Source organism: Phyllostomus hastatus, unplaced genomic scaffold (genome assembly GCF_019186645.2).
Source record: "Phyllostomus hastatus isolate PE091 unplaced genomic scaffold, TTU_PhHast_1.1 phas_scaffold_1674, whole genome shotgun sequence".
NCBI classification, from domain to species: Eukaryota; Metazoa; Chordata; class Mammalia; order Chiroptera; family Phyllostomidae; genus Phyllostomus; species Phyllostomus hastatus.
Window position 1 is genome coordinate 3,303,929 of NW_025334011.1, and position 72,089 is coordinate 3,376,017.

At 37.2% G+C, this 72,089-nt stretch overlaps 2 protein-coding genes and 1 non-coding gene across 3 annotated transcripts; all 3 read left to right on the forward strand.

Moving 5' to 3' along the window:
- Positions 1 to 2,065: 2,065 nt before the first annotated feature.
- On the forward strand, positions 2,066 to 20,314 carry EREG (epiregulin). The gene is made up of 5 exons (XM_045857906.1): positions 2,066 to 2,292; positions 13,696 to 13,782; positions 15,267 to 15,390; positions 16,239 to 16,388; positions 18,187 to 20,314. Exons 1-5 carry the CDS (start codon positions 2,250 to 2,252, stop codon positions 18,266 to 18,268), a joined length of 486 nt encoding a protein of 161 aa, XP_045713862.1. The 5' UTR covers positions 2,066 to 2,249; the 3' UTR covers positions 18,269 to 20,314.
- Positions 6,324 to 6,484, forward strand: LOC123831398. Its single transcript, XR_006787919.1, has one exon. It is a non-coding gene; the product is annotated as a U1 spliceosomal RNA (small nuclear RNA).
- A 40,003-nt stretch (positions 20,315 to 60,317) lies between the features above and the next one.
- AREG (amphiregulin) lies at positions 60,318 to 71,519 on the forward strand. Its single transcript, XM_045858083.1, has 6 exons — positions 60,318 to 60,582; positions 61,769 to 62,017; positions 64,591 to 64,777; positions 66,076 to 66,231; positions 68,225 to 68,336; positions 71,266 to 71,519. The coding sequence occupies exons 1-5, from the start codon at positions 60,522 to 60,524 to the stop codon at positions 68,316 to 68,318; spliced, it is 747 nt and encodes a 248-aa protein (XP_045714039.1). The 5' UTR covers positions 60,318 to 60,521; the 3' UTR covers positions 68,319 to 68,336; positions 71,266 to 71,519.
- Positions 71,520 to 72,089: the final 570 nt, after the last annotated feature.

A 72,089-nucleotide genomic window follows, 5' to 3' on the forward strand; every position in this document is an offset into this window, starting at 1 on the left:
ATCCTTTTTTTTTTTTTTTAGCACAAAGCACAATGCTAGATTTGATGAAACAAGACAATAATTAGGACTAAAAAATATTTCCTGTCACTCCTTGCAAGTATCTCATCACTGTGCAGAGTAAGGATTATGCTCCCAGTTGACACCCCATTCTTTCAAATTCTGCGTTAATTTTTCAAACATTTGAGCTATTTCTTTCCCAAACCTACTTTGTAAAACAAAAGCTATTACATAGCCAGCAGTCCCTGTTCCTAATTCTAACTGACCAGATTGTGATCCTTATCAGTGCTCAGTAAAGCTGTAAAGCCAGTCTCAGAATTATCTTTCTGGGTTCCATTTTGTTGTTGCTGTTTTGACTTTACGAAAGAGCAGTTAAGTAAGAAGCCACTTTCTGCTTGATTTTTTGATAGACTGAGAAGCTACATGTAGGAGCCCCTAATCCTATCTCCCCCTACTATACACTGATTTAGGAATATTAACCACCCACCAAGTACCACCATCCTACCAAGTACTGGCATCAGTGCTTACACATAATAATAGGTAATTTCAGTGAGCACTAACCCTGTGCTAGGCACTGTGGTAAGCACTTTCATTATTTTCCTTTAAGTTAGATGTTATTATGATCATCCTTATTTTACATATGAGGATACTGAGACAGATTAAATTACTTGTCCAAGGGTTCACAAGCAGACAATCTAAATCCAGAGCCCATGATCTTAACCACTGATGGAAAGATTGCATAAGCATTTGTTTCCAAATGCACAGGAGTTTTGGCCATTTTAAGGACACCACTCGGGGTGAGGAAGAATGAGACAAAAGAAAAAAGGAATAATAAGAAGTAAACAATATAACGTAGAAAGGTAGGAGTTATCAGCATTCATCAGATTTCATTTTCTATTCAAATGTGCTTTCAGTACCGACTTACTGTTCTTGGGCCCTACAGGGGAATATAATAAAAAGTAAGGTAATTTATGTACTCTACAGATTTGAACTTACAACTTACAAACAAGAACAGTTAAGTAATACAAAGTAGTTTTGTCAGGTGTGAAGTACCAGATCTAGAATTGTGTGAGCCTAGGTGGAAGATAGAAAATTCAGGGTGTACAAGTTCATAATGAAAAGATGATCTGTAGGGACAAGAGATCTAGGTCCTTGAGGACAACTGTGAAAATGAGTAGGATTTGACTAGGTCCACTAAAGGTAGTCCTGTGACTGCATCAGCACCTGAAGGAAGTGGGAATGAGCAGAGGCATAACGAATGTTCCAGCCGGGATGGGGTGAGACGACTTGGAGAACTAGTGGGAGCTGAGGTTGAAAAGGCTGGGCTCAGGTTTGCAGGAGATCTTGTCCAAAAGACAATGGGAAGTCACTGAAAGATTTTGTACAAGGAAGTGGCAGCATTAAGGCAGAATTTGGGGAAGTGAAATCAAATGCAACAGTCTGATGGATGGCAAATAGAACAGAACAAAAAATAATTTAAGGACTTTTTTCATGATTACTAGACTTGGAAGCCATAAATACATGTAGCATCGCTCAGAAGCAGAGGCTCTGAGAAGGAAGGTGTAGGCATGAAGGGCACTCGTGGGTGGTGGCGGGTATGAATGCAGGGAGAGCGTCTGAACCCCCAAAACTTCAAAAATGTCCCTAAGTCTCACACACATACCTCCAAAAAGCTCTGGCAGGAAGACTGACTTTCATTCATATTAGGCCTGTCACCCAGGGCAACCAAAACTACCCACAGCAATTCTGGCAGATGACCCCACAAAGCAGACCAATCCATCCGGTCCATGGTCCCCACCTCCACCCGCAGGAGTCAGAGGGGAAGATGGAAAAGTTTGGGGAGTAGCCCCAGCGAACCAGGAGGTCATTTATTCATTCCTCAACCACTCTCTCAGGTGTTCAGATGCGGAGGATGACATCCGGACAACGCTCCGGCCACTCCTCCCCTGGGGAGGGTTGTGAAACTCTGGACACTTTGCTCCTCGCCCCGCTAGTAAGTCCTCAGCGCGAGGCTCCTCCCAAGACTTATAAAGGTCGCACCGCCGAGCGTCTGAGCTCCACTGCCGGACAGGCCTGTGTCGGAGGACGCGGCTGACCCGTGGCCCTCCAGTCCCTCTGCTGCGCTCCATCCGAAGCCCCGCCACCTCGCTGCTCCCGCAGGGCAGGTGCGCTCCCTCTGCGCCGCCCGCCTCCCGCCGCCCGCTGCGCAACCCGAGAGCCCAGGGGCTCCAGCGAGCACCGCCCGGAGCAGGATGGAGTCTCACGGCGTCCGAGCACTGCTGCGGCTCGGCCTGGGTAAGCGCCCGCCCGCCGCCAGGAGGGGCTCGAGCAGCCGGCGCTCCGTCTGTCATTTGACCACTGGGGAGTTTTCCACCCGCCTGAAGTGCCTCCTTACCGTGAGGTCTCAGAGTGCAAGCCCGTCTTTCCCGCCAGCTGGGGTTGGAATGGATGGGGTCCGGGAGGAGGGGAACTGGTGTTAAAACTGCTTTTCCTCGATAAATTAATTATCGGTATATTTGTCATGCATGAATTAGCATAGCTCCGTATTAAGCAAAATAAAAAAGGTCGTAAAGATTTTTTTTTTTTTTTTGCTTTTGTAAATTTGCTGTTCCAGAAATCCAAAGACCAGGATGCACTGTGGACATTCCAGTCTCGTTTTCTCTGTTGCGGGGAAGGGGCGGGCTGGGGGCCGTGAGCAGAGCCCAGACTCGCGCCCAGCAGAGCCCCTGGAAGGAGTGCGTTTCCTCCGCCCCTGCCCTCAGGGCTCCAATCAAGCCTGGTTAAGCTTCTGGGGGCGCTGGCGTGTGCGGATGTGAGGTTTGCGGGAGCTCCAGACCCCACGGAATTAAAACGCAGTTCCCGCTGTACCTGGAACGGGTACTCGCTGCCGATCCACCCTAGCACCGGCAGCTTCGACCTTCCCCTGAGTCCCCGCGGCGGATGGCTGGTCAGCAGCTTCTCATGGGCGCACATTCCACAACCTGTGATCGCTCAGTGCGCTTTAATGCCTGTCATTGTCCTGTTTGAGAATATTTAGTGCTACAGGAGAGAGAGAGAGGGAGAGAGGGAGGGAGGGAGAGAGGGAGGGAGGGAGGGAGGGAGGGAGGGAAGGAAGGAAGGAAGGAAGGAAGGAAGGAAGGAAGGAAGGAAGGAAGGAAGGAAGGAAGGAAGGAAGGAAGGAAGGAAGGAAGGAAGGAAGGAAGGAAAAGAATCCTTATATAACCTTCAGGGTTTTGAAAATATATATCACTTCTCCTTAGTCTTTTAAACTTCAAAAGGAATTTGGAGCTGTATATGAAAATTTAATACGGAAACAAAACTTGCCAGTCTCACATTCTTTCTGGACTTGCAATGAGGCGAATTCCCCTACCTACTTCCCTACCTGTGCAGGATGTGACAGTTAAATTATTATTTCGACACGCCTTATCTCAGGGATTGTGAGACCTAATAAAATGCATGCTATGCATAGTGGAACTTGTCCAAGTTCAGGAAGGTAAGTGGAAATTGGATCTCTAGTTTCTATCAAAACTTCGTGAAGGACTTGGTGGAAGATTCTCAGTAAATAATGTGGCTTTGCAATCTGTGTTTTGAAATCTCTGTGAGAAGAACAAAATCGGAAAGGTGGCAGTCTTCTTGCAGTTAGAAATTAACCTAGAGGTCAGAATGGCTTAGCACTTCCCCCACCACAACCCCTGTAAAGGTTTCATCTGAACAATGTGAGTGTCTGTTCTGGGACGCTCACTGAATATTCTAATTGCAGACGGCAAGGACCTATGAATAACCTGGTTACTACCCACCTAGTGTATGTTGTGTGTGTTTTTGTTGTCATGAAAGTGCTTAACTCCTTTATTGCATTACTTAATTACAGTTCACTTATTTCATCAGCTGCCAAGCCCATTTCCAAATGAGCTAGGTCAGTTTCTGTTTTCCCAGTGCGTTTAGATATTTCTCTGCCACTAGGAGAGTTCCTGTTTGAAGTTTTATGTCATATCTCTACAGTCTATGCAAGTATGCAAGTCCAATAGTTTTATTCTAAAGCACATGGAAAAAAGATGAAGCCATCTGTTATTTCTGAAATTGTCTCTCCCCCCCTCAAATGATTACCTAGATATGCTTTTCCCAAATGACTATTCTCATTTATTTTAGATTTCAGCAAACATGTATTATTGCCTTTTTGTGGAATTTATATGTCTTTATGAGTGTGGAAAAATATAGACATCTTCAGTTCCATACTCTGCCTCCAACACATGTAGATGTAAATTGCTGCATACTCATACAATCATTTGATTATTTTTCAATTTTATTAACTATTTGATATTGATGTTTTTACTATATATATTGGGAAACCATAACCCAAGTTGCCATAGAAAAGCAGGGCGAAACTAGGAAAATTCACACGGGAGTGTGCCAGCATTTTTCAATTTACAGAACATAAGAAAAAGGGTTGAGTTCCCCAAACTAGATAACACATTTTTAAAAAGTCAACAATTTTAGAGGTGAATTATCATTTCTAATCTTGTGTCTGTACCAGAGCAAAGAGGAGACATTTTTATCTGGAGTTCAGCAATTAGTGTTTGGGGGCTCTTGACCTCAAATCAAACATTTTCATTGATACCCAGATGGTCTTGGGAGCATGTTCCTGAGTGATATCTCCAAGACAATTTATCCTTATTTCATTGTACAATGACAGATGATTGAGAAGAATATAAACACTTTTCCTCTAAAATATGAGAAGCACAGATCTCAGTGAGAGATTGACTTTCCTCAGATCTTTTCTGTTTGTCTGAGAGTTTATGAGCTGCCTGAATGTTAGCTCACCTGAGATGACACATCATAGGCAGCAAACGTGATGACAGGCCTCTCCTTTCTGGTTTTGACCTGGGTGTCCTAGCCGCCTTCCGCATCATCTTGCCATATGAACAACTTCGGTAATTGCGGTGCGTGGTTCTGCACTGGGGGCCAAATCCAGGAGCCGGGAAGGGAACTAACAGTTACCAAATGCCTAATGTGAGCCAATCCTGTTGTGTGTTAGGTGCTTCACACATAGCATATCATTTACTTCTTAAAATAGCTGTGTGAGATCAGTGGGATTAGCCCAGTTTGACAAATGGAGGAACTAAGGCTCAGTGAAGAAACTTGGGTAAATGGCAAGAGTAAATGTATTCTGTACATCTTTGCCTAAGAATTTCCTATTTCCTGGTTAATTATCACCCAAAAGATGCAAATACCATGTAAGAAGTCCTGTTCAAAGAGACTATAAATTAAGGTGTGGTTTCCTCATCTGCAAGTCTTTATTCTGAATTAGACGACCTATGCAAATCGTCTCATTAATATGGTTGTAACTTCTGCTGGAAACATTCCTTCAGAAGACAATGGGAAGACTCTCCAAAGCTATAATAGGAGAGATCCCTGGGGAGGAGCACCCTGACAGCCATGGCCTTGGTATGGCAATACTGGAAGCTTTGAGAAAATGAAGTAATATGACAGACTCAGTGTCCTCTGGTGGTGCGTTATGTAAGACTGGGTGTCAAGTTACAGGGCAAATAAAGGTTCAGAGACATTCTAGGTTAAAGTAATGATTTAATTAACTATTTATGATATACAAAATGTTTTTACAGTTGTCCAGAAAAAATGTTAACCCTTAATTTCTTAGGACAAAAATCCTAAATTTTAAATTTGAGACATGAAAGTGAGTTAAATACAAATCCTCTTGAAAATCTTCCATGTAAGGGAAAAAGCCTCACTGTCATATATATGCATATATATGTATATATATTGATATGTATATATATACTCACATATTTATATATGCCAAACTTTATAGTTTTGAATCAAGAGACAGTCGGTGTGTAGAATATAGGTTTCACAACCAAGTTCTTTTATCTGATACTTTCAGAAAGACTTTTTCCTTTGTGAACCTCAGTTTGCTCATCTGTAAAATAGTTCATAATACCTGTGCTATCAGATTATTGTACATGGTTTTAATAAATTGGATGACATTAGAAAATAATAAAATCACTTTTAAAGTTAGAGGTATCATCATCATCATCATCAAGTGCTTTCTTACAGAATACTTCATTTGATCCTTACAATAATTCCCTTTTAACTGGGAAAGGTGTTATTATTCCCATTTTGCAAATGAAAAAACAGACTTAAAAAGAAGTGTCATCCCATGTGAAAGGCTTTATGTTTGAAGGTGCTGACCCTCTGCTGTGGACGCCCCCAACTCACTCTTCACTTCTGGTACAAGTTCTACTCATCCTTTAAGACTGTTCTCTGATAACCGCCTCCACCTTTCTTCTTCCACCACTCAAAAGTCAATGTGCATACTTACCTGGCAGGGGCGATGCCATGATTACGAAAGTTTTCCCGGGGCCAGGCACATCCACTGCACTCTCGATGTGCAGACCCTTGCGATTTCCCCAAACGTGAGCAACTCGACTTCATAGTTTGTGGTAGTGGGGGACTATGTTCTCATTCTCCCCTGGCAAAATATAAAATGAAATGAGTGAATGTGCAGCCTCTCCTCCCCACGGTTCTTGCACCTCTCCTGCTTCTGTGGTTCTGCACTTCCCAGTCACACTGTGTGCATCTAGCCCTGTCTCTTCTTACTGGTGCCGCACTTTTTTGTTTTCATTTACATTATGATAGGCTAATATGAAACACTCAGTAAGTGTTAGTTGGATGAATGATTAGATTGATACTTTTAGAATTCTCACCACTATGATTTGACTCATCCAGCTGTTCTTTGAAAATGTGCTTGAGAAGCTAAATATTTTGAGACTTAAGCAATAGTTTTTGAAAATTCAATTTTGTTGTTTGCTGATAAAACCTAATAATTATTCTTCCCTCTTTTCTCCATTTCTATCTCTTAGTGTGGTCTATAGTCACTAGTGGTCTGCCTTACAAAATTTAAGCATATTTTAAATTACATAAACTGTGGGTGAGAGAGAGAGAGATTGATCAGTGATATGACGGAATGATGGATAATCAGTAAAAAAAAGTATTGTTTTAGAAATGGAAGGAACCTTCGAGTAATCTAATCTAAATTCCATTTTCCTCGCTTATCTACTCCATTCCTAGATTTCTGTTTCCAGAGATAAGAAAACTCAGCTGCAGGAAAATTAAATTAGTATCTGAGCTAGAACTGACTCCTTAGCTCATGAGTGTAATGCAGCCTTGGGTGTATCTGCATTATGAACTGGATAACCCTTTGTTGAGGGCCTTCCTACAGGAATTGCTGGATCTTCAGCAGCAAACCCTGGCTTCTACCCACTAGATGTCAGTATCACCCTGGCCACTCTGGTTGTGACAACAAGAACGTCTCCAGGCATTGCCAAACGTCCCAGGTTGGCAAACTCTGGGTTGAGAGTCCCAAGTCCAATGGGTGTTCCATTGCTGTAACACACTGGCACTCGTAATTCACAGTTTGAATGATCAATGCTTAAATTACCAAGACAATTAATACTGATAGTAAGCTGGATGAAAGTATAAAACCAATTCTAGTGCTAAAAAATCAACTTAGCAATTTTTATGGCTGATTTTAGCACCATTTTCCATGAATAATGATGAAATTTGTTTGTGATGGAGTCACTCAAACTTTCTTCTTTTATCATTGCCTTGCTGACTACCCCATGCCTCCTTTGATCGTTCTAATCTCTTGCCTCCCACAACACTGAACTTCTTCTTCCTCCCAATTTTCTTTCTTTCTTTTTTTTAAAGATTTTATTTGTTTATTTTCAGAGAGGGAAGGGAGGGAGAAAGAGAGAGAGAGAGAGAAACATCAATGTGTGGTTGCTTGGGGTCACGGCCTGCAACCCAGGCATGTACCCTGACTGGGAATTGAACCTGCGACACTTTGGTTCACAGCCTGAGCTCAATCCACTGAGCTACACCAGCCAGGGCTCTTCCCCCCAATTTTCTTGGCCATTGCTCACTCCTTACCGCCTGTTTCCCAGTGTTCTATTATTTTCCCATTCCATCCTATTTCCCTTGAAACATTTGAGTGGCTCCTATATCTTCAAATGTCATATTTTCTTGTATGACTTTCAAATAAACTCCATCAACTCCATTCTTTAATATAATAATATAACCTAATAAATATAATATAAATAGATGCTATATGAACTACAAACTCTAGTTCCTTCACTCATAATGTTTTCCACTCATGTTTACCAGCAGCAAGCACCACCACAAACCTGCTGATCTGCCTGTTTTCTACTCTTTTAGTGCCACCGCCCTCTTTTGTATTTTTACCCTGAATCTCGGCATCATCTATGAATTTTCTCTTTTCCTTTCCACTCCCAGGTGTCCAGTCCCATTAAATCCATTTAGGACAGGAGCTATATCCTTCCTATCAATTTTCCTTTCAGCATCTTGCTCATTTCTTGCACACAGTTAAACCTCAATAGATATTTATTGAGCACATATAATTTGAGGTGCATAGTTATTAAAATAAGTAAAGGCTAAGCTGCTCTCTTCTTTTTATTTATTGGGTGGAACTCAGTCCTTCCCACGTGAGCATCACACTACAGATGCATGTGTACTTCTTACTGAAGTTGAGGTCGCCAGTTCAACCAAAAATATATTTCATGAAATAAATTTTTAGCAGCTTCAAATGTGCTAGGGGCATTATGCGGATTTGCTGAATGAAGAGTAATTAGCTTTTGGACTTTTAAAATTACCTTTGTGTACTCATTTCCCCCCTCTTTTTGTTGCTCACTGATTAAAACTTTGTTCTTTTGCAAATTCATTTTTAGCAATAGGACTTTATAAACAATGTATAGGATGATAGCCAATATGTTTCTTAAAATGTCATTACACATTCAAAGCTTCAGGCCATAATATGACCATAATGAGAAGAAGGCAAACAGTCATAATCCAAACTATTGCTCCTTTAGGGGATGTTTCTTTTGAAACAGGAACGTGATAGTGACTGAAAGTTCTGGATTGGTCTACAGGGATGGGTATGAGAAGGAAGATGGGAGAGAGTGAAGGTAAAAAGGGTTATAAAAAGCCCCTCCCATATAACACTATGTTGAAGAAAAAAATATTTTCCCAAAAAGACATTTGAAATAATACTCTAGAAATGAATCTTTGGCTTTTAGGAGCTGCAAGTCCCATATTAGGAGCTCTTTAGTTCCCAAATTCTAAATACTCAGATTAATAAAAATATAACATTTACACAACAGTTGATATGCATTCTCTCACATTATGAAAATATTTCCATTATGAACAAGATACATCTTTAAGTCTATTTTAGGATAAAATAAGTTATACCCTTATATTGCAAAGTATTGACTCTTGATTTGAATAGTTTTAAGAATAGTCTTGTATGATTACTAAAATATGAGCACTTTGAAGTATGATTTAGAAATTACTAGCAAAATTGAAGAGTATAATGTTCATGAATTGAAAAACATGGCCTATTAAATCTTTGTTTGCCCCTTGGTAATGAGGATCCTACGGCTGTCTTTTAATGTCAAAATTAAAAGACACACTTATTTGTAACCATTATGACATCAGCCTCTGGTTGCATCCTGTTTCAAACAGTTATAATTGGCTTTTACATTTCATTTTTTAATGAAGCTTAGTTAAAAGGTTAACATGGAAAAACTGTAAGAGGAGAAAGATTGCTAGTAACAATGATGAGGTTATTTACAAATATATGAAATGTAGGATGTTACCAGAAAGTACCGAGAGTAGTTTTTTACATTATGTAATGTAATACAGATTTTAGTTGTTTTAACTAAGATGCAGTGAGACCATGTCTAATAGTGGAATGTAATTTAAACGAGAGGCATCTGGAAATGCTGAAAGCGTGTTCACTCTTCAAAGCATACAAGATCTAACCTGTCTACTATGTTACAGACAAATGCCAAAATTACAGACTGCTGTGAAAGAGGCAGGAAAACTAACAGTCCATGAGTAGACTTGTATGAGACTGCAGCAAAAGTGTGAACAAAGTGATTTTGATGCCTAGTTGGGCTGGGCAAATACTATGATTTATTATGAGTTTGCTGTTCTGTTCTACACATTATACAAAGTAAAATTAGGAAAATCATTTCCATTCTCATTCTGTAACCTATTTCGTTTTACTTTGGGTCACTTTTATGTGCTCGATTGTTTTTCAGGAGAACCATTTTTATCCCTGAAAATTGCCATTGATTTTGCTGACTTGACTTGGTAGGCCAGGGAGCAAGTCCCTGCCTCCTTTTAGATGAACCCCTCCCCGTGGTCAAAAAAAGCAAGGTCAAAAGAAACCAGGTGCAATAGAAGGACATCTCTGGTGTGAGGCATTCCTCTTGCTGTTGCATAAACCGTCTTGGTGCCCCGGGGCCCACAGTGTTGAGTGCACCCCCCATTCAGGTGATAGCACTCAACCTGCCCCGTGTGTATGGTCCCCAATATTGTGTAAGGGTGTAGGCCTGGCCGTGACTCACAGGTTAGAAGTAGTTTGTATCCTGTGAGTCACTGACACCACTTCCTGCTGGCACCTTGGAGATTTCACTGCAGCACAATCTCTGAAAGATGACAGTAGAGAGAAGAATAGGTGAGCTTCAGAATCCTAAAACCCACTTGGAAATTGGACAGGAAAAAAAAATGACTTTAAGGGGATTTTGATTTTCATAGAAGCATTGAAGTAAAAGTTTTAACTGACAATTTTGAGTTTATAAATTATTTATCCCATATTACCTTGTGCAGAATTCCTCATGTATTATTTACCAATATAAACTTGCCACTAGATCTGTTTTCTGAAACACCAGTGCTACCCAAAATTTTCAGTACCATAGCCAATTTTTTCTTAGCAGTACCCATGGTCAAGGACCAAAACTCAAGTGTAATATTTATAGTTGACTCTTAGAGAGATCATTAATGTCACGGAAAGCCAAAAGATTAAAAAATATGTATATGAATATGACTTTAACATCTGTTCCTTCCCTATGTTACTTTAAAATAACAAGTAGTGAGTGATTCTTAAAAGCAACAGGGTAGTAGATATAAGAATCTCCTACAGTGCAGTTTTTCGATCTTTTGATCACTCCCACTTACTCCTCTACCCCAGTTTGCAAGGGCCTGGGGCAGAGGGGAGGTGGAGGGACACTTGAGAATCACTGTTTTAAAGCAGTAGAGCTATGTAGATGAACCCATGATTTAGAAGCAATGTTGGTATCTTATTGGCTATATACATCCATGATGGAACTGAAGTCTAAACACTTTCTGTTGAGGGTAACATTTAAAATTATTTACAATTTCATCTGTAGAATACCCAGATGTTGGATTAATGCAGCAAGTCTCACAGAAACCATCCTGAGAGATGGACTGTGTCCAAGGGAGTGTCACGGGTTAGGAGAGCCCAGTTTTTGTGGAGGCACACCCTGCACTGAACATTCTTTAATTCACAAAGACAAATATTTCACCTGTGGCCTGACCAACTGGAACAAAGTTTCCAACAATGGAAAAACTAACAAACTACTAGAATCCTTAAAGCAAAACAAAACAAAACAAAACAAAACAAAACAAAACAAAACACTGAGAAGCAACACCCCCAAACAATTAGCTGGATTCTAAAATAGTCCCAGATTGCAGTTGGGAGCAATTCCAAACAGGAGAGGCTAGTTTCTGATTTCTGCAAAGGATAAAGAAATGTGCTTCAAATGTACATTTGCACAATGGATGGGGCTGCCTCCAAAGAAGTCCTCAGCTGCAGAAGCATGGGGGAATAAGGGGGTCAAGGATGTAAAAACATAAATCTAGAACTCCAGTTTGTATAAGTTAAAAGGTTTAATTTTTTAGTCATTAAAGCACAGAGCAAAATTATATTGAGAAGTAGAACAAAATTGACTTGGATGAGATTACAGCTCATTCTCCATGAAAAACTATGTGGACAAAGTCATCTTTTTTCATCACTGTTCAGCTGACAATGAAATCCAAATTTTAGTCATTTTTCTTATTTAACAAAGATGATATTTTTTCCTATAAGAGTAATCGAAACAGCATTTATATTGTTGTAGAAATATGGAAGGGGGAGGAGATAGTTTTAAACTTTTCAAAAAGTATTTTCAAATAATCCAAAAATTATGAAACAATGTCAAAAAATACATTTCTAACTCCTATCTTCAATGGTCACTGGATAATTGGTCTTAGACAAGACGTTTAATTTAACTGCACAGAGGTTGTTTGAGGCTAGTAACTACTTCACAGGATTGCTACAAGTATCAAGTTTGAAACAAAATTATGAACTATGATGCTAATAAAAAGAATGCAATTTGCTTAACAGATACATGCCTTCTCTGAGAAAAAAATAAAGTCCTGTATTACATGGGTTAAATCATTGTTTAAAACACCCAATTGCAGATGTTATGACTTTGTCACAGGCCAGTAGGGGGCACTACCCACCCTTACTGCTGACACTGGAGGCCAGGTGAGGAGTGACAGGGAACACTGATGGGAATCTGGTGTGCTAGGCATTTCAAAAAAACATCTTTATTCAATTCTCCCAAAAACTCTAAGAGAGGGAAATAAATCACATAGCTTTCTCCCAGGATTGCCTTTTCATCATACTTTGTTGCCTCCCTTTGAGGTTAAATAATCACTTCAATTACATTTATACTTGTTCCTTCCATGTGTTGTCTATTGTACTCTAGTATTGTTGTCTGTTTCCAAATTCTGTAACATGGTCCATGAAGAACAATACTGTGTACCTTTAGGAAAGTTACTTAAACTCTTTATGTTTCAGTTTTCTCGTGTGTCTAATAGCAGCATGGGTACCTTCATCAGAGAGTCAATAAAATGTTTAAATGAGAAAATATAAATAAGGAGGATAGAAAGATGTTTGCATGTAGTACATTTTCAAGAAATGTTAACTACTGCCAATGTTACTACCATTTATATTTATGTAACAATTACTCATACAGACCAGAAAGAGTGGTTGAAGTACAAATAACTAATTCTTAAACAGCTGAGACTAAACTCTCTCTAATAAGTATCTGTGCAATTAAAATCCTTCTAACGCTTTCTATGGAATTCAGAAACTACTTGAGTCATTCTGGTGCTTATTTTCCAATATTTATCTTTTCATGGGAGACTTGTGGTGTTCAAATGCTTCCCAGGCTGATAGGAATTGCATTCTAGGGCTCGGTGTGGTTCATCGAGCATGTGTGCTCACCCCCACATTAGATATGTTCTGACTTTGTTTAGGTTACCTTTTACAATGCAAAGAGTAATTTAGACACTTAAATCAACAGCAAATATATCTTAGGCAGAGAGCCTATATAGTTGGTACCATAAGTAGAACCTAATTCTTATTTGAAGCTTTTTTGTGTGATAGGTTCTATCTTGGAGCATTGCTTTGAGCTTAACATGGAGTAAAACATTGGAGAGGCTACAATGTTCCAACTTCTAAGCTTCTTAGGATATCAAACTTCAAAATCAGGTCTTTGAAATGTTCCTGTGAGACACTAAAGCAGGTTAAATCTCTAACTGTGAATATAGTTCCAAAGCTTTTGCTCTTGAATATGAGCTGGGGTTCATTTTCAATTATATGCCTGTTTCCATGAATCATTTTCTTCAATGGTTTTGATGGATCAATTCTCGAATTAATTTAAACAACTCTATCAATACTGCAGTTTTGTGGAAATCTGACCAAGCTTTCTCTCCTTGAAGCATTAATTACATATTCAATTCTTTCATCAACAGGTTTTCACCTTCTACAAGCGGTGCTCAGTACAACTGTGGTTCCTTCATGTGCCCCTGGAGAACCTGGGGATGACTGCGCAGCCTCAGGTAAGCCCAGCTTTGTCAACAGTGCTTGAAAAGGTTACACATTTTGAACAAAAATGTAAAAACTCAAAGATTGTACATATATGACAGCTACTGTATTAACGAAAGAATTTTTAACCCCCTTATGAACTAACAATCTGGAAAACTTATGTAAAGAACTAATTGGGGGTAGTTCCTCTAGCTATATGGAGAAATTTGATCTTAAAGAGATAGGGAACAAGAAAATCAGATTCCCTATGGCCATTCTCCAGAGCTTTGCTGTGAAACATTGTTAGAGGCTGGATCCCAGGCAAAATAGGGAAGTTTAAACTTTGTACACAGTACATAATCAGTGTATTTTTGTTGTTTTTTGTAACAGGAACAAGTGATATCCTGTCTTTTTAGTCGCAGCACTTATTCAGAAACATTTATGGAGCATGTGCTATGTGCCAAACATGGTGGTTAGGCATAGAGGTGCAGAGTGAATGATGCTCCGTCTTTTTCCCTCGAGGACCCTAGAGCACTCTGAACGTGGCCCTGCTTTATATTTAGGCAAGGGTGCTCATGTAATGGAGTCAAGGGTTACCCTGAGCTGCCGAGACAAGGATTATTTACGCTGAGGAACGAAGATGTTTTTTGCACAACTTCAGCTCCTCTCTTGTCTGCCTTCATCATTGGGCTTTCTGGAGGTTTAGTCTGCTGCCCTCTTCTCCTCCTCTCCTTTTTCTTTTTTTTTTTTGCTTTTTGAACAAAAGTGTTGCAATTAAGATACAATTTTAAAAAATATTTTATAAACGTTCTTCACATTTTAGTAACTAAAATAATCCCAAAGTGAATTTTACATGTAAGTTGCAACACTATTTCTAACAGTGCTCCTATTTTCTCAGTTGTAGTGGCCTAACCAAGGCGTCTGTAATTCAGGGTTCATCTACTTCCGGTTCAGGTCTCATTGATAGAGAAGTTGGGAGGCTTTGATTGATTTCTTCTATGGTAAGCTCAAAAATTCTAGAAAGTACACAGAAACCAGCCTTACTAGCTTCAAAGCCAATAGAGAATTGAGCTCTTTTTAATTAATTAATGCATTCAGCTTACAGGTACTTTTAGAATAATGAATTTCAGAATTATTTTGAGATTAAAAAATTTAGACACACTTTGGCTAAGTGAATAACTGTGGAGGGTAGCAGTGTGTGTGTGTGTGTGTGTGTGTGTGTGTGTGTGTGTGTGTGTGTCCTAGACTTACTTTCTCTATCTTTAAATGTTGTTCTTTGATAATTAAATCCCCACATTTCTCTGGTTTAGTCTGTTGGATACTTTCCTTTGGGCTCTGGTGTTTGTTTCTTGTTTAGGGAATGTGATAACTAGAGTAACTTTCTACTCCTGAAAATTTTCCTCTCCTTTGGTGACCTGATCTGCTTCGTTACAGTAGATTAGTGATTACTATTATAAGAGGGTGTTTTGTGCTTCAGAGAAGTCAACAGAATGCATTAAACTTTCCATTTTCTTCACAGCTCAGACGAGAAATGTTCCACGTGTGGCTCAGGTGTCGAAAATGAAGTGCAGCCCTGACGCGAATGGCTACTGTTTGCATGGAGAGTGCGTCTACCTGGTGGACATGAGAGAAATTCACTGCAGGTAACGTCCCCCCACAAACAACACACAAAAAAGGTTTTTGAAATGTATATTTCTTTATTTTTTAATTTTCAAAGTTACTCTATATTTACATGGGGAGCAGAATATATGTACTTTGAGTATGCAGTTTATATCTACTATTAAAAACTTGATTGAGTTTTTTTAATTACGGGGCAAATAGTAGTTATCAAATTGCACAGATACTTCTGTGCAATCAATTCTATCAGCTTTGGGGAGGGCTTCAGATGCCTTCCTCTCACGAATGCCACAAGAGCAGCTCAACTTTTAATCTTTTCACTGGACTTACCAGCTACTGTTTTACGACTTGATTCCACTGATACAGACAAAAAGCACTTCAAGCCTAAAAAAGTCATGAAACACTATTCTAGACTAGCAGCTGTCCCAGACCACCATTTCCACACCCCAGTTCAGCTTGAGAGCTGTGTGCAGCTCCTTTGATTCATGCTGGCCTAGTGCTAGGTCAGTCTTTGAGTTCATTTTTTAACTTCCGGCAAACCTCGCTGATTTCTTGCATTACAGCATGGGATCAGTTCGTACAAAAGTCATAACCATGTTTTTTAAAAAGTAATGGACCGCCCTGGCTGATGTAGCTCAGTGGATTGAGCGCGGGCTGCGAACCAAAGTGTCGCAGGTTCGATTCCCAGTCAGGGTACATGCCTGGATTGTAGGCCACAGCCCCCAGCAACCGTGCATTGATGTTTCTCTCTCTCTCTCTCTCTCTCTCTCTCTCTCTCTCTCTCTCTCTCTCTCTCCCTCGCTTCCCTCTCTAAAAATAAATAAATAAAATCTTTAAAAAAAGTAATGGACCATTCTCTGGCATTTTCCTCTAGGTGTGACTTGGGTTATGCTGGCACCCGATGTGAGCACTTCTTTTTAACCGTCCAACAGCCTTTGAGCAAAGAATATGTGGCTCTGACTGTGATTCTTACCATCATCTTTCTTCTCTTAGTCGCTGGCTCCATATACTACATCTGGAGGTGGTAAGTCAGTGTTGTTTTTATACTCTGTTTTTATAAATTCTTTTATACAGTGTAGACTCTCAAACTAGTTAAAAATGTGGACAGAGTATCTTTTTAGAGGGATAAGGTAGACTCTGCACCAATGATGTTTATACCAAAGTTTTAGTGGCAGAACATTGGGCTAATAGTAGAACATTCTACTATTAGCTCTGCTACTTACTACCTATGTGACCTTATGCAAGTCAAACTTCAGAGTATCAATCCTTTATAAAATGCAGGTACAAATCCTTATCCTGCATTAATCACAGAACCTCCCTCAATGTTAACGATGATAGAGCATGAGAAAGTAAGCCATAAGCCATGATGCCAGTGTTATGCTTTGTCATTTATCTCTAATTTATTGGGTCAAATTTTTGTATTTTATAAAACACAGCCTTGTAAATTAAATAACCCCAGATACTTAGTATCTTAAACTTTAAGGCAGACTAATAGAAACAAGTTTCCATACAATTATAGAAGCTTACATTTGAAAAATGGTTCGTGTCAGTCTTCTGAAACAATCACACTCCATCCTTAGGTGCATGCTGGTCATCCTCAAGGATGGTCATGTGTAATGCCACGGTGTCCCGGTCAGGACCAGGGTGTGGGGATGGTGTGCATTAGTTAGTAACAGCTTCTCTTAAAATGTCTCCAGGAAATCCTTCTTATTTCGGAACTGTTACAAAGTGTTCAGTGTACGTTTGAATGATTTTTTTTCCCTGAAAGCAGTGCACTTCTTTTGAAGGCCTGAAAGTGCACTACTTTTACAAGAGTAGGTTTATTTTTGCCCATGTTTGATTTTAAGTATCCATCGCATAATAATGCCTTCCTCGTTAGTTATGATCACAGAACTGAATGAGATTAAATCTGAAACACACCTAAAAGTTGTCTGACTATGGTTCTTTCCTTCATGAGGATGGGGAAATGACATCTAGAGTGGTGAACTGTCACGCCCCAGCTCATGGACTTGACCAGTGGCAGAACTAAGTCCAAACAAAGACTTTTTAACTATATTATTTATTCTACAAAACATAACCATGTACCTCATTCCAAAATGGGTAGAAAATTAACTCAAAATATTAGGAAGATAGCTTGAATAAATGAATGAATGATTCTGAATCATGAATCCTGGTTGGGAGATCTTGGCCAGGTTATATAACGTATTTGAATGTCACTTTCTTCATCTGTAAAATGAAGATGGTAACGGTAAATGTGAGGATAAAATAAATACTGAATGTACAGTACTTAGCCATTATCAGTCACCTAACTAGTGGCTAATAAATACTGGTTATTTTATTTTTTATTGGTGACAGCATTATGTCAATGTAATGGATGGAATGTAATAATATAGTGCAATATTCAAAGTACTGGTTCCTTAGTAGGTAGGTAGGAAAGAAGCAAACAAAGAAGGAGGGGAGAGGGGGGGAGAGAGGGGGGGAGAAAGAGAAAGAGAAGGAAAGAAAGAGAAAGAAAAAGAACCAAAGTAGCTTAAATGTGGTCACATACTCCTGGAATTTTACAATTTTCATAATAAGGTTCAAGCCTCTGAGGACTCCTTTAATTGTTTCACCATTTCCTTCTGAAATTCTTTGACCACACACTGCTACTCCTTCTTCCCTCCTTATTTCTCCTTATCCAACCTAAAGCTCCTTTGCCATTCTGGAAACACTATGCAGGTACACCTTTTGAATCCATGTACTTGTTCCTTTTGTTAACATACTCTGTTGTTATTACTGTTAAATACAGTGCTAACACTTTATTTCTGAATATTTATTTCTAGGTGCAGAAATCGAAAAAGTGAAAAATCAAGGAAGGAATATGAAAGGGTGACCTCAGGGGACCTGGCGCTGCCACAAGTCTGAATGCTGACATCACGCTCGTGGGCCAGGCTGTGCAGCACGCCTGTTGGTGTTAATATTCCTATTTTATTAATAATATTTATGTTTGGACATGTGCTGTTGACAATGGCATATTTTTAGTATACTTAGAAACATTTTTACTTTTGTTTTATTTTTGACATACTACTTGTATACTGTGCACAAACAAATATAGAAAGAAAATCGATATATATTTTTTCCTGGGCTAAATGCTTCATTGAAAGCTCCAAAGCTTCTTTGCCTGCTGCACATAACTTGCTCAGGAAGTATTGGCAAGTGGCAGATTTCTGTAAGCCTAAATGCATGGTCAAATCAATTTAATAAATATATTTTTCTACTCCTCAAAGCAATGATCATTGGTCTGATGATGCCATCATCTGATGTATAGGTTGGCACCACTGTTCATGTGTTGAAACATCTGATACAATGGGAATTGGGGGGAAGCAAATGTGAGTCATGTGCTATACGTTACCCATTTGAAACAAACTAAACTGGGAGAGCTCCACTCCCTCCTGGCCCTTCCTCAGCTATAACTCTGTTTACCTGCCTAGAGGGGAAGTGGACAATTCTCTATTGCAACCCACAGTTCCTGTGAGTCCTAGTCACCCATCTAACAGATTCTCCTTAAGTGAAATGAACTGAGAGCTTAATTTTATATTATCTTTTAAAATAGTAGTTATAATAGTAGTTATTTTATAGCTTCACAATACTCCTTTTTGTACAGCATTTATGTGAGGTAACTGTTGCCTATGAGATAATTATAAAGAAGTCCATACTAAAAGCCAAAATTTGTGCTTCTTTTTAATTTATTTTCATTGGAACTTTGCTGAAGAATTCTAAGATTAACTCACAGTCCAAAGTTTGATGGACTAATCATTATTTTAAGGCATAAGACAATAGTCGTATATATATTGTCCAAAGACATAAATGCAGTTATTTTCTACATAATATATTTTAAATTTGAAAAATACAGTAAGTTGCTCTTTGTAGAATTTAAAATTGCACATTTAAGATTATATCTTGATGCTGTGGGAAAAATAAGAAAAAGTAAGTCACAATATATTTTATAAAATGAACAAACTTATTTGAAAGCTTTTCCAATTTAGACTTAATCATTCATCCTTATTGTGGAGACTGAGATGAAACCAGGCCCTATTTTTTTGTCCTTTGTTTATTTTTTGTTAGAGACTGAAGTTTCTCCTGTGCTCTGGGCCTATGGTCTTAGTGAGTTAATAAGGGTACGTGGGCAACTGCATAAGGAGCCACAGCTGCCACCAGCATTGGATCTCACGGGAGACTGTCTCACTGACGCTAGACCTTTGGGTAGAGTCTCTCAGGATTGCATAGGACTATACCCTGGCCAGGGACGGTCTGTCCTTTCTCTACTCTTTATCCTGACATATGCAAGGGCAACCAAGAGAAAATGAAGTGCTTGGTGCTAGGACTTGCTCCCTCCTGAACCCTTCCCTCTGTTATATTGGCTGGTGCATTCACATGACTCTAATCCAAAGTCCTGGATCTGGTTTCTACTATTAAGGGAATATAGATGTTCACATGTAAACCCCCATGAGCTCAATCAATCAGAATTAGTCATTTGTTGCCTTATCAAAAATACATAAAACTTAATAACAAGATAAAGAGAAATAAAATAAAATTTAGTGAGATCAAAAAGAGTATTTCTGTTCCCCATTTAATATAGCTGAAGTCAAATGTACTGTGTAAGAACTCATTTTAAATCCTGTGCATACTTATTGACCCTGTAAACAAAGACCTTGTAAACAAAATGTAAAAACCCATTTTAAGTGATCTTGATTGCTCAAAGAGTATGTGTTAACTAACCAAGAAATCAGTTTTAATTTATTTATTTTACTGACAAAGAGGGAGCTATATTGGCTTATCTTAAGCATCTTAACTCATGTCATATATCTAATTGTAAGTAGTTTGAGGTGTTTCTAATCTGTGTTTAAGAATGCTTATAAATCCTGACTGGCGCAGCTCAGTGGGGTGTCATCATGCAAAGCAAAAAGTTGCCATTTTGATTCCTGCTCAGGGCACATGCCCAGGTTGTAGGTTTGGTCCCTAGTTGGGGCATGTATAAGAAGCAACAAGTTGATGTTTCTCTCTCCCATCGATGACTTTGTCCCTCCCTTTTCCCTGCCTTCCCCTCTCTCTAAATATAAGATCTTTAAAGAAATTTTTCAAAAAGAAGTCTTAAAAAAACCAGCCTCTAAAAGTTAAGTGTTTATTTAGAAATGCTCATTGAATAACAAAGTATGAGTCAGATCACTGTTTCTGCATGAAAAATAAGTAAAATCTAATAGCCTTAATGAGGATAGTACTAAACAAAAATAAAAAATATGATTGCTATCATCTCTTGTTTCCTATAGGCAATGGGCAGATTTTGATCACAGTTAGTCTATCTTTTTCATTTTACAGATTTCTCACCATATGTCTAGAAGAGACTATTTATAAACAACATACTGAGAACAAATGTAAATCCAATGCATAAATGCATAACTTACGGCTTCCCACAAAGGCCACACAATAACTTACCTGACACATACTCTGTAACCAAAGACATTAAGTTCTATCAATTGGTACAAAAGGCTTAACCTCAAAATTGATATTTATGCAATATATTGAACACTTATAATACAATAGAACATTACTGTTCTAGATGCTTTGTTTGCTCTCATCTTTCTGCCAACTGTCAATGTCAAAGCAATAGGAGAAATGGCACGCTGGTGTGACTGTGTCTAACTCAGACTTTTGCATCCTCAGGAAGACAGCTAAACTCATTTGTCTTCAGATAACATATTTTCATGCAACAAATGCATAGTAGTTTCTAATTTCTATTGATATCAATAATGCAGTTTGTAAAAGCTTATGTCTGATCCACTTGGTCACTTGCTGTAATATCTATTTTGTAGACTTGGAAAAAAGGCATTTAATTTGCTGCCCAATATTTTCAGGTTTTTTTCCCACTCTTATTCATATGGGAGAAGGAGGAGCAACAACACGTATAAACAGTGTTCTGGGATACCTTTTTTCTCCTTTTTTTAAATTGTATTTTTTCTATTATCATTTATCCCCCTCACACCCTCTTCCCCCTCCTCGTACCCCCTCCCAGTTCACACAGTCACCATGCTGTTGTCCACGTCCATGAGTCCTTTTTTATTTTTTGCTTGACCCCTCCACCCTCCAATCCCCTACCAAATAGCTGGAGTACTTTTTAATATTTTAACTAAACAGTAATTTTATCTAAAACATATATGTTATTCAAATTGGAATGATGTTAAATATATTGTTCTCTTAGTTTTTTTGTACTCTGTAATTGCACTTTTAGAGTTTGAAGAGCCATTTGGGTATACAGTTTATATTGAAGAGGCGATGGGACATAAAGTTGTATTGCCTGCAGATTAAAGTAATTTATGTGATAATGAATTTTATCAGAGTACTGAATTGTATCAATTTGTTTGTGCTCAATATCAGCTTTGATAATTGTGTACCTTAAGATATTGAAGGAGAATATACTTTACAAGATATTGTTGATGTTTATTTATTTTTATTGAGAACTGGAATAAATTAAAAAATAAAAATGCATTCAGTCATGCATTAAAAACTTCACTGGTAATCTCTTTTTCTTTTTTCCATAATTCACTAAAAGACTTAAAAGCAGTAACAAGACCACAGTGTATTTAGATATAAAGATGATACGGTCTTAGTTTGCAAAAGCATTATATAACTTTATCACATTTTATTGCCTACCATAGTCAAGAATTTCTTTGAAATATAAAAAGCCACATTATTTATGAAATTCTGGGTGTTAATGTTTTTAAATATATTTTAAAGACTATATTAAAAGAGTATTTATAAAAAGAATAGATACCCTATTCTTAAGGTAAAATATTCTAAGAATATTTTAATCAAATTAAATTGGAATTATTTTGAAGAATTTGTTTTTACATTCAATATTATTTTGTATTAGTTTCAGGTGTATAGCATAGTGATTAAACAATCATATGTTTTACAAAGTGTTTCTCTGATATTTTCATTACCCACCTGGCCCCATACATAGTTATTACAATGTTATTACGTAGTTATTACTATATTCTCTATGTTGTGTTTTATATCCCCATGACTATTCTGTAACTACCAATTTGTACTTCTCAATTTCTTCACCTTTTTTACCCATCCCCCCAACCCTTTTTCCCTCTGGCAACCATCAGCCTTTGCTCTATACCTATGAGTCTGTTTCTGTTTTGTCTGTTAGTTTGTATTGTTCTTTAGATTCCCCATGTAAGTGAAGTCACATGATATTTGTCTTTCTCTGACTGACATTTCTCAGAGCACAGTAGTGGCAACTACTAAAGTAGTTGCAACTACTAAATGCTAAAGTCTAACATAAATCCTCTGTAATCAAAAAAACCTATCTTTAAAGAAAATTTTTGTCTCCATAAATGATTTAAGTGAAAACTTATTTTTTCTTTAAATAAAAAATCTGTATGTGAATAACTATGTACTGTGTCAGATGGGTACCAGACTTACTGGGGCAATCACTTTGCATGTTATACATAATAAGAGTCTGATCATTATGTTGTACACTAGAAACTAACATAATATTGTCTGCCAAGTGTAATTGAAATTTTTTTTAATAATCGATTTTTTAAAAAGTGAGTAAGAAATAAAAAGCCTAGATACCCTACTGAGAAATAACTTTTGAAAGGACACATCAGCCAGAACATATCTCAGAATTCCTTCACCTTCTTGCAAGTAACGGGCTCATCTTCCCAGCCCTTGAGAGCAGGGACGTTGGTCTCTTGAACCTCCGTCACAGTAATGGCTTCCTTGGTTCATGCTTCAACAACCTACAGAGTGCCTTATGCATTTATCAGCTCCTTGGTGCATAGTTGGGAGATAGGACAGGGAGGCATAGCTATGACCACTTTACAGGGAGGTAAAGTAATTTGTCCATGGTCACAGTGATAGTGAAAGGAGAAGATGGCATGAGAAACAAAGTCTTCTGATCCCCAATTCTACTGTCATTCTGGCCCTGTCAGAGGCAGCAAAGCCATCATGTGCAGTTAATCTGAATCTGGTTTAGAATTTTCTTGGCAGAAACAGAAACTTTTATAAAATAAAATTTTTAGGATCTCACACAACCACCAGACTGATTCTGTTCAAAGTCTGAGAACCCACAGGGCAAGAAAAAGAACTCTTTGAAACACTTACCACTTGGTTTCCAAGATACCTCATGCACCTGGGTTTCCCCCTGCTTCTCAATCTCATGCTAGATCTTTCTTAACATCTCCCACCCCCACCATTTATCTGTACATGTTGGAGTTTCCCCAGATCTCGATCTTGAAATTTTTCCCCTATATAGCTACTCTTTACTGTATTTTGTACACACTTATACCTTCAGTTGCCATGCATGTACTGGTCACTCCCAGCCTAGATATTTCTGCTGAGTACTAGACTTCATTATCCAACTAGTTATCCCACATCTCGTGGATACCCACTAGACATTCAAAGGTAACATGTTCAACAACTGACAACCCTGAAAAGTTGTTCCTTCTACAATGTTTCCATCTCAATTAAATTTGACCTCATCCTTCTTATAACTCAGACCAAAACCCTGGTATCTTCTTCTGGGATATGCTGGATGACTAACTTTCAAGTAATTTCAAAAACGATGGCACAGCAATGGCAGAATTGGTCATTTTGAAGAGATTATGCAGAAGAAAAAGAATTCCAGGAAATCAGAGTTAGATAGAATATCACAATTTTCAAAAGGAAAATAATACATGCACTGATTTTGACTTTGATCAATTCTAGAACACATTTTACCCCAAGTGGTCACAAACATTATAAAACATAAGCAATGTTCATTGGGCTCCAACATAGATTCATTAAGAAAGATATATAATATGGATCTTTTTTGAAATATCCAGTTTGTTCACCAGCTAGTGGTAACTACCCATCATATGAAAACAAACACAAGTACTTCATTCAGCTCATCTAAATATTTGAAAAATGAGAAAAGCCTCCCAAAAATTTCATATGAATCTGGAGTGCAAAGAACTTATTTAAAAAATAAGCACAGGCTAGGTTCATTTAATGCAGGCATTTCAAGTGGATCCATCACAAGCTAAATAAGTGAATGCCATGTGATGGGATGTAGAAAACTTGAGGTAAGGGCTCCAATTATAGTCATGGGAGATATAGGAAACCCACATAAAAAACCCAGCCAGTGGAGTGGTGACTTTTCCAATCAATCTAGCAGAAAGGGGCAATGGTTTCCCATTCTCTGAGGGTGGCATGATTCACTCCAAAAAACTATGTGCCAGGTTTCTGGCCATCAACTTGCAATAAGAGCAATTCATATTCTTTTTTTTAAGATTTTATTTATTTATGTTTGGAGAGGGAAGGGAGGGAGATAGAGAGAGAGAGAGAGAAACATCAATGTGCACTTGCTGGGGGTTATGGCCTGCAACCCAGGAATGTACCCTGGGTGGGAATCGAACCTGTGACACTTTGGTTTGCAAGCCTGTGCTCAATCCACTGAGCTATGCCAGCCAGGGCTGCAATTCACATTCTTAAAAAAAAAGATAAAAGTCAACACTTTATGAATTAGTCAACCAAAATTTATTAAAAATGTTTTTTGTATCTAGTATTAGTATATTTTATACTTCTCAAATATAAAAGAAGTATACTTTTGAATATAAAAGAGGTATAAAATATGCTGCTGTTTTTAAGAAAAGCAGAAGAGAAATTTGAAGTTAGGGAAGTGGTTAAAGAAAATTCCAAGGCTTTAGTAGTTGGGCTTCTTTGATTTTTATGCAACAGAAAACAATTCTGGCTGAAGAAGAAATTAGCAGCAAGTATATGGAGGGTTAGAGAGAATTAAAGAAAGAGCTGAAGAACCAGGGCAGGTCTAGTGATTTAGTTAGCCATGTGCTGCTTTTAGAAGGTTAACTTTTAAAAATCACAGTATACTCAGTTCTTGGGTGCCCGTAGTCTAAGGAGATAGCATCTGATTGCCTGGCCGGGGTCATGGACTCACCTCTTGGCGAGGAGGGTAGCACATGTCACTTGACAAGCCACCAGCTTGGGTCTAATAGGAGAAAATTTCCCCCCAGAGAAGAACCGGAGTGCCATTACCAGAGGAAGAATAAATGAATTCTGAACAGATAAACTGAAGTCCACTATGTATACTGAATTGTGCCATATCCAATTATTTAAGGAAAGATGACATCAATAGGGAAGTTTTTATTGAAGAGATGGGACTTTAATTGGACCTTGGAAAACTGACAGGATTTTGACAAGCAAAGGAAAGGTTGTCAGACATAGGAGAATAATCAGCAAAAACACTAGAAAAATCATAGCATGTTTGAGGTATGTCAGGGGGACCATCTTGACAGTAGTATAGGATCTCTATTTGGGAATAGTTAAGAATTTAGTGTGAAGGATCTTTAAAGCCATACTGAGAAGATAAACTTCACACTGATGGGTAATGGATATCACTTCAAGTTCTTGATCAGAACAGCCACGCCATTAAATTGGCACGGTCAGCAGAATAATGCCCTTCCCCACCATCCTCCCAAGATGCCCATGTCCTAGTCTTTGGAATCTGTGACTATGTTATCTAACATGGCAGAAGGGACATACAGATGTCACCAGGGTTAAAGATCATGTGGTCAGGAGATCCTTATAACAACATTGTGAGGTATATAACTACTTTTATAAGACTTTCCTCTCAGATGAGGAAACAGGCACAGAGTAACTTGCACAAGGTCACACAGGTAGTGACAAAAGTAAGGCAGTAATATGTATCTATACTCTTGGTTCAGGGCTGCTTTAGTTGGTGTGATCAGGGAGGCATGTCTGTGGAGATAACTTATGAACAGAGATGTAAGAGATGAGGTGAGCTCAGCCATACAAACATGGGGAGCCAAAATATTTTTTACCTGGACTAGGAAGTACAAAAACACGGAAGTTCAAAAGACACTGTGATGAGTGTGGCTGGAGCACGCTCAATGGTCAGTGACAAGGCAGAGAGGTAGGCAAGGGTAAGAAATTTAAGGAGCATAGGCTTTGGTAGGGTGTCTGTCTTTACTAAAAATGCAGTAAGGCATCAGAGGGTTGGGGATAGTGTGTTGATATAATGTAAATTTTAAAAAAGCCAGTCTATCTAGTTTGTCTGCTCTGTGGAAAGTAGACTAAAGAGGGGCAAGACAACCCTGGAAGAAAAAGGTAGGAGGTTGTATTAATCTCCTGCTTAATAACAGGGCTAAGAGAGAGATACAGTAGTACAAGTGATGAGAAGTGGCTGACCTGGAGCTGAATTTAGAATATATTTTACATCACCAGGACTTGCTGATGGTAATAACCAGGAGAGCAACCATGAGAACCCAATGGCATGAAAGTCAAAAGAACAGGAAATGTTCTCATAAAAAAGAAATATAGAAAAAACTGAGGAAGAGGAAAAAGGCCACTGGTTTTGACTTCTGAATGTCATAAAGATTGAAAAGTGTGCCTAGTGGATGATGGGATGGAGGGTTAGATTGCACTGGATTAAAAGAGTCAGTGGTAGCTGCTGGTGGAAAACATTTACCTACAATCTTGGCTGTGAAAGACAATGGAAACAATAAGGTCTCAACTGTTTAATAATTTCATATTTTTTTTATTTACCAGACTCCCATACTTTTCTCTTTGGACTTTTTTGTGTTTGTTAAAATCAATAGTAAAAGAAAGTTGACATCACAGAGGAGGTTAAAGTTATTTGTAAAAATGATAGTTGGGAATAACCAAAGGATTTCAGTTCTTCTAGTCATCTCTGACATCTGTACCACAGGTGACTGAGAGTTGGCTCTCACCCCAAGTTTCAGGAAAGGGACCGATCAATGCATGTGAGTCATGTGCTTACATAAGATGAAGTCGAGATTACATTGGGAGAACATTGCTGTGGGAATATAAATAAGTGCCTTATCACTGGGCAGGGCCTCTTTTATAAAACATGGGTTGGGCTACGGAGCAGAAAGTTGAACTGAAGAACACGCACAGGAGCTATCTTGAGAATTTGTTCCCCTTCCAATGCACATGATGGCTCCTGATCTGTGGGTAGTGGCATGTAATTTAGAAATCCTGAGTAGCAAGTTTCAGGTTAATGGAGACAAATCGCAGTTCACTTCTTTTGCTCCCCTTGATATACAAGACAGGGAAACCTAGCAAGGGCTTGTAGTTTAAATCAATTGCCTCATTACAACATTGTTTCTGCCTTTCTAATTGTGTATCAATGTGTGTGCCAGTCTCCAATAGTCATAGGCTCCATTGTGCTATTCCATAGGTTGGGACCCCAACTCCAGTAGTTCATATGTTTCATAAGTATTTGCATTTTCGCCATTTCTCATCCTGTGGTACTTAGTAGACTTCAGTATTTATTAGTAATATGAGAATGTAAGTGATAATTCCTCATTAGTACCAATCTAGGTTGTAAAAATGCCCCAAACCAAGACTATAACAGACATAGCGTCTGCCACTTAGTGCACGTGCCTGCGCGCACACAACACACATTGTTTTCATAACAACATGCAGATAAAACTACAAACAATTACCTCCTGGGCTGAATGACAAACAAGTTGTTTTTAAAAATCACAGAAACCATTTTTGAGTCCAGGCCCATACTATTTGAAATTTAGGTCCTTAAAAACATGTAAGAAACTAAACTACCCTTGGAAATCAAGTCACAGAAGAAATAATTGAATTCCTTCATAAGTTCTTGACATTGGGAAAACTCAAATTTAGCATATAACAAAAAAGCATGCCTTTTTCACAGGTTGTAATGCATCATATTGCATGTTCTTATCAGATTGTGCAACATGTGGTTTCAGGCTTGATACTTTCATCAGGAAACAAATCTAACAGCTCATGTCCCTTTGTAAGAGCCAGGGGTATCTGATCTGTGGCACCTCTGGGCCACAATGGAAGAAGAAGAGCTGTCTTGGGCAGCACATGAAATACACAAACACTAACGAACACTGATGAGCAAAAAAAAAAGCTTTTAAGTGAATTTACAATTTTGTGTTCGGCTGAATTCAAAGCCATCCTGGGCTGCATGGAGCCTGCCAGCGGTGGGTGGGACACCCCAGAACAACAGTGGTAAAAGAATTTCCTGCTAAAAGTTCGCAAACTGGTCCCCTTAAACAGTGGGCAAGGAGAGAACTGAGAAAGATGTAGGCCTGTCCAGATCGTAGGTGAAAGTTTTAATAAGCAAGGAATGTACGTAGAAGATTAGTTTTGAGCAGCCAGAAATGAGTAGATCTCTGTGCCCACCTGTCAGAATCTTTAAAGTTTATACAGTTTACACAAAGGTACACTGCCCAGGTGGTCTCAACAACGCGTTACTTACTCAAAGCTACACCCCTGAAAATTGCTCCCACTGCGGGCACGGTGGGCAGAACAACATTTTAAGGACAGGGAAGAAGGATGCGAGGCTAGATTTGTCGTCGGTAAAGAAGTGATAGCCACACGTTAGCCAGGAGAGGAGGGCATTTGGTGTTTTGTGATCGTGTCGCAATTGTCTGTGTTGACTTGTAACTGGGAAGTGGTTTATCTTTGTCACTTTGCATGGCTTTATCTAGTTCTTCTCGATATTCTGTGGCTCTGTCCTCATGGGAGAACATTAATTCTGTGGGAAGACTCTGTGTCAGAGGCCAGACTGGGAAGAGAGGAATGGTGGGAGATCAGGCTAGTGAGGTAGGGAGATTAGGTAGGATCTTAAGGTCATATCACAGATTTTGGCCTGTCATGAGAGCAACACACTCCCACCAACAGTGTGCTCCCTGCCCAACATCTTTTATAGAAGCCACTGCTCAACAGCTATAATTAGGGACTTGACTTCTAATCTTATTCCCCTCTTCTGCTCCCAGAGAGGTTCCAAATGAAGGGTTTTGAGTTGTCAGCTTGGACAACTAGCAAAAGCTTAATTTGTGCCCCAAAAAGATTTATTTAAAAAGAAGAGAAAAGAAAGAGGGATATCAATGGGCCAGGCAGCTTCTCAAGGTTTCAGATAGTACAATACATGACACAGATTTTTCAAAATCCTTTTATCTATGTATATTTGACCAAACATTTTAGGTTTATATTTGAGAGTCCAGTATTTCACAGATTTTCTTCTTTTCTATGCCCTTATTTTTTTGCCATGCCTGTAGTTCATTTAGCTGCCAACTTGTTTAAGTGGTATGGGGTCCACTGGGTACAAGTGAATAGTCTACAAATGGATGTAGAGTGTTTTCAAATTATACATTTGCATCTATAAAAATTAACAGGATAAAATAATTTAAAAACATAAATATTAGTTTTTTTCTAATAATTTTTGTTTTTTACTCTTTAAAATTAGTATAATATCTACTGTAACTTCTAGGATTGTGGTGAAAGTTACATGAAATAAGATAGCCAATAGTCATTCAGTCCATGCATGTTACTTTCCCTTCTGCTAAAAGGACTATTCTGAGAAGAAGCCAAGGCTAAACAGGAGGAGTGGACCCATTATATCTGTCTTTCATTTTCTTCAGTTCAATGGGGAAAGTGTCACAATGAAGTTGGTATTTGAGCCTATGTTCAGTTACACAATGTGCAAGAAAGTTGAACAAAAGTACCCGTAAATGCTATCTTGGATTCCATTTCTCATCCAAATTGCTTTCCCCAAAGACAACCTTTGTGGTTTTGATTCCCTAACAACGTGCCAAACTTTTCCAGGTGGAGTGGAGCGGAACTAAAAACACACACAAAAAAACTTCTAGTAAAATAAGCTGCCCTAGGCTGATGTTCATGTGATTCATCTGAACGGAAATTATTTGAAAGCTAAAGGAAAATTTTATATTAAGTGATGTAACTAAACTCAAGTAAATGTCAAGAGATGAGTCAAATTCTGTTCTCTAAAAGCAACAGATTTTCTGCTGAGTTCACTGAGAATCATTAGTCTTCCTGTAACTCTGCTGCATTTTCTTCCACCTGGCATAGTTACAGGAAAGGTTTACATTCCTTTCTTCTGCACTAAACCATAGAGACTCTCTCAAGATTGTAAAACCAGCATAGTGATATTTAAATTTTGAAATTACACTTGGTAATTTTGCCTTTGGTAGAAGATATATGAATTCATTGATGAGCTCTTAATTTTGCAGTCCTTTCTTTTTATAAATGGCTGATACAATGCATCACAAGGATCCATTCATAGCAATAGTTCTGAGAAACTGATAATCCAAGAAATATCCAAACTGTATCATGGGTTATATAATAGAAGTGTTTATAAACAAATGACAGGGGAAATAATATAATGTTTTGTTTTATCTATGTAAGATGCACAAGGGGTAAATAAGTTTCCTTCCCAGATGGTGGTTTGTATGGGTGGCAACATCTGTGTTGAAATGATCACACACACTTGCACGCTATTCATGCCTGGGCTTTTCCATCAAAAAGAAATGACTAAGAGTGACCACACCAGCTCAGGGGCCAAGAATTCGAGGACAGACTCCTTGCCTGCCCGGGCCCAACATGCCATAGGTTCAGGGATGGAAACCCTTTCTGATTATCCTCATAACTACTTACAATTGGAAAAAAATTAGTTAAATAAAGTAGTCTCTTAAACTAGTTGATTACTTAGTTATTACAGATGACCTATAACAATATTCAGTGACAAAAATGTATTTTCCCCACAATTAGATATAATTTTTGTTATTTCCTAACTCTGTTCATATCAACCCTGGTTATATATTACTATTGAATTTAAGAAATTAAAAATATATATCTATGCCTAGGTCTTATTTTAGACAAAATAATCAGCATCTCTTGAGGTTACATTCGGTTTTTAGTAGCTCCTCCTAATGCTTATGAGCAGACTGGATTAGGAACAATGGTCTTAACCAATGAGATCCCTTGGTGAGCTTTACAAAGTGGAAGTGCTTGGGTCCACTCCCAGAGATTCAGATTTAATTAATCTAGGGTGTGGTCTGCATACTGGGAGTTTTGAAAACTCCTGAAGGTGATTCTAATGTGCAGCCAGGCCAAGAAGATGATCTTATAAATTGTCTGCATCTTCTGTCTAGACCTCTGTAAAAGTCTAGGACAAAGAAGCTTCTTAAAACTGTGTCTCCAACATTGGATCCTTCAAAGAAAACAGTCATTTGTAACTATAATAATCCTTCACATTTACTTAGCATGCAGTACATGTCAGAGTGTTTTGTGAGGCATTAAGTTGGTATGGAAATGCTTTAAAATGATTTTTAAAATACAAAACCAATACCTCTCTAATACGGCCTTTCATTTCTACTTTGTATTACTCTACTTAGCTCCTCTAATAAACTAAAAATTCCTTAAGTTTAACTTTTGTATCTTATTTATCTTCATATTCTACACAAATATTTTTACTTGGCAAGGGTTCAGTAAATGTATCTTCAACAAATGAATAGATAATTCCATCTGCTTTGATTAACACTATCGAGCACTTCTGTGCCTTCCTCTCTCTAGGCCTTCAAGAGATAGTGACCCTTATGCTCACAGCTCCTGCTGTCATAAAGCTTACATTCCAGGGAATGAATGAAATACTAAGATTTCAACTTCTGGGGCTACTGAATATGTGATTCATTACTCCCATTCCACAGCAGAACTGCAGATGGGCACAACCCCAAAACTCCAGAGACATGTGCCTTCCCTTTGCTAAGACAGGCAAGAATCAGCCTGTCACATTGTTGTAATCCCTCTATCATTTCGTTTTATTTTATTTTTAAAAAGATTGTTTTATTTATTCTTAGACAGAAGAGAAGGGAGGGAGAGAGAGAGGGAGAAAAACATCAATGTGTGGTTGTCTCTCGTATGACCCCCACTGGGGTCCCAGCCCTCAACTCAGGCATGTGCCCCAATTGCAAATCAAACTGGCAAACCCCTGGTTCGCAGGCCAGTGCTCAATCCACTGAGCCACACCAGCCAAGGGATAATTTTTTAAGAATATTTTATTGGTTATGTATTACAGTTGTCCCATTTTTTCCTCCCCTTATCCCTCACCAACCCGCACCCCCCTCCCTCCAGTATTCCCCCCTCCTCTTAGTTCATGTCCATGGGTTGTACATACAAGGTCTTCGGCTTCTCCATTTCTTGTACTATTCTTAACCTTCTCCTGTCTATTGCCTACCAATTATGCTTCTTATTCCCTGTACATTTTCCCCCTGTTCTCCTGCTCCTACTCCCCATTGATAACCTTCCATATGATGTCCATTTCTATGATTATATTCCTGTTCTAGTTGTTTGCTTAGTTTTTGTTTTATAGGTTCAGTTATTGATAGTTGTGAATTGGTTGTCATTTTGCTGTTTATAGTTTTTGATCTTCTTTTTCTCTATTATTTTAAATGAATGAATTTCTATTAAGTTCTGTACTCTCAAAATAAATGTGGCTTCATCAGAGAGGCAAATGGGAGCTATAGCATGATCTGAAGACAGGAGATTTGAGAGTCAGATTCTCAGGCCTTTCTGATCAAAACTACTGTGGGAAGGGAAGAGAAATGAAGAAAAACCACAAATGGCCCCACTTAACTCAGAGTAGCACCCTGATATACTTGTACCCTAATGTGCTGAGTGATGTTTGGTGAAACATTTATTTGCCAGAAGCTATTAGAATTCTGTTTTGGATTGTAGAGTGCAAACTTATTGAATGTCGTGATCAAAAAACTTTTTTAGGAGTGCTAGCAGGCCTGATGAAGCAATGGCAGTGATTCTGTTCAAAGATGTCTTTGTGCTTAACTGGGAGCCAGGATAATATTCAATGCAAACTACTGATGAAAAAATTACCATTACACGGAGAGCTGAGGTGTGGAGGTGGGGGTAGGAAAGAAGAGTTATTTTGAATTTTAAGTTCAAATTTAAAAGTGATATACATAAATGAAAAAAGTCTACTTTCAACTGAAATTATATATAATCATAATAATCATAATTATTTTAAAAAGCACATTGGCAAATTTTTATAAAAGAATGGTCCTCATCTGAAGTTCAGAATCTCAGTTTCTGATATAACATTAGTGTTTTCTTTGTTAATATCCATTGCTATGTTTCTACAAGTGCTAATCTCAGGCTTATGTTTTCAAAAACAGATGTCTTTTGGCCCCGAAGTACCTTTTTGAAATGAGATAAGAAATAGCCCTAAGTATTAGGGAAAAATAAAACCACTGCATATCCAAACAGCTGAGCCATACCAGGTGTCACTTTCCTTTTCAGGCAGAACAGGAGGATGATCAAATAACTATTTTTAAAAATTGGAAACTGAGATAATCATTTTGGCATGAAGGTTGTGTAGAGGAGACTTTGGCTACTACCAAGTAATTAAGCAAGATGAAATTATCAATTGATGCTCAATATGAAAACAGGGAATATTTTATTGAAGGCACAACATTTCTATGTTGCAAGTATTGATATTTGAATAATGATAAAGTCACATCAGTTTTCTATTAACTGGAAGTTTATTAACCAGAATTCTCTATTTATTGGGGCTTCTTAAAATTCCCAGCACATAGTTTTTATTTATTATTGCATTAACAAAAAATGAGATATTGAAATATTATAAAAAATTATTTAAAGGCTAAGCATGTCTGTATATTCTAATACTTGAAAATAAATAATATTTATATAAATCATGTTTGGCAAATCTTACTATAAAATTATTCTCTAGAAATGCCAGATGCCAGACTTATTGTAAGTAACATCTATTTGAAGAATTCCCCCTTTAGTTACATTAGTAGAAAAAATTTGCCATTGAGGCCAATTAGAAAATTATTAATAAGTGTCATCAGTCTCCTCTTCAAGTGACAATGAATTTGAACTCCTTGGTTTTTCCCTCAGTTTTTGGATATTAGATAGTTTCTCATTAAGGTTGGTTCGTCTTGACTTGCCTATCACTTTTGTGATTTGGAGAACAATATTTTTGGTCCCCATTATTGAGTTTAAGCACAGATGTGCAATGGTAAAAGTGATTTTAAACTGTACAAGTTGTGAGATCTCAATCACTACAGGGTCATTAAAATGGCATTTTTCAAAGCACCGTCCTTGGACCACTTGCATCAAGACACCAACTGCAGTGTCTGCTGCACATGTGGAGTCCTGGGCTCCACTCTAGACTTAATAAATCAAAACCTTTATGCAGAAATGAACATTTTAATTAAGTGCCTCAGTTGATTCTTACTCATGCTGAAAACTGAAAATATCTGCCTAAAAAACAACTTATTTTCCTAACTTTTAAAATCCAAGTGTTATAAAACCTGGGAGTACATAAAAATTTATACTTTTACTGAGCTCTAACCTTTGCCTAATGTAAGACTATCTCTACTGGAGCTTCACAAGAACATGTCCTGTGGAGCCTCTACAAAGTTTGTCCAAAGTTACATGGTGATGATGATAGTGATGATGATGAAGGTGGCGGTGGTGATGGAGATAATGCTGAGGGCGATGGTGGTGGTAGAGACAGTGGTAAGGATGATGATGGTGGTGGTAGTGGTGGTGGTGATGGAATCATATTAATTTTGACCAAAATTCCAGGCTGTTTCTTTAAAATATTAAAGCACAACACTCATCTCAGGGCCTTCACATTGACTTATGTTCTTTGTGCCTGAAGTAATCATTCTGTAGATTTTAAATCACCTACTCTTCATTTGTGTTCAAAAATCACCTTCTTTGAGAGATCTTTTTTGACCACTCTAAATTTAAACCTCCCTCCTTTGCTCTCCATCCTCTCACTTGATTCTAGTTTTCCTGATAGGTATTATCATATTATATATTATATGTTTATTAGTTTACTCAAGTTCTTCCTCCACTGCATTGCAGAACTGATGAGAGCAAGGTCTTCTTGAATTTTGTTCACAGCAGCATTTCCAGTGCCTAAGACAGGAAGGGGCACATGAGAAATCATAATAAGTATTTGTCAAAAGTGAATGAGCCAACATAGTTTTTAGTCAATCCCTCAGCAAACACATATTTTATTTTTTTAATTTAATCTTTATTGTATTTTTTCCCATTACCATTCAGTCCCTTTATACCTTCCTCTTCCCAGCAATCAACTCCTCCTCCCAACAAACACAAATTTTAAAATGGCCTAAAAGGGACCTTTTAGGAATGTGAGCTTGCCCCACACTTCTCATGCTCCAGCAAAGTTGCCACACACACACACACACACACACACACGTACTAAAGATAAATTCATGTTCCAATGTCTTCAGACTTAATAAACTAGTCCCCCAGCTTGATCACATTCTAATTTTTCCACCATGCTCAAGCCAGGGTGATCAGACCACATCTGCTTATAGCCATTCCACGGCAGCCCATAGGTCCAGGGCAAACAACCTGCAGGGTTTTACACTATTTTCCACCACTTTGTGACAGATCAGCTCTCCCCATAGTGCACACTGTGTCAAACTCAAAACCACATCTATGCTGATCTTTGTGCTGGGACTGATCCTGTACCTCCTTGCCTTACCTAGATCCTACTCATTCTTCATGTCTTCAGTGAAATGCCACTTTTTCTTAGAAGCTTTTCCTGACCTGGCAATTTAATTCTTCTGATGTATTTTCTGATAGCACCCTATGATTTTCTGCCATAATATTTATCATAATTCATATAGTTTTTGATAGTATGACAATTATTTAAAAAACTTTATGTCTATTAAACTCCAAGTTCTATTTTACAACATTTTTGTGGGTTTTTTTGTGTCCTAGTAATGGTCACAATGCAATGTGGATTCTCAATCAATGTATGTAGAATGATGAATGAACTGGCCAAAGCTAACCACTAGTAAGACTGGTATTAAGGTGCAGCCATTTTACACCAATGTTTTTGAAGTCCCCAGAAAGCTTAATGATTTTTCACATAGTTTTGTTTTAATTCTATTGTCCTATTTTAACTGTTAATAGTAACTCTCAGGTATTCTCTTGTGATTTGACTTAACCCTTTAAAACCTTTCTGAGATAACTATTATCAAATATTCATAGATGAGACTTAGTGCAGATAATGGACATCAGGATTGGAGTCCAGCCCTACTGACTCCAAAGCCCGTGCCTTAGCCTCTGCACTGTACTGCCTCAGCAATATTGGAGCCCCTTACCGGTCTCTTGGACACTGCTGAAAAGCCTCAGACACTTGCACACTTAGAGAGTGCCCTAAATTCACATTCATTGGAACTTAGTTCTTTGTCTCTGTTCATTTGGTATAGAAGCTAACGGAAGTCAGCTAAATCATCCTATTTCACCAGTAGACACTGCAGTGAAGTACCGGTACTCAGTTTAGTAATATATGGTCTTGTGTTTTTGGTTCTGGGTTTGGGGTCATATAGGACAGATTAGCACCTTACCTTGCTTTTGTCAATATTTTGAGTCAAATATTTTTAATGAGTCCGAAGATAATTATATATTAAGATTTGCTTAATATGTAAAATTTGTATTTGGTAGCTACCTAGCATGCTAAATGTGAAACTTAAACGTGATGTGAGGTATGAAATGAGTTTTCTCTCTCTGCCCTTTGATAGTGAAGCCTCCTGAGCTCAGAAGAATGCCAAAACAGCTATGGAATTTGTGACATTGTTTGCTCTAAATCAAAGTTCATTTGATCAATTCCAGCATTCCAGATATTGGCATGGATCCTCCTAAATTGTCCTAGTTTATTCTAAACTAAACCTCAGTGACATTTTCAAATCTTGATTAACAGGAAATCAATGGACTCTGTTGAAATAAGTAAAAGGCAAACATTCTTTTTATGTGAAAGTCCATGGAGACTTTGAAGACATGCATAAATGACATGTGAGTCACCAACCTGGATGAGTTCACTATGTATCACCATGATTTTACCTTAATTCACTAATATTTTTAAGTAAGATAATTGTGCCTTTGTATTTATTTCAGATTAGACCCCAAATCTGACTATTTTTGCTTAGATGAAGGCAACATGCCAAGGAAGGAAATTAGAAACTTTCCAATAGGATTATTTATTTTATTATGTGATTCATTAGAATGGCCAGTGATGGGATTTAGGAAGTTTAGAATAACTGGCAAAATTTTCACCCACATTTAAAATAGGAATTGGCCCAGTTAATAAGCCATGAATGTTGCTTAGAAAAGAAGAGTGTTAGTAGTCAGCTTATTTTTTCCATGTTTATTACATAAATGTGCACTGTTATTGCATTCAGACTTTAATGTGCTACTGGAAGCACATTAAAGTGCTTAAAGTGCATAATAAGACACCTGAGTGTCTTATTAAATAGCAGACTGTGACTCAGCAGGTTTGGACCTGAGATTCAGTCTTTTTATCTAGCACCACCGCTGCTGATGGTTCTTGATCTACTCTGTTCAAGTCTGACAAAGAGTAAAAGTTCAACAGAGGCTGGATTCCTTGAACTCAGAAAATTGATTTCATGAGGGCATTCTCTGGCTTTGTCACTTTTCAATTTACTAAACAAATGTATTGAGTGTCAGCTATGTTCTCGACCCTGTGCTAGGCACTTGGGATGCGTGGAGGGAAACACAGAGACACAGTACCCCTTACAAGCTGCAGGGAACTATCTGAGTATCAGTCCTGGGCTTGTGCCAGAGTCCTGTGGAGAAGACAATATTAAAAATAAATGAACATATGGCAAATACATTGCCACAAATTGTGACAGGTGCCATCATATACACTGGGACATGCAGAAGTGAGTTCAGCAGTCTCCAATGAGGCCCAATTGTTCACATGAAGAGGAGGAGAAATGTGTTCCAGACAGGAGTGATATCTTGAGCAGGAGCAAAGAAAAGAGGTTGGAGTTCAGTGACCACCTGATTATATATGAAATCATATTTTTGAGAGTAACCTAATGCATTCTTAATTACGTTAAGACAATTCAATATAAACTAAAGTGTATTGTGACTACACTAGTGTGGACAGGTAGGCAGAGGCCAGATCATACAGGTTTTGGCCATAAGAAAATCATTAGGGTTTTTTTCCTCTTGTGGAAAAAATTCTTAGCTAATAGAAGTAACATAATCTCATGTATGGTTTCATAGATCACTTTGGAAGCTGTAGGGATGGTGGAATCAAAGGCTTTTCATTTTATTTCCTAGCATATTTGGCTTACTTCAGGAGCAGTGTCAGAAAGATAGAACATTAATGTGATAAAGACTAAGGCCATACTCTTTTGTTCATTTGTTTCATGTGGGTACATAAGATTCCATAATGCTATATGAAATTGTGGGGGTGAAAGTAGAGTTTCCATTTGTTTAATTAATAGTGCATAAGCACGAAGTAAGAAATTCCTGTAAACAATTTTGAGATACTTGCACTATCAATGTTATATAAATTCATAGAATTTTTTAGTGCTAAGAAAGTAAATATGATGAACAAGATATGATAAAAGACTTGGTTAAATGTCAGGTGGTCAGGTGTATGTGCTAGAGGCTTGAGGTGCTGAAATACATAGATATTCACAGAGACAATGGTCCGTGTCCTAATTGTATTCCCTGGGAAATGAAAATACCTCATACAGATGATACAGTGGGATCTCTGAGGTACCTTCAGCAATAGATTTTGTTACAAATAAATGCTGCCAATTTCTTTTCATTGCTTCTCTTCAAGAAGTGACTTTTCATTTCCTTCCCAACCTTTCTGAACAGAAGACCAAAGTGCTGACAATTTGTAATGCTCTTTCTTCTATTGTAGTGATTCTTCTACTTTCATCACCTCCCTAACTTTGTTGTGTCAGATCCTGTTCCAGAGCCAAGCCAGTTTCTATCAGTGATTTGGTTGCTTGGGGTACACAGTCTTTCATTGAGGATACTAAGGACTTTGAGGATACCAGGAGCCTGGTGTGTGTATATGGGTGTAGGTGTGGGGGTGTACAAAGGCCCCACTGCTTCCTTTCTTCCCTCCTTCCAATCCCTACTCCACGCCCTCTGATGCCTGGTGACTCATTCATTCCCCATGACCCATCATCTCCTCTGGAACTGGTCCATGTCCTCTCCCCGCCTTCCCGTTTCTTCCGCCTGGAGCTTTAACTCTAAGACAGAGAAATGCTTTCCTAAAGAGATGAGTGATATCACATCCTTTGCAAACTGTTTATCTTATCCCTAGCCCATGCTCCATCCAGCAAGTTTAATTCCCTTTATACTGGAGATGTCTTTAACTTGTGTGACTGAATCAAATTTATTTTAAATGCACTACATCTGTGCTATTGAAAAGGGTTCTCTGAAGTATGCTTTAAAATAAAAAAATGAAGTAAACACTTAAATCTATCTACCCATCATTTTCTGATATTATCTAGCTCTATGAGATGATGTATTTTTTAAAAATAAGAAAACTATAACTTGTTGTATTTATTGCAAAAAACAGTAGAATACAATAAAAATTCATCCTTGATATAATCACCCAAGAATAAGCAAAGTTAAGTTTGGGGACCACCTAGGTCACGTTTTCCAAAGTAAGTTTCCGTGTTCTCACACTGGGTAGGCAGGGCTACAGACGGGGGTGGGAGTGAGAAACAAACAATCATGGCCAATGACAACAAAGTATTTCTAAGTGGGTGGCAGAAGATATACGTCATTTCCTTATCCACGCAGGATGTCACAGCTGCCTCTGTAGAGGGTAAGAAAGCAAGTGGGGGTGAAAGCAGAGGTGGGTATGTGAAGAAAATTCTTCCACCCTTACATTCCTCTGGGCAATTCCTCAAATGGTAGAAAAGGTCAAAGAATAAAACTCAATAGAACTCACTACATTAAATGATTCAACAAGTCTCTTCTGGGGACAGACAAACCTGGTTCTCCTTGTGAGTGTGAGGTGATCATAGATTATTAAACTGGATACTGAAAAAATCTTAGTCCATGCCATTAATTTGGGACCAGTTGGCTGGAAATGTTTGTAACTCTACCTTCTCATACATCACATAATTCCATATGATTATTAGTCTCACTATATGCTTGTTCTTATTTATGCTCATGTAAGGATTATGCTTGTTCTCAAGGGCTTCTAGGGAAGTATAGTATGCCTGAAAACAGTTCCAGTCTCAGGGCTTTGCGCTTTCTGTTCCCTCCATCTTGAACATGTCCTTCTTTACATGGTCCAAGGTCAAAGACATAGTCAAAGAAAACTTCCCTCACCCTTTCAACATGCAGTTAGTCACAGTCACCCCAGACCCATCTTAATCATTTTATTTTCTTTATAGACTTTTCTAGATTTGAAATTATTATCTTTATTTGTCTACTTAATTATTTATTGCTTGTGTCCCCACATTACAGTCACAGCAGGGACCTCATATGTATAGTTCACCACTCATCTCCAATGTCTAGAAAAGCACCTGGTATGTTGTGTTGCTTTAAAATATATTCATTTATATTAAATAAATAGTTACTAAATGATGAATGAATGAAGCAAAAAAAGTGATGAGAAACTGATAAAATAATTTTATGGAAAGCAATGAAGAAAGCCTAGATTTTTGCAACCAGTCATTTGGAAACTGAATCAAATAAAAGTAAAAAATTCTGGATTGGTCCTTCTATGAGCTGAAACTCAGAAGATGAATATAGGTCCTCAGGTTTCCCCTTTTCATTTCTTCTTCCCAGATACTCTTAATGTACATATGCAAACACTCTTTGTACACTGTGAAGTATTCTGTAAACATAAAATGTCTTAATTTGTATTACCAAGTCACCCTACATTCACCCTACTTTTGTGTTGAAGATGAGGAAAACAATCCGGTGTTACATGGGGGGCAAAGAGGCAGAAACTGTGTGAAGGTGCAGCACGAGAAAGGGAACCACCTTTTCCTGGGAGTCAGTCTACCATGGATCAGGTGCAATCACAGCTCTCAGAATAATCATATAAAATACTCCTTGTAGTTTCCAGTCATCAGGTGAGGAAATAGAGATTGGGAGAGCTTCTAATAGCCCATTCAAGATCACATAACATGTCGGGTTGGCCAAAAAGTTCGGTTGTTTTTTTTCCACAAGACAGTTCTAGAAGTACTTAGTTGTCTTTAATTTGATTCAAAACAACTTTGTTAGATTGTATTGTGACAGCTAAAAACTGTGGTACATTTACATAAAGGAATATTGTGCAGCAGAAACAAAGAAGGAACTCCTACCTTTCAGGACAGCATGGATGGAACTGGAGAGTATTATGCTAAGTGAAATAAGCCAGGCAATGAAAGACAAATACCATATGATCTCACTTATAACAAGAACCTAATGAACAGAACAAACAAATGAGTGGAACAGAATCAGAGGCATGGAAACACACAATAGATTGACAGTGACCAGAGGAAAGTGGGGAGGAGAGAGTAAGGAAAGAGAGAAGGGAAAAGGCCTAGTTAAAGAACAAGTATGAATGACCCATGGACATGGACGACAGGGTGGAGATTGACTGTGGGAACAGCGGTGGGACAGGGGAGAGTAACGGGGGAAAATTAGGACAACTGTAATAGAACAATGATTAAAAAAATTAAAAAATTAAAAATGTATTGTTAAAAAGAAAAATAAAATAACAAAACATTAAAATTGGTGAATTTTTGTGTAGGCATTTTAATATTGAAGATGGAAGAAAATATCCAACATTTTCAGCATGTTATGCTTTATTATTTAAATTAAGGTAAAAATGCAATTGAAATGCAAAAAGAAAAAAGATTTGTGTAGTGTACAGAGAAGGTGCTGTGACTGATTGAACGTGTCAAAAGTGATTTGCAAAGTTTCATGCTGGAGATTTCTCACTGGACAACGCTCCACGGTTGGTTAGACCAGTTGAAGTTGACAGAGATCAAATCAAGACGTAATCTAGAACAATCCATGTTATACCATGTAGGAGATAGCCAACATACTCAAAATACCCTAATCAATAAAGTTATTGGTAAAAATGAAAAATATGTTTTATTTTACGGGAGAAACTGTTCAGATTTTTTTGGCCAACCCAATTAAAGCTAGCTCAGATTCCAAAGTTAATGCTTTCTGCTATACTAATGTGCTCCAGAAGGCCAAGGGCAAATGAGGAGGAGTTCCCACTCCTTCTTCCACCTTACCTGTGGTATCCAAATATGACAGCTTTTGGTAATGATAGAATTCCTTGAATATTGGGAAAACATACATTATTTACTTCTACCTCTTCATGAACATGCTTCTCTCCCTGAGATCTCATTCCCACTGTGACTTTGGCTTAATTTACCATCAATGAAGAAAAAAAAAGAAGGAAAAGGAGGAGGAGGAGGGGAGGGAGGAAGAAATAGATGAAGGAAAGAAGAAAAGAAAGGACAGAAAGAAGGAAACAAATATCTTACGGCTCTGGGCAGCAGAATGCTAACTATTGTGTTTTAAAAACCATTTCTGGCCTGTTTTATATAAACAGCTATAATTCCTATTGCAGAAAGTGGGTCTAAAAAGAGATTCATCCTTCCAGCATTTATATCTTGCACCAAAATATCTGGCTCAGCATCAGACTAGATAGTATGTTTTGTTCTTTGCACATCTATCACTCTTCACTCATTCAATTTCTGGCCTCCACTTTGGTTTTTATGGTTTATTTTAAACAGCTTTTAACAATGAGATTCTGTTTTGTTATCTTTGTAAGTTTTTAGGAAATAATCACATCTTTAAGTAAGGTTGGGGAGAAGCCAGCATAAGGAATGTGGAGAGGAGGAGAGAGGAGAAAAGGTATTGAAACTTAGTTTTTCATGAAAAACTTGGGGAGGGAGTGTACAGGAACCTCACTCCTCCCAACTCAACTCTGGAGAAGTGATGAAGCAGGAGAGACTGTTACCTAAACTGGTCAGGGGCATCTAACTGTGGCCATGTAAGTGTGGGATCTAAGTTTTAAGTCCCCATATATCTGGTCAGCACTTTGCTCTCACAGCCACGCTAACAACCCCACACCTGTACCATACACTAGGAGCAATTGTGTTTCTAGTGAGGTAGAGGGCATTTTAAAGTGTATGTGACCACCAATGTAGTGGTTGAACATCAAACCATGTTTGCTGCTGGTCCTTCTATGACTGGAGCCTCCTCCAGTCCTCACTGATCATGGTAACTGTATGCTGACATAGTTCCAGTAATTAGACCTTTATTTTGCTCTTCCTACTGAGACCCTGAATTTGTGCCCTTCCTGAATTTCCATCTGGGGTCCTACTTTGGACCCCTGACCTAAGTTTGAGGAGTTTTGACACAGACAATACATTCATGTTACCATCACCCAAAACCATATTTAAATATTTTTATCACCCTGGAAATTTCCTTAGGCCACTTTGCAATTCATTACTCCCCTGATCCGGAGCATCCACTTTCTGAATGATACCACTATAGATCTATTTGAAATATGACTTCGGGAGAGAGCTCTACAGACTCCATAGACCACCAGGAAGACAAACAAGTGGGCCCTAGAACAAATTAAGCCTGAAGCATCGCTGGAAGCAAAAATGACAAAACTGAAGCTGTCCTGCTTATGGCACATGATGAGAAGGCAGGGTTTGTTGGAAAAGACAATAAAGCTGGGAAAAACAGAAGAAAGTGGGAAAAGAGAAAGACCAAATGAGAGAAGCAGTAGACTTACTCCATAGGAGCTGAGTATGGCTGCCCGGCAGAGGACATTGTAGAGTCACTCATTCATCAGGTCGCTAGAAGTCAGAGCACACTCAATGGCACAGAATACACACACAGATTCATTTTGCCTATTCTTGGACCTGATATAATTGAAACAATATAGTATTTAAACTTTTGTGTCTGACTGCTTTCACTTAATATAATAATTTTGAGGTTCAGCCATGTTATTGTCTGTGTCATTCTTCTTGGTTACTGAGTAGTATTCCACTATCCAAATATACCAGAATTTGTTTCTCTTTTCTTCTGTTGGTGGACATTGCATTGTTTCCATCTGGGACAATTATTAATAAGGTTGCTGTGAATAGCCTTCTATGTTCTCTTCAATAAATGCATAGGAGTGGAATTTCTGGGCCATAAGTTAGATGTAAGTTTAGCTTTATTAAAACCTGCCAAAAATTCTCCAAAGTAGTTGCACCATTTTACACCCCCACCAGCAATGAAGGTGAGACTAGCTGTTCTGCATCATCACCCTTTTATGTTGTCAGTCTTTTCAATGGTAACCTTCTTGTGGTTGCGAAATAGTATCTCATTGTGGTTTGAATCCCCATTTCCTTAATGACTAATGACATTGAGTAACTTCTCATTCATGTATTGCTCATTCATATATTCTTTGGTACGGTGTCTTTTCATGCCTTTGCCCTTTGCTTTACGGGACGGTTCATTTTTGTACTGTCACTTTGACTGACTTCTTTGTATAATCTAAATACAAACTCTGTCAGATGTGTGTGCTGTATATGTTTTTCTAATCTGTGGTTTTATTTGTTTTCTTAATGGTGACTTTTGAGACTCAGAAATTTTGAAGAAATACAAAATATAATTTTTTCTTTTACAGTTTAGTGTTTTTCTTTCCTTTCCAGAAAATCTTAGCCCATGCCAAAATCATAAAGAATTGTCCACATTTTATTTTAGGTGGCTACACTATTCAGTACAATACCCTGTAGGCATATCTAGCTATTAAGCACTTTAGTGCTTAGTATGACTGAGAAACTAATTTTTAAATTTTATTTAATTTAAGTAGACACAAGTGGCTAGTGAATATTATATAAGACAGAACAATTCAAGAAGTTCTAAAGTTCCAGGATTTAGATTTAGGATGGATCTGGAATTAATTTTCATAAGTGAAGTAAGAAAATAGAATTATTCATTTATTTCCTTATGGATATCCAGTTGTGGCAACAAGATTTGTTAAAAAGCAAACAAACAAGCAAACAAAAAAACCTGTCCTCTCCCCCTTGAGCTCATTCATCACTTTGGTGGAAAAATCAAGTGACTGTATAAGTGTGGATGAAGAAAATATTCTTAATGAACTATATAAATATTAACTAATTATTTATTTAGCACTTTCATGTGCTAGGCTGTGTACTAAGACCTGCGTAAATAAAGGGCCCTCCACTGAAGGTTCAATCAGGATACTATTGCCCCGGTCTCATCAAGATCCCAGTGCAGCCAGGAACGCAGGGCAGTCATGAGGGAGAGCAATGTGCAGGGAAAATGCAGGATGCCTTGGAAATACATAGAAAGGGCATGCAATCCAGATTTGGGGGCAAACGTCATAGAAGCCTTCATTAGAGGAATTAGCTCCTAACTGAAGGCTAAATAGAAGATAGTGAGTGAGAAAATGTGTTTCAGGCAAAGAGAGAGAGAGAGAGAGAAAGAGAGAAGCATCTAAGAAAAAACAGTCTTTGCATGCTTCAATTAGCCAAATACAGTGATTTACATGGATTATTTTAGTTAATCTTCACAGCAGTCTGTTGAGTCACAATCATACCACTATTTTACAGACTAGTAAATTGAGGCAATCAAAGATTAAGCAACTTTTCAAGTCATATATGAACTAAGTAGAAATACCAAGATTTAAAGACAGGCCCCCAAATCTAAACTTTGATATACTAATCAATGTTTATTTTATTTTATATTTATCTTATTTTCTGTATTATTTTATTTTAATTGTTTTTAAAGATTTTATTTATTTATTATTTTTTAGAGAGAGGGGAAAAGAGGGAGAAAGAGAGGGAAGGAAACATCAATGTGTGGTTGCCTCTCATATGCCCCCGACAGGAAACTGGCCTGCAACCCAGTCATGTATGCTGACTGGGAATCGAACCAGCGATCCTTTGGTATGCAGGCTGACACTCAATCCACTGAGCCATACCAGCCAGGACTATTTTAATTGTTTTATCAGTCAGCATGCCATGAATTAGTTCTCCAAAACTTATCCATCTTATAACTGAAAGTTTAAATCCTTTGAGCAAAATCTCCCCATTTTCCCCACCCTCCCAGCCCCTGGCAACTACCATTTTACTCTCTGTTTCTGTGAGTTCAGCTTTCTTTCATTCTACACATAAGTGTGATCATACAGTATTTGTCTTTCTCTCTCTGACATATTCCATTTAGCATAATACCCTCAAGGCCCATCCACGTTGTTTCGAATGGCAGGATTTCCTTGATTTCCTTCTTTTTTATGTATGAATAATATTGTATTGTGTGTACATACATTTTTTCGCATTTTCTTCATCCATTTATCAATGGGGATTTAGACAGTTTCCATGTCTTGGTTACTGTGAATAATGAAGCAGTGACCACGAGGTGCAGATATCTCTTCAAGACAATGATTTGATTTCACATCCTTTGGATACATGCCTAGAAGTGGAATTGCTGTATCATACAGTAGTTCTATTTTTAATTTTTTGAGGAAACTTTATAACATTTTCTACAGTGACTGCACCAATTTACACAGTCTCACACTCTCACTAGGGTTCTTTTTTCTCTACATCCCTGAAAACACTTATTATCTATTGTCTTTTAGATAATAATTCTAATAGGTATAAGGTGCTAGCTATATCATTGAAGCTGTGATTTGCATTTCCCTAATGTTAGTGATATTCTGTGTTATTTAGATAAATGTATAAATAAAAATACAGAGTATAAGCCCTTCTAATTACTAGATCCTATCCATCAAAAATCAAGGTATCTTTTTTTCTTGGCTAATAATTATCTCCATCATTTTAACCAAAAACTTAAGCTTCCTCTCTAATATACATAAACATTTTAAGAGTTAGAAAGTACTACAGAGGTAACAGATTTCTATGTCCACCAAAGATTGGTCAAATCTCTTAACTGAGAGAAGTCAATAATATACGTGCAGTCTGAATTTAGTCACTTCTCATTACCCTCATTTGGCTTTTAACACTGATGAAAGTTCTGGTTTTAAGGAGTCTAATGCTCAGCATAAGGCTGTATTCCAGGCAAGAGTAGGGAAGAGAAACCAGTTCACAGAGTACATGATGAGTCCCCATGTTATCAAGAGCTGGTCGTAGTAACCTAAGAATAGCGTGTAACTCACTTCCAGGCTGTTGGTGTTAGCTCTGCAGTGTTGACAACAGGGCAAGTAAACAGTCAACAAGATGGCTATGACTCAGACACAGTGCACAATATGTTTATAGAAAGTCGAGTCTGGCTCTTTCTCTGTATCCCACACAGTTCCTCTTCATGTCAAAGTCCTGTTGAAGTCTATTAAAACTGTAGGATGGAAATGCACTAAAAAACATGTAGAAGAAAATATAAGTATGAAAGCCAGTGGTATAAATAATAATCATTTGGGAAAAAAGTTACTACCTCTGATGAGAAATCTATCTCTAATGATTTCGTAACATCATGTGGGTAACAATTATACTGAAGTTAGGGAATAAACAATACCCAAGTATTCTTTCTTTTTTAACACTTCCCCTGTTAAATTACATATACATTATAAATATGCTCGTTTGTACATAATTTTTGATAATAAAAATGGAAAAATGCATCACAATACATTTCCCACTTAAAAGTGTATTAAGAAATTTTAATGCTGCCCTTCTGCATTTCATTGTCAGAGTTATAAGGCTTTTTTATTTATTGCACTAAAATTTCACTTAAAACTACAGCTGGAAACTTAAAATTACTTATACACTTGAAAGCTTTAATAATTCATGAGGATGGAATACTAATCTTTTAATTTAAAAACAACATCCAAAAGTCATTACCATGTGCTTTAAAATTAAAAGTATTCACAGAGATAAATAAAAGGTGTGATAACGTGTCAGACTAATAATATTGAACTTCTCAAAAGCAACACTGAATATTGGAAGGTAATGAAGCAGTGACTATAATGTTCTGAGTAGAATAATTTAAAAGTAGAATGTGATACACAGTCAACTATCAATCTAATGTAAAAGAAAATACATTTTAAGATATATAAGAACTTGGAACATTAACTGCTTACAAGAAAACGTGTATTTGAGGAGACACTCTAGGAGGAAAATAAAATTAATGGAAGAACATGAAAGAGAATGCCATGTGGAACAAGAAAATGGGTAGCAGAGAATACAACTCCCAAGTGAAGGAAACAAAATAGTTACTTTGAAGTAGGCTGATAGAGATTCCCGGAAGACTCTCTTTTGAGCAGCAGAATTTAAATGACATCTTCCTTCACAGATGCATTGTATTGCTTGGTTCTATAATCTACATAAAAAAGCAAAGTGATCCTAATTATAGTAATAGAATAGGATATTGGAGTTAAAAATAAGGTAATCTTAATGTAATAAAGTAAGCACTGGAAAGAGATTAGGAAGTGAAAAAAGTGAAGAAAGAAAAAGTAAGATGAATTCATTTCTCTTTTTTATTTAGGAGTCAAAATTTCCTATGTAAAGTCAATAAATCCAAAACAGTGTTTTATATACATTGTTTAAAGTCCTTTATAAAGGCAACTTAATAAAGAAAAATACAACTATGCTGTATGTTACAAAAAAAATGGAAAACAAATGGATTTGGGAGACAGTGTTAGGTATTACATTTCCTGTCCTTCGTTGGTGGAACTTAATAATGTCTAAAGCTGAATTCAAGAATTGAGCTACCACTATATTATTATATTATTAAAGTTACAAAAACCACCAGAAGAACCCCAAACAAATGGATACCAGTGATTATATCTGACAAATGACACTGGAGGGAGTGGTAGTAGAAACAGAAGGCTGTTCTGAATTATTTTATGCACACCTTTGGTATTGATTTTAATTAATCATGCCCAATAAGTACTTTGAAAATTTAATAAGGTGTATACAACTTCTCTTAATTTCTGTGATCTAGTCAGTTATTTTTATTCATTGACTTTCCAAAAATAATTTTGGAAGGCTCAGTTCTATGAGCTATTTTTAAAGTTATTATAAGCTTTCTATCTCATAAACAAAACATTTGATTTTTTCCCCAAAATATGCTTTGTACATCTTGGGTATATAAGAAGTTGAAGGGAGGATGTCCTTAAAACAAATTCTGGTTGCTACAAGGCCACATGTTAATGACATAGGAGATGTCAGAGAATCACGTCCTCACCCTCCACTCCGCCACGGTGTTGAGAAGAATGCAGATCAATGTTAAAGGACACACACCTGTGCTTTCATATGCAGGCGATGTCAGTATTTCCTGTAATTCCACACTGTTCCCAATATCATTCTCTACTAAAATTTGCCTTTCTCATGTTGAAACCCTTAAAAATGTTATCTTCAGCTTTTACTGTGAAAGTCATTCTCTGATTCCTTCTACAAAATTTTACAGAATAATGTCAGAGACTTCCAGCGGCAGACTCCAAATCCTTGAACCATGTGTCATTTGCAAACAGTACACATATTGAGAACTCTTAAACGCGTGAAGGGTGCTCCATATATTAAGGTCTCCGGAATGACTCATGTTTAACAGAACTGCCACAGCAACCGTTCTTGGTAGGTAACAGTCTTTCTCAAAATATGAGGAAACAAGATGACGTTACAGAAGATTAAGTAAGAGGAGTCCCACTGACTGTCTGGACGTCAGTTTCCTGTCTGTTTAAGTGGCTCTTGACAAAAAAGAGGTCAAAGAGAGACTATTTGTTGTTATAAGGATGAGACATCAACTATGTCTCAAAAGTTAGCTCTATTTTACCGTAACTTGATAAGGCTGTTGACAGTGGCCCAGCTAGCCGGTAGACAGCGTTGTATCAGCAGCTGCTCCCCAACTCCTGATGAAATACAGGTCTTTACAAATGTGGTTTTCTTTCATGAATCATTAGTGTTCTCATCGTCATCCCCACTCTCACAATAAACTTATATGCACTATCACCTATTCTTCTAACTAGTCCGACTTACCCTTCTCAGATGTCGTGTCTCCTACAAAGCCTTGCTGAACTGAATCTATGCTACATTCCCACACTATGTAGATCCCAGGTTACCATGTCATTTCCATAGTATCAGGCCATGTATCGCAATGCATTATAACTGTCATCTGTAGCTAACTCTGAACTATAAACTCTTTAAAAGAAATGTTCATTTTTGTATCCCTAGGGACTATCACAGTACCTGGGATATAATAAGTAATACCTAATAATTCATAATAACACATAAGAGGTAGTAGGTCTTGAATGAAGAAATGAACTTACAGGTTCAGAATTGCACTACCATGGCCATTCTTGAAGGATAAAGCTGACTTTCAGAGGTGGTCTAACCAAACTTGCACAAAATGGAGGTGGAAGTCCAGACATCAAATTAATAATTTATAGTGAGAATTATGACTGCTGATGTGTCTAGTTATAGGGATTGACATCGGACAACTAGAAAGCAAAACAAATTCTAATCAGAAAGTTGCAATGGAATTAAACTGAGTGAAATGCAGTAATATATTTACATATATATGGTGTATATATGTGGTATATATATAGTCTGTGTATATGTGTATCATATATGATTATATATTTGTATATTTAACATATATAATATATATTTATATATAAATTTATATTTGTATATGTATATAAATAAATATATATATTTAAATAGTGATGTGCCAGCTACCAAAATAAAAAAGATTGACTCTTTGGGCCAGAGAAGATACTTCCTAGAAATATATTTGTATGGGCAGAGTCAATTTTAGCCTTCTTAAATCTCCCTTATGATTGGTACATTTGTCCTTCAGTTTTATTGAAACAACTAATATCTTGTAAGCCTATGAGCATTCTGACCTTTAAGAATTATTTCATATGTCTGCACTTCTCTACTAGTTATAAAGTCAGAGGTCAGTTTATTGCTAAATTCTTTTGGTATCATTAATATTTCTGTTAATATTTTATGGTATCACAAAATTAGCAATTTCCATTTTAAAAAATTTGAGTGTCTAATATATACCTAGTGCTATACTAGACGTTTGGATCCCACTTCGATCAAATGAATGTGTGACTTCCAGCAAGGGATCTGAATGCTTAATTTCCTCATCTGTTACATAGGAATGGTAACATTACTTTGTAGGGTTTCATCTGATCAAGTGAGGTGGTAGCTATAAAGTGTTTCGAACATAAACTCTCAATAAACATTATCTAAATTATATGTGATAATTACAACTTACAGATTCACTTTCCAGTCAGAGGCTCAACTTGCTGTAAACAAAATGGAAACCCAAATGAACAGTTTCAGAATTAACAATAAATTAAGTGTGGAAAACACTCAGTGGATTTCTCAGGACCTGTATACAGCGATAAATACTACTATTTACTAAGATCATCCAATGTACATAAAATTGTGCTAGGAATTAAGGGTAATGAACAGATTAAGAGAATATATCCTTGTCCCTCATTCACAATAGCTTTTTAAATATATCACTTAACTTTGGAAATCATTTTAACCAAATCACTATGTATTTTTCTCATGTAAAAAATTATTTTTAAAAATCATATAAACCCTGTGGCTTGGTTGGGTGGAGCATTGTACTGTACATCAAAAGGCTGCTGGTTCAATTCTCCATCACAGCACATACTGAAGTTGTGCATTCTATCCCTGGTGGGGTGAGGGGGGGGGGGCGTGCCCTTCACTAGACCTCACCGGCAGAACTTTGTCACATGGTCATCATTATCTTTGAGAAAACATGGGAATGCCGTATTTCAGCTGCACATATTGCCAGTCTGAATACTATCAGGGTTCTGTTATTAAAGAAAGAGGAAAGAATGCATATTGAGTAGAATCTAAAAACATTACTGATATGTTAGTATTGAAAAACAGCCCTCCCTTTTACTTTCATGTCAATTGGGTTAGTTTTTGGTGAAAAGAAATTTCACTAACAAAAAATATATTCACAGCAGAAATGGCCTGATTCTATAGGCAATTTTGGTATGGTGACATCACATGATGAGAAAATATCACACAGCTAAAGAAAAGTTAGAAAAGGAAACTTCCTTATAGAGTTGAAGTGTTTAAAAACAAGTAATGCTCTGCAAAGGTTGTATCTCTTGAAACACCAGTGCAAGCTATTTAAAACACGACCTAGACAACAGGACTCATTCTATGGTCTTTATCATTCTAAAAAAGTTTTTAACTCTTACAGGCTATGTATCACAGTAAATAGAGGTTCTCAAGTTAGGAAATCAGTTATAATGATAATTAGTCATCCCTATCTGCAAATATTCACTGGAAGGTTTTTCATTGAAATCCCTAGTGCTTTCTTCATTGCTCTCAATATTAATAATAATAAAAATACATAAAATATTTTGAGTAATTATTAAGGGTCAAATACTGGTCCAAGTGTATATGAAACTATCACATTTACACTTTATAAGAACCCTATGACTTAGGTAGTTATTATCATCTCCTTTGTTAGAGATGAGAAAACTAGAGCCACAAAGCCTGTAATAATTGACCCTGGCTGGTAAGGGGAAGAGCTGTGCTAAAATCTCGTAGTCTCAGCCTCAGATGCTACAGCCTTAATTGCCTCACTGTACTCCTTGCCACACCACATGGCAAAGGACAACACACCTGTGGGAGCAAGTTTACAAGGGTACAAAGAGGTGGGGGAAAGCAGACAGCTCAAGTGATAATTTTCTTTTAAAATTGACATTCTCATTGAAAAACAGATGATTTGATTATAAAAATCATAAAAGAGAAACCTTGTGCAGTGTGGGTGGGTTTTCTATTTGGTACAGCTACTATGAAAAACAGTATGGAGGTTCCTCAAAAAAATTAAAAATAGAACTATCATCAGCCATATAACCCAGCAATTCCACAGTTGAGTATATAGAAAACCAAAACCACTAATTTGAAAGATATATGCACCCCTATGTTCACTGCAGTATTATGTACAACAGCCATGGACATTAAAGTGACCTAAATGTTCATGAATAGATGAACTGGTAGAGAAGATGTGACTATGTACACAGGGAAGTACTACTTGGTCATAAAAAAAGAATGAAATCTTGCCATTTGTGACAACATGGATCATCCAGAGGGTTTTATGTTAAGTGAATAAGTCAAGACAGGTAAAGACAAATATGTTATGATTTCACTCATATGTGGAACCTAAAATACAAAAGAAATGAAAAACAAAACAGAAACAGACTCGTCGATATAGAGTATAAGGTGGTGGTGGCCAGAGAGGCAGGGGATAGGTCCAAGAGTGAACAACATGAAAGGAAATAAAAATTACATATTTTCAGTTACAAAGTCAGCAATTCATGAAGATATAATGTATAGCTTAGGGAACATGGTCATAATCATAGTAACCTTGCATAGTGTCAGATGATGATTAGACATCATGGTGATCATTTTTTAGGAATATTAATGTTAAATAATTACTGTATACCTAAAACTAGTATAATACTTTATATTAAATCTATTTCAACAAAAATGAAAAAATTCAAACATTAAAAAATAATGTCAAATCAGTTTGCTTAGGAAATCACCTTTTATTCCTAAACTGGATTTTTAACTTAAGAAAATAGAAATAATACATGATCTTTGCACATATTAGGACATACAGGTAAGCAATTATTTCCTCAACCAAAGGTAAACATTATTAACATTTTTATATATGCTTTTAAAATATTTCTATGCATGTAAACATGCACACTTATATATGTACATAAATATTTGTAAATACATTATTAAAAGGTTCATACTGCATACATTGTTTTGTTCATTTTTGACATAATAGGTATCACATACTTGTAAATTGTTAATATGCATTTATATAATTTTCCCTTCCTTCTTTTAATATTAAAAATAATGGATTCTTTAAAAATGTACACTTGTTCTTACACTATTATTTTCTTTCCTCTGTGGGTGTGTGTGAGGTACACCTCAAAATCTATGAATGTAAAAATAGAGATGTAATGTTAGTTTTTTCCAGGAAAATCCCATTGAAAGCAGTCATTTTATGCAGACTGCAATATCACGATAAGGAAAATCAAAATAAAGCATATTTTATAAATTAGCATAGACATATATACTTTCAAATATCTGAATTAAGAAGATTTAGAAACACAAAATTGAACATAGAAGTGGTACAAGTTATTATAGCCTTCTCCATAACTGCCGGCCTTCTGGCACTTCACTTGTAAAAACGCAAGCTCCTTGATTTTTTCCAAAGATGTAATTTTGCTTATAGGGGTGATCACCTCATAAGGTATATAAATGTCTAATCACTGTGTTGCACACCTGAAACTAATATAATATTGAAAGCCAACTGTAATTAAAAATAAACTTAAAAATATATTTGTCCTGAGAAGTGACCAAAATTAATGACTTTTGGGATTCCTAAAAGAGGAAAATTATCTAAGAGTGAAATTATGTCGTCTGTAAATGACAAATTCATTTAGGAGTACATAAATCTAGAATTAAGACAAACCTATGAATTTTAGGAAAAATACTGAGGGACAAACTTGATGTTTATAAAGTTTATAACATATTTCAAATTCTTTTCTCTGTGAATTCTATATGTGTCTTTCCTTTTCATCGTAACTAATAGTTTCTCTCAATCTGGCCATGGAATTTAAGCTCACACAGAAAGATGTGTGACATCCAAAGACCACTTTCTTTGTAACTTAGGTTGTCCCTGCATATGAGAGAATGTACAGGTCTGGTCTCTACAAAAAATTAGTAATGTCTTCACAAATGATACCTAAAAAGCTGTTACTGTCATTGAAGTTAAAAACAAAAGCCTGTTGTGCTTATGGGAAAATATAACAAGATCTACATATAATCTAGCCTAACTGGGCTAGAAACAAATGAATGCTTAAAGAGATTATCTAAACTCATAACAGAAACATATCAAATGTGGATCATTAATAATAGGATCATATAATTCTTAGAGGTTTGCATATCTTATCCATCTTTAAGTAACAAGAGTTACTTTAAAGCTTAGCAAGTATGAAAAAGTGGTCATCACACAATATTGAAAAATGCAATAACTGAAGTAATAAAATGCAAAAAATAAGGGAAGTAGAAATGCACTAAAGAAAGTTTAAATGCCTATGAGGAGTTCCTTGGAAAGTATTTGAAAATCAAAGATATAATTATTTAATGACTACAACTAGTAAAATCCTTTCATAGGACTACTTCAATCACTTGACTTCAATATGTTATTCTTCTGAAATAATAAAATGCCACATCTTATCCAGAAATCCTAAATTTGTGAAGAATTAATAGCATACTAAAATATGACATGCTTCCTATTTCAGTGTCTGATGGTTGCACACATCCTGTTTCCTGGTCTTGTGTTCAGAACAGTGAGGGAGCCTTCATAATAATTCAGTGGAATTCTGGTTCCATTTATGTGACACATTGGCTCCTGAAGAACTTAGTACAAAGTGGCTTTTTTAAAGACGTATGTTTAGTACACTAAAGCAATTCTCTACGTAAAGGAATAGTATTTGAATCAGTTGGTAACCTGAGTTTCTCAGAAGTAAAATAAGTGTTTTCAACACAGATTCACAAGCTTCCTACTGAAACTCATTTCTCCATCTTTCACCTTTCCCACAATACTCCTGTTTACATGTATGTGCAGTTCACCAGTTTACAATCTATCCAAACATACCTGGACTTTTTTATATTTATATCTTCTATTGGAGTAGATTTTAATCAGAGGTACACATCAGAATTTTCTTGAAAGTTCTTAAAAAAAATACAGACCTCGACCCCACACCAAACCTACTGAGGAAATCAAGTGAGGAAAACAGAATATACATTTGAAAAGGTGATTCAGAAGAGCTTAGCTTTGGCCAGCTAAAGAAAGCTCTCATCTAACAGTGCCAAGAGGGGGTTCGGAAAAACAATTTGTGAAATGAAATTTTCTACAATCTCCTAAGACCCTCCACATTTTTGAGGCCCAATTCAAGAACTCTGTCTGTTCAACATTCCTCATTCTTCTTGTCTATGCCCATTTCTATTCCTCATTCCTGTCTGTGCATATCTCTACTCTTCCATGTGGTTGTTATTGTTCCATAGGGTAATCCTCTGCTTTATTTTACCATCTGTTTATCCTGTGAATTACTTCAGTATAGGGGCTGTCTTGTATTCCTTTTGTTGTGGTGGTTAATCCTCACCCCAGGATGGGTTTATTGATTTTAGAGAGAGATGAAAGGGGGACCGAGGGAGGGAGGAGGGGCAAAGAGAGAGGGGAGAAAGAGACAGAGGGAAACATTGATGTGAGAGAGAAACAATGATCTATCTGTTGCTTCCCGTGTGCTCCAGCTGGGGATGGACCTGCAGTCTTTTAGATGTATAGGACGACACTCAAACCAACCGTGCCAACTGGCCAGGGCTATTTTGTATTTTTTTTTTAATTTCTTTCTTCACCATTGCAAGTCCCCTATATCACATATTTTATTTCTTTTCTAGCATTTCTTACTACTGAAAATTTTTTTATGTGTTATTCCTTGCTTATTTTGTGATTCCTCTTAATAGAATGCAAGGTCCTTAAAAACAAAGACATTATGACTTTTTCAAAGTTCTATCCCTAGTTTCTAGAAGAGTATCTAGTACTCCAAATATGCTTGATGAATACATGAACTAGAGGATTCATGTTTTGTGTGTATAAATGTACTTAATTGTATACTACATTTTTTTTAGTTTCCATCCTATCAAATCATCTGCTACCTTCCACCCTATCTGTTAGTCCTTACTCTGCAAATGTCATTATGTCAAGGTTATAAAGGGCGAATAACTTCATGTTACTAGTATATCAATATACCCCAAAATCAAGTTTATGAAGGCCTCTTTTTGAAGGAACTATAAATCATATATTCTTTAGCATGGGGAAATTCCAAGGTGAAAAAGTAGAAATATAGACATCTAAATGGAGCTAAAGTATTTGCTAATAATATAGGAAATGTTACTTATACATTAGAAAATGTCTTAATTTTAGTTTGTTAAGTTGTGTATTGACTAATAAAAGTGGCTATGGTGTAATTAATACTTAATCAGACCCTGACACTATCCATAAGACCTCATGATCAATTGTATGAACAAACACATCCTTACACTTTGCTTCTACAGCACACCTTTTAGCATAGTCAAAATGAGTTTGTTTCCACTATATGTATTAAATATTATCTAGATCCAGACATGAGGCACCAGAATGAATGGTTAGGTAGGAGCATTTGCCTTCAGGGCTGCCCTTAACCTCATACGAGGTGAGGGAACCATCAATTTACCAGGATAAAGAAGAATTGTTTTTCTACTTGACTTTATTAGAATTGCTCCTCTTTGTCTCAGCTTAATATGCAGAATGCAAAGAACCCCATACTTACATGGGATTGGTTTTCTTCTCATGCATATATTACAGAATGCTCTGAGTCATCAAGTAGTAAAGCCATTGTGATTCAATTATGATGCTCCATGTTACTCTATGATGCACCGTAAAATGATCAAAATGGTTAGCCTTAATGTGAAGTAGGCACAACTTTCATGGCTTGAAAATACTGAAGAGGATTATTTCATTTGCTCTGTGAGTAGCTCCATTTATGAGCTACTTAATTTTTTAATGTGATTAATATAACTATCATAATGTCATGGTTAGTAATAATAGTTACCATTTCTTGAGCACTCACCAAATGCTAGGATCTATGCTACTTGTTTAGGTATCTTATCTCATTTGATCTGTTTAGAGGTGGATAGGTATCTTTATTCCTATTTCAGATGAGGAACCCAAGTCTTTTGAGTATTAAGTAACTTGACATGTGGTGGAATTTATATATGAAAATCCCACTGGTTTGAATCTAAAGTTCATACTAAGCACTAGGCATTGCATGACCCTATGATGCTATGCTATTTTTCACACCAGGGCAAATTATCGCCCTCTAAACTCCCAATCAGAAAAAGACAAAGCAATTTGCAACCAAAAGAGGTCACTTTCACTTTAAAGTAAAAAATTTCCATGACAGATATGCACAACTTGCTTTTACCTCCATAGAAGAAAGCATAAGCAAGGGGAATAACAGGATTAAAATAAAATGAAAAGCTTTGATAGCAGAAAGTGCAAAACTTTCTGACCTCTAAACAAAATCTCCACCATCTTTTGAAATCTGTGGGCCAGCTCTGAATCTCTCTGAATGACAATTACCTCATCAGCCAAAAAAAGATGACAATGCAGGCCCCTGCTGTACTCTCGAATGGGCAGTGCTTTCTTCCCAGTCTTATTGGTTGGTCATTCTTGGTCGCACCTTGTCATCAGGTATACTTTCCATTTAAATTTTCAGCTGGGAAGACCACTGAGTGGCCTCTCCATTTTTCTACAGAGCTTTTCATAATACATATGGGCACAATCGAACCTCATCCTTATTTTCCATTGCACTCCCAATCCTTATCTGATATAACGGGATGAGTTTTCTAACTGCCCCACACCACACTGGACTCCTGGATGACAGGGGGCAGATCAGATCATCATTTAATCTCCCTCTTTACTAACCCTCACCCCCCACATTTAAATTTTTCACAAAATATGCTGTCAACAAATGTTAAATAGGAGAGTAGGCATGAGTTATGACTGTTCATTTCATCCTACTAAATATATGGTATTATTTAGCCTACTCAATATGATATTATGATACGCCATTAAAAAGTAACTTTTAAAAGGTTTCTCAGAATTAGGACTCATGCACTGTGACCCACATTGCTATAAAGGCTGCTTTACTGGAACCATCAGGGAAGACATGTATCTGCAGGACAAGGAAACATGTAGATCAGTGCTTTTTTACCCTCCCTTAAGGCAAGAAAATCCAGTTCTGGGGTTGTTTCTACGTCAAGGTTAGTCAAATTAAGCAGCTTTCTCCTTTTCATGGTATCTACTTCTCATGATTAATGCCCTACTATGTTCTAAATGGGCCTTTAAAGCTGCCTCTTTTATCTTGGACTTTGAAAGGTGCAGTTTTGCCCTGGACTATGGTGTTCAGTGGCTGGAGGGTCATCCCATAAATGAAAGGCTGAGGGTTCGATTCCTAGTCAAGGCGCATACCTAGGTTGCCCATTCATCCTTGGTTGGGTGCTGCAATGAGACCCCTATCCTGGTCTGGGGGCATCAATTAATCAATGTTTCTCTCTCCCTTCTCCTCTCTCTCTCTAAAAAACAATGAAAACATGCCCTTGGGTGAGGATAAAACAAAAAACGAAGGGCACAGTCTGGGGCACCACCCTTCATCCAGATACCAGGATGCTACCAGGAAAGATTATTCCTTTATGCTAAGTATTGTTCTTTCCAGAAACTCTCTTTTCAAAGATCGGTTTAGTCTATACACTTTTATCAGAGTAGAAAGATGTTCTAGAGTCAGATGACCTCATATTTAAATTTATCTGACTTCAGCCATGACCAACTGTGTCAAATCCCTGTTTTGTAAAGTTGCCATTTGTCCTCCTTGCAAAATAGTGAAGATGCTACTTATCCAGCAAGGTTATTGAGGAGATGGTTTAATATTTTAAATGTATAGTTTGGCGAAAGTAAATGGTTACTAGATGTTGGTTTTGATGAGGGCCCTGGGCCACCTAAAGCAGTGGGAAGGAAGGTGGTTTGAAACTCTGTCTACTTCATAATAGTGAGTGGGCAAGAGCCCTTGGTTGAGATACAAGCCCATCAATCATATGTGAAGCAGCTCCTCCTGAGGAGGTGCGCACTCTCTGGTCACTTAATGATTTTCATTTATCCTTGTTAAACACGTCGGTCTATCATTAAGTCACTCTTGGTCTTAAAGTACTTTTACACCTTACTATGGAACTGTTCCAATTAATCTCCCTCTGTTGTACTATTAAAAGCAACCATATGGAGGTTTTCCAGAGAATTTGAAAAATTGGGACTATTTGTCAGATACTAGGTCCCCTCAAAATTCCACTCCCGCCCTCAGATACACATCTGGTGGTTTTATTTTTCCCAGATTGCAGCTAGGGGTTTAATTTCCCTTTCCTCCCAGAGACTCTGGCTCTCTCTACGCTCGAGGTAGGCGGGGTATCCGACATCCGTGTGTGGTTTTCGGGTAGTAACCTCTTCCAGGGCGGCGGCTGCCTCCACCCACGGCAGCCGTGACGTCACAGTGATGCCTTGGTCCCCACCCGCGCTATAAAACGGCAGGTGAGCGCCGCGCCTCCAGTTTGTTCGCACACCCTGTGCCTGCACCGGAGCCAGAGCCTAGAGAACCCTCGGCGAGTTCCCGGCGCTGCAGGCAGCGCCCGAGCCCGGCTGGGCGGGCGCGCGCCGCGCTAGCTCGCAAGCTCCAGTCCACCGGGTGTTCCAACACCTCCCCTCGGGCCCGCAGCTCCAGTCCCGGTTGCCCCAGAGACCGCGACGCCGCTGCGCCGAGGGACCAATGAGAGCCCCGCGGCTGCCGCCGTCGCCGGCGGTGCTGTCGCTCTTGATCCTCGGCTCAGGTGAGAACACCCCGGCTCCGACCTGCCGGCGCTTCCCCCTCCGCCGGCAAAAGCGGTCGCCCTAAGTTTTGCGGCAGCTTCTCAGAACAAAACAAAAGAAAAAAACTATCCCTTTGGGGTCCTCGACTCTGTTCTGCGGGAGGTGCTCACGGTAACTACCTCCCTGAGGTTCTAGGGTTAGTGCCTGGGAGGAGGAGAAAAGTGGGCGGGTGTCCAGACGTTCCAGGCCAGGAAGAGGGTGGCGCGGGAGAACCTTGCACTTCAGTTCGTCCGGAGGAGATCTTAGAGATCCAGTGATCGAAACCCTTCGTTTCACAGATAGAGGAACCGGGGTCCAGAGAGGGGAAGTGATTTCCGCAGATCTTAGAGTCCTTAAGTCCTGCACGCTGGAATGCCGCCGCCTACCTAAATTCTCCTCTGCCTGGTGATCCGCGGTTACCTTCCTAGAGGACCTCGCCTCGTCCCAGGCTGGAGTTTAAAAGCTTCACTGTTTTATTGAGATCTAAAGAGTAAAGCAGGGGCTTGATACTCCGGACCCCTGACCTCGCCTCGTCCCAGGCTGGAGTTTAAAAGCTTCACTGTTTTATTGAGATCTAAAGAGTAAAGCAGGGGCTTGATACTCCGGACCCCTAACCTTACCTAGTACCCAGTTTTTTTTCTCAATTAAGAGCAATAGTAATGAAAAATGATAGTAAGAAACATTATCAACTACCGTTTATATTACTTTTTACATTTATGTACATAGTCTTTGTAAAATGGGAACACGTGTTGAGGATATCTGGTATTTATATCTAGAACCTGCTGTCTATGGTTCTAGACATAATGGGACTGGTGGCCTTCCAGCAACACAAATGCATTTCATATGTGAAGAGATGGGGATATTTAGACAATGCCTATTAAGTAATTATGTATATTAGATTAATTTGCCTATTTGGCAGTATTTTCTGATGTGGAAATTAATGTAGACTATCTGGGGAGAAGAAAACTTGATGAAAGAAGCTCGGTGATTGAAACAGCTGAGTTCGCTTGTTGGCAAACTGAAGTTGCTTTCATAAGTGAGTCAGTCACAATGGCACATGTGCAATACCTGCTTTGATATCAGAAGATAAACATTTCTCCTGCACACAGCTGACGGGTGAGAAAGAAACTCTGCTTACCTTTTCTTCCCTTGTTCTTTCTCCCATAGTTCATTATGTCGCTGGATCAGAGGGTAGTGACCCCTACTCTGGGAAAGGGAAACCGTTTTCTGGAGACCACAGTTCTGATGGATTTGAGGTGACCTCAAGAAGTGAGATGTCCTCAGGAAGTGAGATCTCCCCTGTGAGTGAGATGCCTTTGGAGAGCGAACTGTCTTCAGGGATCAACTACGACTATGCAGAAGAGTATGATTTCGAGTCACAAATATCTGGCTATATCATAGATGATTTAGTCAGAGGTGAGTAGAAGATAAGGCCAAAATATCTTCTTCATGATATGTATTTGTATGAGCAAATGAATTAAAAAGAAAAGCCACTCCTGGATCTTCCGGTGGCTTTCTGGTATGTATGCCTGTTGTATCTACTGCTGAGTAAGCTACAAACTGAGATGGAAGGAGCTGCATGTGGGCACATCCTATATGTCGGGACCTCTGTATTATGTTTGCTAAGTCTAATTTCCACAACTCTTTGAAAGAGGAAATATCATTTTAGAGGTGTGCTCATTCAAGTTCAGTGTCCTGTCCAAAGTTCCACAGCCAGCAAGCAGACAAGCCAGAATGAGATCTCCAATCTGTGTGACTCCATATACTATGCTCTTTCCCAGTGTGCTGCATGACTTCCATTATGAGAGAAAGGGATCACCAGCCAGTCCTATCTACTCTATATCTCAGCTTCTGCATCCACTCCCACTGCCACTCTTCTCTAAACCACTTCATTCTAATACAAGTAAGGGAGCGGAGGAAGGAATGGGAAAGGAGCAATTGGGCTTAGGTAGTAGGTGTTGAGAAACTGGTAATGATAATAAGATCTTCTGGAAATATTACAGATGTACATGGATTTTATATTGCTAAAATCACAATTTAACTCCAAATCCCATTTGTCAGCTCAATAATAGAAAACCATGAGTAAACAAGACTCATGGTTTTCTTGTGTTTTGCTGTTATATGATTTTTAAGTTTTCTCCTTTTTAACAAAAGGAGAAAACTGTATATGAACAATGATTAAAAAAATAAAAAAAAGAACATTTGCTTAAAATGAGAGCAGATGAGGTCATTGGTAAATCAGATCTAAATATCCCAGTATCATTAGTTATGGAGGCAGGACTTTTCTCTCCTGACCTTAGCTTCCTTGACTTCTCTCCTTCTCTCTGGTTCCCAGAACTGGTGAGGAAGGGCAGGTGATAACCATTGGAACAATGACTCGCTTAACTGACAGGTGGGAAAAGATTTGGCGAGCATTCTGCTTTACTCCCTTGCTTTGGAACTCGCATGTTCTTGTATGAAGGGGTCCATTTATAATTTTTGTTGGAGGATTAATATTAAACCACTAAGATCCTACACTGTTCTTTTAAAGATATTTCAAGTCATTAACATTTCAAAAGGCCAAATAAATTGTTAGTGGTGAAAATGGCTAGCGATTAAAATTTGCAGTGAATTTTGTAATAGAGTGAAAATGTTGGTTGAACTCCTTTAAAAGGGTGTTGAATCCAAGGAAGGGGTTAATGCCTATTTTAGCACTTCAACATAGTGACTATTTATTTGTCTCTGTCTAAAATTTTTAATGTTTGATAAAATACAGTAATAGCTATTTAAAAATGTATCTATTAGAGGACTTATTCTAACTTGTGATACTTTTTTATCATCAGAAGACTGTTTCAGTATAAAAATTGCATAGCTACCTACTAAAGATTGCTCCTAATTTGACTATTGTTAATGTTGATATAATAACCTAATATATTTATAATATTTATTATTTTCTTAATCTTTGTGACCCTGCCCTTTGTTTCTCATGTCTTCTATTTAATGGGTACTGCAGGACCACTATGACTAATGGGATTATGACATTATGACATTTGCATCTTCTCATTGACCTCTGTTTGCTAAATGCTTGCTCAGATAAACCTGTTCAGGGATTAATATATCAAAATGCACAGTTCTAACATGGAAGCTCCTTCTTCCTATATTTAGCATGTGGCTGAACTATACTATGCATAACTATAACATTGAACAAATATTTCTGTGGATATGAAAAGTTGAATCTCTGAAGCATTAAGTACAAATATATCTGGACTCGATATTTTTCAAATACATTGACCACAGAAATGAATCCCTGGAAGGTATTGATTAATTATAATTCATTGTAATCTGAGAGTTGGAGAAAATTGATGAACCCTAATATGTAAGTTTCAGCTTTTTCTACCCGCAGGTAATGCACACTAATTTCCAATTATGATAGTGAGCACTGGACTGACATCCACAAATATACCCATCTGCCACTGTAATCAAAGGCATTGACTTTTCCAAGAGAAAGCATAATGTAGGCAATAACAGGCTTCAGTGTCCCAGCACTGATTCCTTCAGCAGCATGTTCCAGGGCAAATTACCTGTCTTCACTCGACCGCAGTGTCCTTCCTCATCTGTATCCGCTGGGTAACAGTACAGTCCACCATGACTTGGCCTCAATTTAGTTAATACTCATTACCAAGAATTTGGTATGTACTAGAAGTCTGAGAACTGTTTTAAGTATTTCATGGATCTTCTTAGGTAACTCATATTAACAATAATAATTATACTGATACAATAAATTCAAAGTGTGTTTCTAAGCTAATAAGATAACAAAGAGGTTCAGATTTATAAGGGTCACACAATACAGGTATTTTTTTTGTCCGATTATTGTGTGTGAATTGTGTTAAATAATGAGACAAATATAGTTGTCTTCCTATGAGCTCTCAACTGCTAGGATTTCTTTCTCTTATGTCTCCAAAATGATATTAAAGATGAAGAGATTGTTGTTAATAAATCTTTTTTTTTAGTTGAACAGGTAATTAAGCCCGAGGAAAACAAAACCGAAAGTGAAAACACCACAAATAAACCAAAAAGAAAGAAAAAAGGAGGAAAAAAAAGAGACAGAAAGAAAAATCCATGTCGTTCACAATTTAAAAACTTCTGCATTCATGGAAAATGCGTATATAGAGAGGACATAAAATCAGTAACATGCAAGTAAGTTTTTCTAACTTATGTGGAATTCTGTATTTCTAACACCACACCTGAAACTCCTAGCAGCAGAAAACCACTTATTTTTTTTCATGTGTAAACCAAGGGTCTACAAACATTTTTTCAGGGACCAACCAGATAGTAAGTATTTTAGACTTCCTGGGTCAAGATTAGGTATGTACTTATATAACATAATTAAAATGTAAACACTTAAAAATTAAAAAAGCCATTTTTTGGCTTGCACACTATAAAAAACCTGACAGATGTCCATATTTGACCTATGGATTGTAGTTAGCTAACCACTGGTATAAACCATCATTTTACAACATATGTTTTACAAACTGTTTTTTAAGAAAAGGTCTTAAAAATAATTTTCACATAATATTGTTCTATCATCCTTCCCCCAAAAGCTGCTAGCACATGAAATGATAGTGGATGTGTTAGCTGCCTAACAAGTCACTAAACTCCTCAGTTGGTTATAAAAGAAGCATAGAGAATGAAAAGGTCTGTCTTCCTAGAGTCACACCCAAAACTAACCTCAACTTTATCTTATCCAAATAGATCCTTAGCTTGAATGCATTCTATCTCATGATTTTGAGGTACAAATATGAGAGGGATCCCCCAAAACCCAGAATTATTTTTTAAAAAGCAGGCCCCTTGTCGTACAGCCCCTAGCTTCTGTTGCTAGGTGAGTGTCCTAGGAACCCATCTATATCAGTGTACCAACTGGTGTTATTGTGAGAGGCTGCATTCAGCTTCAGTTTTGTTTTGAAAACTCTTTTAGTGTTTTTGCCCATTTCATGATGGGTGATTTAAAAGTGCACCTGCCCACGCTGCACTGAATGTTCAGCAGTTTTTGATCAAAAACAGCATGACCCCATACCATACCCTCCCTATTCACCTATTCTCACCCTGTGCAACTTTTCATTTTGTTTCCCTGGATGAAAAAAGTCCTCAAAGGGAAACGTCTTGCCCATGTGGAAAAGGTGAAACAAAAAACAGCAGAAGCACTAAAAAGCATCAAAATTGATGAATTTAAAAACCATTTAGAACAATGGAAAAAAAATCTCAAGTATATTGCATCAAATGGAGAGTACTTTGAGGGTGACTGGAGTTTAAACATGTAAGAATAAACACACAATTTTTTTACAAATAAACTCCTTTTCTTGGGCAGAGGTCCCCTCTCATATAAAGCATGACTTAATTTTTTCATATTAGAATTAAATGACTATGGCTTGGAAAGTAAGCCTAAAATATATAGAAAATTTTAAGTTGCTGTAATTTGGAATGTGGGTTGTTTACAGATGTCATGCAGATTACTCTGGTGAACGGTGTGGGGAAAAGTCCATGAAGACTCACAGCATTGTTGACGGTGATTTATCAAAAATTACATTAGTGGCCATAGCTACCTTTGTCTCAGTCATGTGCTGCACAATTATTGCTGTTGCTGTTACAATCCAGTAAGTATGGCATAACTTAACAATTTCTCATAAAAAGAGTGCCAGGTTAATTTCAGTATTTTATCACACTGCACTATCATATTTTAAATAAATTATTCTTTTGGTGGCACGTGATCTTTGGTCATATCTTTATACTTCATTCACAGAACATGGTTCACATTTATGTTTACTTTGACCACGATTGAAACTTAATATGTAAAGCCCTTTTTCACAAAATCTAGAAATATTTTTAACTTAAAAATGGATGTTTCCATGTCATATTTCTACACATAGCTACTTTCAAATCTCAGAGGGTTGAAATCTACTATGAATATCTTAAGCTTAAGTGAGCCTTCCAGAATCTAACTGAGGTCTAGTTCATAGTAGATTGTCAAAGATACTGCTTTGGTACTGAAAATAACACAGAGTTTCAAAACAGGAGCCAAGGAAAAATATATCTTCTGCTTTTATTAGAATGCAAAATTCTGAATTAGGAATTTCATAGTATGGTACTTATTTACTCAAAGCTTATGCCTATTTTGTTATTGTCAAATGCAATATGGAAACTCAATTATTAAAAAACAACAGCAACAATATTTCCTCCATAGGGTATCATGGTCTGGCGTAGGTAGCAGGGACAATTCTATTACTGTTTCACTTCTACAATATGTTCCCTGTGCTCACAAAAACAGATCACATACTTCACTTCATGACCAATGAGTGTTAGAATGAGACTGTTTCAGCTTGTAGACACTGGTGGGTATGTCAAAATGGCATTGTCTGTCAAAAAGAAGTCAGTGAGTTAAGGAAGCTGGGGGAGGGTGTGAATGGCTCTATAATGACTCATGTGCTACTAGAGCTTGGGAAAAGCAATAAACTCATTATTCTAATTTTAGGTCTTGGTAAACTACTTTAACAACTGGACTGTGTACATGATCAACCACTCTTGCCATTCAGGAAATAAGGGCATATCTTCTGCCATTGTTTACTATTATTCTAAATGCAGATCAGATAACAATAAAATGGTACATAAAATTGTTTTATGATGCACGTAAAGTTTGATGCGTGGTTTAAATTTGTTTTGCACACCCTACAAATGATTTTGATCTGTTAGTACCTCATGCTAGATATGCAGATGTGTTTAGAAAAGATATCTTCAGACAAACCATTATTATTTATATGGAGGGGTAGAAGAAAAAAAGTTGCCATTTAAAGAAGACGTTTTGAAGTAATTATTTAAGCCTGCAATTATTCAAGTTGAAATATTTAATAATCCTTTGGCAAAACATGGAAAAACTTTATCATGCTGGCACTCTTAAAACTAAACAGGGACTTTTCTCCCATATCCTCCTTATATTTGAAATACATAACAAACACTATCCTAAGCCACAATTGCTAGGGATTTTTTGTATAATTGAAGTGAATTTTTCTCAAACACCACAACAAAAGATCTCATGATCTCAATAATAACATTTAATCATTGAATTAAATCTACTAAAAATAGAATTCAATTTTAAACCATTGAGTTTTTTAATAGAAAGTACCAATAAATAGAATGAAGGATTTATTATATTTAGAAATAAATAAAACCTAACTTGTTTTGTAAGCCTGTATAAATAAATGCTAATCATTTAAATTAGTTTGTTCAAGCATAAAGTCTTTCTGTGGTAAAACTACACTATCTTCTTCCTCCATCTGTGCATGGCAACAGTGCTAAAATTTGAAAATAACTCATATTGATGTGTTCCATGCTTTCTGAAGAGTTGTATCTCAAGGCACATTTATTTAAATATCAGTACTCTGGAAATATGTTTACATAAAGTCATCATAAACATCCCATTAAAAGTAACATTGGTAGAATTTTATAGTTTGGTTTAGGTTTTGGTTTGGTATAGAGCATGTTGTGTAATGGTTTATAAGGAATCACAAAAAGGAAATCTGTACTCATGAAAACACCAATTAATGTATGGATAAATAAAACTTTGATGACAGTAGAATATTTTGTTTTCTGAAGCCTTCGAAAACGAAACTTCAGGAAATATGAAGGAGAAGCTGAAGAACAAAAGAAACTTCGACAAGAAAATGGAAATGCACATGCCATAGCATAAATGAAGATAATATTACAGGTTTGTGTTTTAAAAGATATGTTTACATCATATACTATACTTTTGGAAAATGTAGCATTTATTACAAAAAATAAGGAAAGCAAACATTCTTAATTCGGGGTATACTGTGAACATTGGCTACATTACAGTGTTATTATTTGAGCATGAGATAAAGTTCAGTATTAAAAAAGGACTCAGTCCTTAATATTGTATGGGATATAAAGATTTGGGAGTCACAGATCCTGTTCCAAAACAACTTAGTGTTTAGGAGATACACAGTAGGGTAAGGAACCAGAATACTAGGTGAAAGAAAATATGTGTCATAAGGAAGGAACCAATGGTTATCACAAGGGCAGTATTTCATCTTTAGTTATGGCTGAGTAGTATTCCACTGTACCACATCTTCTTTGTGTCTTGAAAATAGCATGCTAAGCAAACTAAGAAAAAGTCGAGAACGATATGATTTCACTCATATGTGGGATATAAAACAGAAAGCAATAAATGATAAACAAGAAAAAATAAATAAAAACATAGATGCAGATGACAGTATGGTAGTTAGCAGAGGAAAGGGAGGTGAAGGGGTAGTTAAGGGTAACAGAAGACTTGACTTTGAGTGGTGGGCACACAATGCAATATATGGATAATGTATAATAGAACTGTATACCTGAAGCCTATAGAATTTTATTAACCAGTCAATTAATAATTTTATCAATTAATAAAAATATGATATATATTTATATGATTAAAATATAATATGATACATTTACGCAATGGAATATTACTTGGCCACAAAAAAGAAGAAAATTTTACCCTTTGTAACAGCATGGATGGGCCTGGAGAACATTATGCTAAGTGAAACAAGCCAGTGAGAGAAAGACAAATGCTATGTGATTTCACTCATGTGTTATTTAAGGAACAAACTGAACCAACAAGCAAAATAAAGACAGATTCATAGATAGTGGACTGACAGCTCTGAAGGAGTTGGGGGTGGAGGGACCAAGCAAAAAAGAAAAAGAGTTAATGGACACGAACAACAATGTAGAGACTGGGGGGAGGGGTAGGTAGTGGTAGAAGAGAGTGTAAGGGGGATAAATGGTAATAGAAAAAATACAATAAAAATAAACTATTAGCTATCTGTGGCTGATGTAGCTCAGTGGATTGAGTGTGGGCCTGAAAACCAAAGGGTCGCTGCTTCGATTCCCAGTCAGGGAACATGCCTGGGTTGCAACCCAGTTGGGTTGGGCCAGGTCCCCAGTTGGGGACATGTGAGGGGCAACCACACACTGATATTTCTCTCCCTCTCTTTCTCCTTCCCTTTCCTTCTTTATTAATAAATAAATAAAATTATTTAAAAACTATTAAAATTTTAAGAAAAAAATAAAGGAATCAATGGTATATAAGGAATTTCTAACAAAATGTAAAAGGAATCAAGTAGGAAGCATTGAGAGAGCAGCAAAATATGGAAATATGGGGTGGCGTTGGAAGTGAGACTAGTGAGATTGGGAGGGGCAATTAGAAATGAGAGGAAGATTAACACTATGAAAGGGACTAGGTTATTTTAGAAACTTGTGACAAATAGCCAGCTCGAATGGGTGATAGGGAAGATTAGGTTGAAATGATAGGTTCAGTTCACATGATGTGGCCCCAAAGTCAGTATTTGCATTACAAATGTGAAGTGGAGATATCAGGTTGAATATCCTTTTAAAGAAAGGGAGTGGGAAGGGAGAAGGTGGTGCAAATTTCTAAAAGCTTGGTTAGAGTGTATTATTGTAGTTTATTTTTGTAAACAGGGAGAGTTGAACATGTTGGTAAGAAGAAGGTAAGAAGGTATGAACAGGGATATTTGACTGATAACAAAGTGAACAGCTAATGAAGCAAACTTCTAGAGGAAGATAGGCTCAAGGACACACAGTCAGAGGAGGGAACTGTTATTTCCTCATTCAGGAAAAGGTATCATATCCTTGAGCATTGATTTTCTTTCTTCAATGAGTTTAAGAATTCCTTGAGATGCTTATTAAATACGCATCTTCCTAAACCAAATCCTAAATTGACTAAATCAGTATTTCCATTTTTAATTAACATTCGAGATGCTTGGGGAACCTCTAGCATTGGTTAAGTGCAGGCAGGTATTATGTTGTGAGCCTATTACAGAACTAGCTCAATAATTCATGAAATGGGTAATTATCCATGCCAATGCTATACTTGGTACACTTATTAATGTATGGGCTTAATGTCCTGAAGCTAAGGCCACCAAATGAATAAGGGTAGAGGTTTGGTTACTTAGTGCAATTGAGATTTTTTTAATTTAAGTTTTTTACTTTTATTAAATTTATTGGGGTAACATTGGTTAATTGAATTATATAGATTTCAGGTATACAATTCTATAATACATAATATGAATATTGTATTGTGTATTCACCACCACAAGTCACGTCTCCTTCCATCACCATTTATCCCCACTTTACCCTCTTCTACCTCTTCCCAAGTAGGTTGCAGATGATTTTAGGGAAAGGAATATGCTGTGCTGGCACATAGTGGCTGCCTATTAACTGGTAGCTACTATTATTATGCCCTCAGTACTAATTATCTTAAATTAACTGTATAACATAAATGCACTGAGCTACTTAATTTTTGTTTTTAATTATGTCCACTGCATAGATTTGGTTAGGGAAACCATTTATCGTGGCTGTTGTTGCTTTTCTTTTCCTATTTTTATGAGACATGTTTAAGCGTATGCAGTCTCCTACCTAAGTAAGGCAGGAGTGCTACCAAAGGAGTTGTGAAAGAGGGATTCCCGTCAAAGGGATCATTTGTCCCTGAAAGCCTTGTAGTATTTTTCATAAGACACCTTGGAAAAAGAAATTGGACAGAAATTCTGATCCTTTGACATTTTCTTAAAGCTATGTTGCAATCAAGCTTCTTTCTAACACTTGATTTTGTGTTTGAACAGGAATCAGATCAACATCACTGTCAAGTCCCAACCATGGGTGATGAGCTGGCTCCACCTTCCAGTGGGTCAGAAGGAAACAACTTTCTTGTTCTAATGGTTTTAAACTTTCAATTGTCAGCTTTTATGCTAAGTCTTATTTCTGTACATAAAGATGCATGGAGAGAATATTTTTTTCACGTTGTAAATAATTTATTTATTATTTAATGGAAGTGTATTTATTTTACAGCTCATTAAACTTTTTTTAATCAAACAGACGGAGCGTTTGAATATGAGTTTTGAGAATGCAAGACTCTAGGTTTTTCTCTCTCAACACTTAGCTGATCACTTTAAAAGAAGTTCCTTCCCACCCCCATTTTTAAGTGTTTTATGTTAATTTTCAAAATTTATCTCTTTTCCTAGGAAGCACTCTTAATGGGAAAATTATAAATCAGATTCACTTAGTTTTCCCACAAATACTAATATCTCAAATCGACCTTTTTAATTCCATGTAAAATTCATTCCAAGTTCTGGTAATTATAGCATGCAGTGCTGCCTCTCTGTTATGGTAGACACACACATTATAAAAGAAAGAAATTCCACTGTTCATCATGATCACCATAAAAAAAAAAAAGAAGAATAGATTTGAGTATTGCAAATGTGACAATTCAAGAGAACCAGAAAGTATTTAGATTTGAGACTTCTCTCCCTGATATCATGACATAAATATGTAAAGCATCTAAAAGCCACATCTCCCTTCCCTCCCCCTTGCTATTATTTTCTTACATTCCAAGTAAATACATGTGTATTTGTGGTGGGTGGTCTTTCAAGAACATTAATGGTGTCTA

Excerpts from the sequence above, each read along its gene's own strand:
- EREG (XM_045857906.1), top strand. The coding sequence starts at position 2,250 with ATGGAGTCTCACGGCGTCCGAGCACTGCTGCGGCTCGGCCTGG. Across the intron at positions 2,293-13,695 it reads ACTGCTGCGGCTCGGCCTGG|GTTTTCACCTTCTACAAGCG; the intron begins GTAAGCGCCCGC and ends TTTCATCAACAG. Across the intron at positions 15,391-16,238 it reads ATGAGAGAAATTCACTGCAG|GTGTGACTTGGGTTATGCTG; the intron begins GTAACGTCCCCC and ends ATTTTCCTCTAG.
- AREG (XM_045858083.1), top strand. The coding sequence starts at position 60,522 with ATGAGAGCCCCGCGGCTGCCGCCGTCGCCGGCGGTGCTGTCGCTCTTG. Across the intron at positions 60,583-61,768 it reads GCTCTTGATCCTCGGCTCAG|TTCATTATGTCGCTGGATCA; the intron begins GTGAGAACACCC and ends TTTCTCCCATAG. Across the intron at positions 62,018-64,590 it reads CATAGATGATTTAGTCAGAG|TTGAACAGGTAATTAAGCCC; the intron begins GTGAGTAGAAGA and ends CTTTTTTTTTAG.